This window comes from Lathyrus oleraceus, chromosome 4 (assembly GCF_024323335.1).
Source record: "Lathyrus oleraceus cultivar Zhongwan6 chromosome 4, CAAS_Psat_ZW6_1.0, whole genome shotgun sequence".
Classification (NCBI taxonomy): Eukaryota; Viridiplantae; Streptophyta; class Magnoliopsida; order Fabales; family Fabaceae; genus Lathyrus; species Lathyrus oleraceus.
Window position 1 is genome coordinate 84,219,263 of NC_066582.1, and position 72,089 is coordinate 84,291,351.

Consider the following 72,089-nt stretch of genomic DNA (forward strand, 5'->3'; position numbering starts at 1 on the left):
CTGGCGAACAGCTCCAGTAAATTAGCAAATTAATTCGCTAGGCGAGCTCATGGCGAAGTCTGCAGCGAATTCATTCTGTTTTAGTGAAAAAGTGCAGCCAGCACTCACTCGCTAGGCGAGGCTCTAGCGAGTCCCCAGCGAGCATTCCAGTAGCAAAACCTCTCAACCTCGCTGGGGGCGAGCTTGAAGCGTTTCCTTCGCTAGGCGAAGGTATGTTCGCTAGGCGAACATGACAGTTTAGCAGGCCCTGTTTGCTCTGGGCGCAGGGGCTTTTTGTGCCCATTTTAGGACCTCGCTAGGCGAGCTATTATGCTCGCCTAGCGAACATGACAGTTCTGCACTTGTCTATAAGTAGCAGGTGCCACTTTTGGGCACCATACCTCATTTTTTACCAACTTTTCCATTTTTTGTACTTTCTGCTAGATATTTTACAGCATTGCTTTGTGGGAGATTTTATGCCCTAATTTCATTTCTCTTCATCTAGCAACCATCTTCCACAAAAAGAAGGTGGATTCCCATCCAACTTCGATTATTCGACTTGGATGTTGATCAACCCTCTTTCCTTACTTGCCGACCAAGCTACCATGAAAATGAGTAGCTAAGTCTTCCATTTGTCAAGGTTAGATGTAGGTGATTTCCGAGCTTTGTGTGTAAATGTAAGGATCCTCATATGTAAACTCTTTAACGGTAAATATATGATGAAAACTTTGTTTCTATTTAAAACTCTTTGTGTTGGTATTTGATCGAGAGATGTTTACCGATTCTTGACCTAGGTTTTCATCCAAACTTGTTTGTTAGCTAGAGATAGTAACGAATGATTTTGTTCACCATAAGGTTGAACCAAAAAGTTGTCATTTTGATAGATTGTGTTCGAGAGAAACAATGGATCAAAATGGCAAAACTCACAATGGGTGTTCGAGAGAAACGCATTGAGAGGACCTTGTGAAATAATTTATCATCTAAAGGAGTTTATAAGATGATTGACCGAGCAAATACATGCAAAGCAAATGTAAGCAATCATGTGAAATATTTAGTATTTCTGTCACCCTCTAAATGCCAATTCACTTTGTCTTTTTCCTTCCAAAGAAGATGCTCCTTATGTAAGGCCTCCTCAAGCTTGTTCATGCAATCCTTTTCCACGGTTATAAGATTATCAGAATATCCATCAGATTGAATCTTTTCCTGAACCAAGTTCAACTCATCTTCAACATGACTAACTAAGTGATTTATATTACCAAAAGTTTCTTTGTTCCAAATCTTCAAATTATTCTAGAGAAATTTGAGTTTTTCAGAAAACACAAACATAGGGTAACCTGAAAATTTTAAAATCCAAGAGGATTTTACAACATCTAAACAAAAAGGGTGAGCAATCCACATTCGTTTTACAAGCATTAAAAGAAATGGAATTATTGAAATTAAGCAACAATGGAAAGTGGTCAGATCTTACTTTGGTAAGAGAGCAGCAAGAAGTTTGGTTGAAAGTAGAGAACCAATCCATATTGCATATAGCTCTGTCAAGTCTCCTCGACGTATTAGCATTACCCATTCTACCATTAGACCACATGTAATATACTTTAATGGTATTCAAATGCAGCAAATCATTGGTATCAATACAATCTTGAAAGTCTTGAATAAGGAGTCTAGCCGGAGAGGAAGCACCAAGATGCTCATGAGCTCCCATAATCATATTAAAATCTCCACACAAAAAAACTCCAAGGAATTTTATGATTAGAAATTATAGAAGATAATTTATGCCAAAGGTCTCTTCTCTTGAGGTAACTAGTAAAAGCATAAATAGCGACCAACCCAAAACATTTGATCTCGAAAGTAGAAGTGAATGCTATGTGTTGCTCACCAATAGAGAGAATGACATAATCCAAATGAATCATACAAAAACACCATAAATTCAAAATGTTGTTATGCCTAAAGTTGACAATGATACGTTTCAAACCAAGTTTGGAAAACCAGTTTTGAGGAAAACTATTGAAAGTCATCCAACGTTCAGATAAAAACAGGAAGTCAGGCTTATGCTTAATAATCAATCTACGAATAGCCAATATAGTAGGGTTATTGGCCAAACCTCTAGAGTTCCAATAAAGATAGATCATTTGAAAGATACAGAATGTCCAACCTTAGATCTGGTTATGTAACCACAAGCCAACTTAATTTTTTTCTTATTATTCTTGCTTCTAATGAGAGTGAAACCTGGAGGTTCTAAAGGAGAGCCATCCAAATGAGCATTGTTAGAATCAACTGTTGGTGTAAGCCCTAGAGGCCAATACTTTTGGTACTTGTATCGAATTATTTATTAATAATAAAAGGCATTTTCTTTATTATGGTTGGTTAATAAAGTCCCTGGAATAGATAGTCCGTTTAATATATTAAGTGTGACTTAATCATGAGAGCACATTAAATATAAGGACACTATTCTTAAAGTATCCGTAGTCGAGCTTTAGTGTGAAGTGGGATAACATTAAAGCATTAAGACTATTATGTTTGTAGACTGATGATCAGATCTCATGGATCATGGATAAAGAGTTATCAAGTCTTAAACATAGGTATGAATATTAGGAGTAATATTTATACCGGATTGACCCGCTATGAGAATACTATATAGAAAGTTATGCAAAGTGTCATAAGTTATTCTCATGGTGATAATAGTGTATACCACTCTTCGACCTGAAACCACTATGGATCCTAGATGTAGAGTCGAATGCTTTATTGCTGATCCAACGTTGTCCGTAACTGGATAACCATAAAGACAGTTGATGGGTACTCCACAAAGCATGCTGAGGGACATGAGTGTCCTAGATGGAATTTGCTCATCCTGCGTAACAGGAAAAATGTCTATGGGCCCAATATTGAAATGGACAAGGATGACACGATCTATACCTTGTGTTCAATATAGACATAAGGGCAAAGGGGTAATTATACACATAATTATTATCACAGGAGGTTTTGTCAGATCACATGACATTTTTGTGTCTTGGGTAGCAGTGATGTGTTGCTAGATACCGCTCACTGTTTATTATGTTAAATGCGTGATTTAATATAATTGCCAACGTCGCGAAAACCTACAGGGTCACACACAAAGGACGGATTGATGAGAGATAGAGCAACTAAGGAACATCTTAAGGTACGATGTACTTAAGTAGAATACGAAGTATGGTAAGGTACCAAATACTTAAGTGATTTTGGCATATTATGAGATATGGGCCAAAATACACTTAAGTGGGCTTTTTGGCATGAAGCCCACACAAGTGGTTCTATAAATAGAACTCTTGTGCAGAAGCATTGTATGGGAATACAACACAACTGAAGAGTTGGAATTTCGTATCTCTCTTTCTCTCACTCAAAGCCTTCATTCATAACAGCTAGCACTGCGATTGAAGGAATCCGTTCGTGTGGACTGAGTAGAGACGTTGTCATCGTTCAACGTTCGTAATCGCCCCGTGGATCTGTATCCAAGATTTTGATCGTTACAAGAGATTTGCACCAAAGGTTTGAATCGCCACAAGAGGTAACGATTCTATCACTGATCATGCCCATACGTAAGGATCACTAAATGGAGAAATTTTTAAATTCCGCTGCGCCTTGGATGGCAATTCTCCTACAGTGGTATCAGAGCCTGGTTACGAAACCATGAATCTGATAACTGTTTTTGTTCTGTATTAATATGATTAAAGACAGAATGAATCAAAAATTAAATTGAGATCGATCAAGTTACATATATATGATATATGTAATCCTGATGCAAAATACATTATATATGATATAGTGTTCTCGTTTCGTTCATTCAAACACTCAATGATTGTTTTCCTTTGAGCGATCAATGGTCGTTTGCTTATTGATCCGACATTAGTATGGTGAAGCAATGACGTGTTGATCAATCATACTGAATTAACAATCGAGATGTGTTTGACGGTCTGAAATTGATGCATCAGGGTTAGTGACGGCACAAGGGTTGTGTTGTCAGAGAGTTATGCGATTGGGGTTTGACTGCACAAGAGTTGTGCTTTCTAAACACTTTTTGGAACAGTGTTAACCAGTTAATGCATATGGTTAACCGGTTAACGCAATACGAAATAAATTTTTTTAAGTTTTTCAAACAGTGTTAACCGGTTAACGCATTTGGTTAACCGGTTAACGCAAGGCGGAAAACAGTTTTCCAAGACATTTTCAAACAGTGTTAACCGGTTAACGCATTTGGTTAACCGGTTAACGCAAGGCAGAAAATAATTTTTTGAACAGATTTCAAACAGTGTTAACCGGTTAACGCAAGGAAAAATTCACCCGTTCGGCTAACTCAGTGCTTTAAAAGTATCAAGTGTTGATGCGAAAAGCGACATTGATTTTAAATGAATTGTTCATTAAAATATGGTGATCGGTCGTCGAAATTTAATTTGGTTTTAATTAATTAAAGGAATTAATAATAATAATAATAATAATAAAGTGTTTATTATTGTCTTGTGGTGATCGGTTATGGCCTTAGTCTTCCTTTATTGTGCTTTGGGTTTTAAAATACGACTTGCGTGTCGTGCCTCTCTCTTTATCTCCCAAATGTAACTTCTTTTCTCATCTCACTCCCTCGTATGTAAAACGAGTTTCTTTTTGTAATGTAATGATATGAAGAAAGCAAAGAAGTCAGTGCCAAAGGAGGACAACCTTGAAGATCTTGCTTGGAAAAGCTTAGATCGTTGTAGGTTAGCTTAGGTTCTCTCATTGACTTGGGAGAACAATTGCGCTAGGGGCCATAATTGTTTCATTATGTATGTATGTATGTCGATGCATGTGAATGTATGTTGATGCATGTGAGAGGCGATTTATATGATAAATAAGCCGGTGAGATCAGAAAAATTCCAATTCCCTCAAATTAAATATTAAGTTTATGCTTTCCAATTTTTAACACTCATCAAGACTAGTATCGAATAATGTAGGTTTCGCCTACGCGAGGTGCATGTTCTATATTAGTAAGGTGCGATGGGATAATTGTAATATCCAACTGTTAAAGCAATGGGTCAAACTTAACTAAACAAATTATAATAAGATTATATATATGTTTTGAAGCAAGAGTTGGGAATGATCCATATGATGGATTGGAATAAGGAGTTATTCACCCAACTGAAATTTTCGAGAGTTGTATGAGATACAATTGGAAGGAGTTCCTACCTAAATAACCTAGTTTTGTGTAATCCGCCTACGCGGACTTAGAACAAAGTGAAATATGGATCTCGACCCACTAGAAAATCTTCCAACGGGGTTTTCTGAATCAAATGATGAGGGTCATTTGTTCTGAGTAAAATAGTGGGAGCATGTTTAATTAAAGGCCTAATTAAATATGTCAATGATACTTATATTTTCATTAATCCTTATGTAGATAACCATGACAACAAACACCTCTAACAACATATTGTGATCAAACCTTGAGAAGGAAAAATTGTCTGGGACAAATTTTCTGGATTGGTACCGAAACATGAGGATTATCCTCAAACATGATAAAGGGAAAGGCAAGGAAGTTGCCAAACCTAAACCCACTATTGCTGCTTTGAAGCCTAGTGGAAGCATAGAAAAAGAAGGCACCTGCTTCCATTGCGGTAAGACCGCACACTGGAAGAGGAACTGCCCAAAGTACCTAGAAGATAGGAAGAATGAAGTAGAGACTCCAGCTTCAGGTATTTTTGTTATTGAAATAAATTTATCTACTTCTGCATCATGGGTATTAGATACTGGATGCGGTTCTCACATTTGTACAAATGTGCATGGACTAAAAAGAAGTAGAGATTTGGCAAAAGGTGAAGTCGACCTACGAGTTGGTAATGGAGCAAAGGTTGCTGCCTTAGCCGTAGGAACTTATGAATTGACTCTACCCAGTGGTTTAATAATTCAGTTAGAGAACTGTTATTATGTACCAGCAATTAGCAGGAATATTATTTCCGTTTCTTATTTGGACAAGTTCGGTTTTTCATTCATAATAAAGAACAATTGTTGTTCAATTTATTTGAATGATATATTCTATGCTACTGCTCAAATGAACAATGGATTATATGTCCTTGATCTTGAAATGCCAGTTTATAACATTAATACTAAAAGGATGAAACCTAATGAGTTAAATCCAACTTACCTTTGGCATTGTCGATTAGGCCACATAAATGAGAAACGCATTTCCAAACTCCATAAAGATGGACTGTTGGACTCTTTTGATTATGATCATATGAGACATGCAGATCTTGTTTAATTGGAAAGATGACAAAGTCTCCATTCACAGGAAAAGGTGAAAGAGCTAATGATCTTTTGGCCCTCATACATACTGATGTATGTGGACCACTGAACATACCAGCCAGATGAGGTTTTCAGTACTTCATCACATTCACTGATGATTTCAGTAGATATGGTTATGTGTATTTAATGAAACACAAATCAGAGTCCTTTGAAAAGTTCAAGGAATTCAAGAATGAAGTACAAAACCAACTAGGTAAGAATATTAAAACTCTTCGATCAGATCGAGGTGGTGAGTATTTAAGCCTAGAGTTTGATGACCATCTGAAAGAGTGTGGGATCCTATCCCAACTCACTCCTCCTGGAACACCCCAATGGAATGGTGTATCTGAGAGAAGAAATCGAACCCTGTTGGACATGGTCCGATCCATGATGAGTCATGCCGATCTTCCAAACTCCTTTTGGGGACATGCGTTGTTGACAACAACTTACACACTTAACCGTGTTCCATCCAAAAAGGTTGAGAAGACACCATATGAGATATGGAGTGGTGAGAAACCATATATGTCTTACATGAAGATTTGGGGTTGCTGTAAGACCCCAATTTTGTCCCTAAGATCCCTCATGGCATCATATCATTTCATTGCATAGCCTCAAGGATCTTTGAGCATCTTGCCTTCCTTTCCTTTAGGTAGGATATCCCTGTGAGTGGTTTCGGATCAACAGGCTTGCTTGCATTGTATATCATTGCTTTTCTTGTTTAATCACTAACCAAAGGCACCAAAAATATGTCATCTAACATTTGTTTTGCAGTCTAAACAGCCACAGGTCAAGGCAATTCAAGGAATTCCTTTGTACATGAGGTGATGGTATTTTCTTGGTATGAGGACCATTTGATCTTTATATTGAGCTTGTATGAGCTAAGGTTCATTTTGAATCAAATTCTCCAAGTGGCAAAGGCCCAAATTCATCAGGCATTGTCAAGGTCATCTGAGGACCATACAATCAACTGTGCAGTCAATTGAAGGCTTTGAGGTGGGAGAATTGATCTTAACATCCTCATTCATGTTCAAACAAGGCCTATTCATCATGTCATACATCTATCTTGAAGATTTTGAAGTCAAATCAAAAGTTTCCAAAAATGGAAAGTGACCTATAATTTCAAGTTTCCAAAAATGGCAAGTTTTTGGTTCACATTCAACTTGACTTTCCAACATCAAAGAAGCTTCAAATGAACTGTTGGTCAACATGAAAGTTGAAGATCTTTCTCTCTCATTTCCAAAAAGTCCAAGATCATGATCATCTGATGAATGGTTGAGGCGTTATGAACAAATGATTGCAAAGTGTGCTTGGAACTTCAAAGTGCCATAACTTTTGATCCAAAGCTCCAAATTGGACCACTCTTTTTGCATTATGCTTATCATGACCAATATTTTCCAAATCAAACATTGCATTGCATGAAATTAACTCACATGATCATTTGTCCATGCATGTATGTTTTGGAGGGAAAATGGAGAATTCAAATTCTATTGATCATACATGAAAAATACCAATGCCATTATGATCTTTGGATGATTTTAAGTGACTTTGAATCATGCATGTGCACTGTTCACGTGTAAAATCTCCATGCACCACACACTTGCCAAATGGGTCATTCACCTTATTTCTTTTTAATCTCAATTAACCATTGCCTAATGACAATTTCAGGGTGATTAGCACATGGTATATAAGTTTAATTGTAACAGAATTTTGGAAAGAATCACATTCTAGATCTGAAAATCTTCTTTCCCTCCAAATTTTCTCTCAATTGAAACTCCAAAATTCTTCACATAACACATCAATTTTCTTGCATAATCGTGTTCATTGAGCCTCATTGAGTACAAATCAAGCATTGGGTTGAAGGATTTGGTGCAGATTCGTGCATACACAAAGCAAGTTCATGAAGATGGAAGCTTCAATTTGAGCAAGATCCAAGCCTTTTCAAGCATCAATTCGTGCATAAAGCTTCAATACACAAGTTGAGGAGAAGATCTGGACATTGCTGGAGCTTGAACACACGAAATCAACTCACTGCTCTCCAAAAAGGTTGGAATTCGAATCTCATTATTCTTCATTTTATTGCCATGAATTGATAGATCGTGCTGTGCTGGTGATGCTGATGCTTTTAGATTATGATTTGGTTAAGAATTGCATGAGATATGATGAATTAAAGTTTGTATGTGCAAAATGTTTTCATTCGATTTGCCAAATCCATGGAGCATTAGGCTTAATGAATCATAGATCCGTGTTCCTCATGATGAGAGCTTTCGAACCATATGCCTATTGCTAAATTCTGCAAAAAAAATTGAGTCTTCTCCGCCTGGCTGGCCGGAGAAGACGGTGGAAACCTCCACCAGCCGCCGTCTGTATTTTATGCTAGGGTTTCCTGTGCTGGCGCCACGTTTGAGCTCCGTTGGCAAAACCATTGGCTATCGCTCCTTTGACTGAGCCTTGTGGCATTGACTTAGCTGAGTTGGCGTGCCACTTCATTAAGTGGTGCGTTGCGTTTTGATGCAAAACGCGCTTGCAACCTTGGCTTCCTCTGTTCGATTCCCATGCAGTGACATTTGTTTTGATTTTATTTTCCAACGCTGCTTTGACCATTGCCACCTCTGTTCGATCCTTAGCTTGGCAATGTTTATTTGATTTAATTTGAAGCGCTCTTTCACCTTGCCATCCTCTGTTCGATACCTGGCTTGGACAAATTGTGAATATTATTTTCCAGCGCTTTTGTTAACCTTAGTGTCCTGTGTTCAACACTTAATTCCAGCATATTTTCAAAATTGCATCCAATTTTATTTCCCTCCATATTTCTTTCATTAATTCATTTTATTTCATCAATTTTCAAAAATCACCAAAAATAGCATATGCATCCAAATTAATTCAAACTTTTTTCCACATGTTCATTTGAATGTCTATTATTTTGTGATGTGGATTTCCTGATTTGTGCCTTGCTGGAATTTTGAATGTGCTTGCTTATTTGAACATGATGCAAAAATGACATGTTGTGCTATTTGATTTGTGAAATGCTCATAGTTTGTCCATTTGCCTTGAAACTTGACATGCTCATTCATGACATGTAACATGATCTTTTGGCTTTTATTTGGCATTTTTACCATTTTATCTCACTGTTTTAGACACATGGACATATGTTGCAACATTTGGTGTCACATTCTTGACCTTATACTTGTGCATTTTCATTCATATGCCATTTGTTGTCTTCTGGACTTAATTTTTGGTATGATGCTTGTTCATAACATGTTGTATGCACATAAAAATTTTCATGATCATTGGATTCATTTCTGTTTTAATGTGGATTTTCTATGTTTGATGTCCAATTGTGATCACATTGTTTGCCTTTGCCTTATCTTGATTAGTTGATGACTTTGCTTAATGATTTGGCTTTGATCCTTTTGATGCTTTCTTCTTGATTGATTGAACATGCTTCAAATGAAATGTTGACTTCTGTTTTGGTCATTTACCTTGCCTTTGACTCTAGTCTTTGTACTAGTGGTTTTTACTCACCAATTGTGTTTGTGTTTCAGGTATTTAGCACTAATGATTGGTGTGGCCTCATCATTTGAGATGCCATTTGCTTTGTTTACTAACTCTTGTTGTGTTGTAGGTCCCTTGATGTGATGAACTCACTTGAGTGATTGCATTTGAGACTTACCTTGTGTATAACTGTTGGATGTTCCTCTGTTGTCTGTTTTGGTTTTCTGAATGTAAATATTGACTGTTTGGCTTTTGTACAGGTACATTAGTCGCTTTTAGCTCTTGCTTGAGCTTTGCTTTGGTTTGTGGTTGGTTTACCACTTAGGTAACCTCTCTTTCTCCATGTAGTCTGGAAGTCCTGTCGCCTTTTTGGCAGGCGTTTGGCTGAAGTCCTCCTTAAGAGGCAATGACTGTGATTGTTTATATTTGTGCTAAAGACCTCCTTGTCGAGGCATGTTACTTGTTAAATCCTCCTAAGTGAAGAGGCAATTGACAGATAGAAGGGATTTGCAATCAATCCCCTGTTAATCAGTTGAGTCTTTCATTATGCTCGCACTACGTGCTGATGCTTTTGAATAAACACCCAAGATCTTGTATAGAGTCAGTCATGTGGAATAGGGTCCCTCATTCTGGATCCCCACACCTTCTTTGATTCAAGCTCACCCAGGCCAGGGTTAAGAGCATGAGGTCTTATCCTCATCTCCTATTCATCAGCTTCACCCTAACTCTCAATGTTAGTGGTTAAGAGCTTCAGAACACCCCTACAGTTTTGGTTTGTTTGTCGAGGTTGATATGACCCCTTGACTAAAGCCCAACCAATTTGTCTGAGCCTCTTGTTTGTGTATAGAGTGTGATACTTGATTGCTTGTTTGCTTATTTGTGCATCTTTCATATGTTTGCTTTTCATGCATGTTTGTTTGTTTGCGGAGTCAGATGTAAGACCATTGATTGGCTATCTGTTTCCTAGTTTGTTTGTGGAGCTAGATGTAAGACCATTGATTGGCTATCTGTTTCCTATTTTGTTTTGTGGAGTTAGATGTAAGACCATTGATTGGCTATCTGTTTCCTATTTTGTTTTGTGGAGTCAGATGTAAGACCATTGATTGGCTATCTGTTTCCTATTTTGTTCTGTGGAGTTAGATGTAAGACTATTGATTGGCTATCTGTTTCCAGCTTGTTTTTGGAGTTGGATGTAAGACCATTGATTGGCACTCCGTTTCCAGTTTTTGTTGTTCTCTTATGAGACCTTGCTTATTTGCATATTGCTTTGTGTTGCCTAATTCCAAAGGAACTTACTTGGATCATTTCTATGATCTTGAGAAAGCAACTCCTGTTTGTGGTTTAGTTCCCTTAACCCTTTTTGTGCTTAACCTTGATCCATGTTTTCATCCTTAACCCAAACTAGAAAATCTTTTGTGCAGACATCTGACTTGTTTTCAAAACTAGAAACCTAGGCCTTATGCCTTTGATTTTCAAAATCTCTTTTTCCTAATACTCATTGTAATTGAACTCTAATTCATACTTTGACTTCATTTTATGAATAATTCTAATTGGTTAATTCAACCCACTCAATTGCTTTTGTGGCCCTTGTCCACTTCTTAATCAAGTTTTCATGCATTAGCCATAGGTTTGAGTTATCTCAGTGGTTGATGTAAATCTCACCACATCCTTAGTGATTGAATTGTAAGACTTCCATGCTTATTATAGGGTTAACCCCTCACTAGCATGTTGAAGTTTTTCTCACATGGTGGATTGTTGGCTTAGGTTGAGTTTTCTCCCATTGATAACGAAAGACCTTAAGGCTTTTGTTTAAAATCAATCCACTCATCTGTTTTGAAATTTTTTACCCGAACTACGGGGTTTTGATCCTTATCTTTCATGAAAAGGTACGTAGGCAATGGGTTCATCCATCCAAACACAAAAATGTAAATAAACTTGTATATTCTTTTCTCATCCCTTCAATCATGTTTGCACAAAAATATTTCATAAACAAATAACTCTTTACAACAAGTTGTGAAAAGAGGTTCCCTAGGAGTACCTAGGATGTTGTGGGTGCCTAACACCTTCCCATGACATAATTACCCCCTTACCCAGATCTCTGACCCTTCTTTTACTAGTTTTGTTTGTAAAAATTTTAGGCTTTTGTTCGCTTTCTAGCCATTCCTTTGGATAAATAGAAGTGCGGTGGCGACTCGACTTTGTATGCTTTGCTTTTGATTTAGTCAATAAATCTAAAAGTAACGAATACACCGCTACAGTTGCGAAGTTTATGTGAAACGACAAATTTCAACTAAGCTTGAGCCCAAATCTGACAGATGCTTATTTGTGGGGTATCCTAAAGAAACAAGAGGGTATTACTTCTACAATCCTTCTGAGGGCAAAGTGTTTTTCGCTCGAACTGGATTTTTCCTAGAAAAGGATTTTATTTCCAAAGGAACCAGTGGGAGGAAAGTAGAGCTTGAAGAAATTCAAGAATCACAAAGCATCGATACACCTATGGAGGAATTAGAGCAGGAAACACAAGTGGTTGTGGAAGAGCAACCTGCTCAAGTAGAACAAGACCAGCGTAGGTCAAGCAGGATACGTCACCTGCCTGAGAGATATGGATATCTCATAACAGATCAAGGTGATGTATTACTCATGGATCAAGATGAGCCTGTGACCTACCAAGAGGCTATAACTGGTCCCGAGTCTGAGAAGTGGCTAGAAGCCATGAAATCCGAAATAGATTCCATGTACACAAACCAAGTTTGGACCTTGGTAGAGCCTCCTATAGGAGTTAATCCTATAGGATGCAAGTGGGTCTTCAAAAAGAAGACTGACATGGATGGTAAGGTACATACCTATAAAGCAAGACTGGTTGCAAAAGGATATAAACAAATTCATGGTGTTGACTATGATGAAACCTTTTCACCAGTTGCAATGCTTAAATCTGTTCGGATTTTACTTGCTATCGCTGCATATCATGATTATGAAATATGGCAGATGGATGTCAAAACTGCTTTCCTTAATGGAAATCTTCTTGAGGATGTGTACATGACACAGCCTGAAGGATTTGACATACCAGAAGAAGCCCAAAAGATATGTAAGCTACAAAGATCAATCTATGGATTGAAGCAAGCTTCCAGAAGCTGGAATCTTCATTTTGATGAAACGGTAAAACAATATGGATTCATCAAGAACGAAGATGAGTCTTGTGTCTACAAGAAGGTTAGTGGGAGCATGATCGTGTTCCTGGTGTTATATGTAGATGACATATTACTCATTGGAAACGATGTGCCTACCCTGCAACAAGTAAAGTCTTGGTTGGGGAAATGCTTTTCTATGAAGGACCTAGGTGAAGCAGCCTATATATTAGGAATCAGAATCTATAGAGATATATCACGAAAACTGCTTGGCCTAAGTCAGAGTACATACATAGACAAAGTGCTGAGACGCTTTAATATGCATGATTCCAAGAAAGGATTCATACCTATGCAACATGGCATGTGTCTGTCAAAAGCACAATCCCCTTCAACTAAGGAAGAAAGGGATCGCATGAATAAGATTCCATATGCATCTGCAATAGGATCTATCATGTATGCCATGTTATGTACTCGACCAGATGTCTCGTATGCTTTAAGTGCAACGAGTAGGTACCAATCTGATCCTGGTGATGCCCATTGGGTAGCTGTCAAGAATATCCTTAAGTACTTGAGAAGGACTAAGGACTCATTCTTGATATATGGAGGTCAGGAAGAATTGGTTGTAATTGGTTACACCGATGCTAGCTTCCAGACAGATAAGGATGACTTTAGATCGCAATCTGGTTATGTGTTTTGCTTGAACGGTGGCGCTGTGAGCTGGAAAAGTTCAAAGCAAGATACAGTTGTTGATTCTACAACCGAGGCCGAGTATATTGCTGCCTCAAGTGCAGCAACGGAAGCTGTTTGGATCAGGAAGTTCATTAGTGAACTTGGCATAGTCCCTAGCGTTGTGGATCCCATTGGTCTCTATTGTGATAACAATGGTGCTATCGCACAAGCTAAGGAGCCTAGATCTCACCAACGATCCAAACACATACTTAGGCGTTATCATCTCATTCGAGAGATAATAGATAGAGGAGATGTGAAAATATGTAAAGTACCTACACTAGACAATATTGATGACCCACTGACAAAGCCTCTTGCGCAGCAGAAGCATGACGGCCATACTAGATCAATGGGCATAAGGGGTATGCCTGATTGGCTCTAGTGCTAGTGGGAGATTGTTGGTGTAAGCCCTAGAGGCCAATACTTTTGGTACTTGTATCGAATTATTTATTAATAATAAAAGGCATTTTCTTTATTATGGTTGATTAATAAAGTCCCTGGAATAGATAGTCCGTTTAATGTATTAAGTGTGACTTAATCATGAGAGCACATTAAACATAAGGACACTATTCTTAAAGTATCCGTAGTCGAGCTTTAGTGTGAAGTGGGATAACATTAAAGCATTAAGACTATTATGTTTGTAGACTGATGATCACATCTCATGGATCATGGATAAAGAGTTATCAAGTCTTAAACATAGATATGAATATTAGGAGTAATATTTATACCGGATTGACCCGCTATGAGAATACTATATAGAAAGTTATGCAAAGTGTCATAAGTTATTCTCATGGTGATAATAATGTATACCACTCTTCGACCTGAAACCACTATGGATCCTAGATGTAGAGTCGAGTGCTTTATTGCTGATCCAACGTTGTCCGTAACTGGATAACCATAAAGACAGTTGATGGGTACTCCACAAAGCATGCTGAGGGACATGAGTGTCCTAGATGGAATTTGCCCATCCTGCGTAACAGGAAAAATGTCTATGAGCCCAATATTGAAGTGGACAAGGATGACACGATCTATACCTTGTGTTCAATATAGACATAAGGGCAAAGGGGTAATTATACACATAATTATTATCACAGGAGGTTTTGTCAGATCACATGACATTTTCGTGTCTTGGGTAGCAGTGATGTGTTGCTAGATACCGCTCACTGTTTATTATGTTAAATGCGTGATTTAATATAATTGCCAACGTCGCGAAAACCTACAGGGTCACACACAAAGGACGGATTGATGAGAGATAGAGCAACTAAGGAACATCGTAAGGTACAGTGTACTTAAGTAGAATACGAAGTATGGTAAGGTACCAAATAGTTAAGTGATTTTGGCATATTATGAGATATGGGCCAAAATACACTTAAGTGGGCTTTTTGACTTGAAGCCCACACAAGTGGTTCTATAAATAGAACTCTTGTGCAGAAGCATTGTATGGCGATACAACACAACTAAAGAGTTGGAATTTCGTATCTCTCTTTCTCTCACTCAAAGCCTTCATTCATAACAGCTAGCACTGCGATTGAAGGAACCCGTTCGTGTGGACTGAGTAGAGACGTTGTCATCGTTCAACGTTCGTGATCGCCCCGTGGATTTGTATCCAAGATTTTGATCGTTACAAGAGATTTGCACCAAAGGTTTGAATCGCCACAAGAGGTAACAATTCTATCACTGATCATGCCCATTCGTAAGGATCACTAAATGGAGAAATTTTTAAATTCCGCTGCGCCTTGGATGGCAATTCTCCTACATCAACTACATTGTTATTGACAGTTAGGGCATCCCAAGGGTTTTGCAAAAAATTTATATTGTCAAGATTGGGATCTAAAGATTTTTCAATATCATCACTGTCATCTTTGATAACTTGCGTTGCATCAACAAACTCTTTATCCATGGAATTGTCATCTGAGTCCAAAGATTCATCCGAAACAATCAGCAGAGCATTGAATTTATTGCTTAAATAAGGAGATTTTTCCACACCACTTGTACCCTCAAGAACAAGACTAATGTGTTTAGTTCTGGAAGACGAAATTTGCTCGACGACAACATGGTTTTCCACAACAGCAGTAGTAGTCAGAACCGATCTCTGCACAACAATGTGACAATCATTTTTCTTGTCCTCTGCAGTAGCTGAGGATGAGTTCCTTGCACAATATTGTTACCCAATTTATGCTCACACCAGTTATTGTTGTAACATGAATATGGTTCTGCGCAACACAATTTTTTTAACCTAAACATATATTTGAGCTAGAGCCTTCTTGTTACCAAGATCGTTATTCAAAGGTTCCTTAGATGATTTCCTACACGATTCCAAAGAATGGCCAACAACTTTAAAGGCAGAATAAAACAAAGGAAGGTTTTCATATTCGATGCCGATAAAATAAGTGAATCCTTTCCTCTCTACAAGGACATTGAAAACAGGAGATGAAGCAAGATCAACATCAACTAGCACCCATGCGAAATGGCCAAACGGGCGACCGAAGCTATATTTGGAAGCCACATAATCATTGCATATCGGTGCACCGACACTACTCACAATAGCAAATAGAATGTTGGGGCCCCAAGACTCTTGAGCAAGACCAAACAAACGAATCCATACTTGGGAAGTAGTAGATTTCTGAAGACTATAATTGAAATCTTTGGTCCATGAAAATAGTTTAAGAGTTCCTGGCGAGTGATTCTAACCGTCGTGAGACAAAACCCTTTTCGCATCTTCTAGAGAGGAGAACAAAATCTCATAGAAGCCTTTCCCTATCGATAACGGCGTAATCCCCCAGCGACCGAGCTTGTTCCACAATGGAGTAAGTTGGTTACGCAGCACCGCAACGGTTAACGGAGAGGAACCCTTAAGCCAAATCACTTGACCATGGAGGTTGTGCTTACAAGCCTCAGTCCCTGCTAAGTACTCCTCCTCTGGGATGGAAATGGCTAAACAATCCCCTTTGAAATAGGATTGAGGCAACTGAGATGTAGGAATTTGACACACATTGAAATTTTGGTTAAGAGCTTGAACAAAACTTTTCTTAGGATGATTAAAATTGGTTTTCAGAGAAGGAATAAATGTGGACAATGAGACGTCATGACACGGCCATAAAATTTAAAAACTCATAGTGATCGGACGCCATAAACGGAAGAGGGGTCAAGAAGAAGACTGTTGAAGGTCTGAATCACAAAAAGTGATGGAAAGAAGAAGCTTTCCAAAATTGGTCAATTAACTATATATATATATATATATATATATATATATATATATATATATATATATATATATATATATATATATATATATATATATATATTTTGATTATATTTAATTTTTAATAATAATATATTTATATTATTAAATTTATAATTAATATATTGGTTTATAAAAATGAATTAAAAATAACTTTTAGTGATGTGCTTCTTTTATTTAACTATACTCCTATAGAGTAATAAAAAAATGAAAGAAGGTGGAGGAGGAAAAGCAGCACATAGAATACTAAAAAGTGGCATGCTTCTTTCCCAAATTATAGGTCGAATATGTACAGCTTCGGTCATCCATGACATGTCGGTGGGCCTATATAAATTATAGCCTGACTAGTTTTTAATTAAAATAGTCATGCACGTTGCACATTGTTGAACTTATAATCTTTTTTTCATTTTACAAGCAATGATTCAATGGCTTTTCAATTTAGCAAAGGATGCCGTTGGATTCTTGTTCTCCTACCGTTCAAGCTTTCCCAACTTAGGCCAAGTTATACTTTGGAGAGTTTATAAATCTTCATAATCCAGCTCTCAAAAATGTTGTGTTGGGAAAAACTTTTAAATGGATTTTTTCTTTCTAATTTTAAATTTGTGCAGCTAAATAGACAATCAGGAGAATTTAATTCTAAAATATAACAATAAATCGCAGAAAAATTTAAATATAAAAAATAGTGAAGTTTTGACGTGAAAATTTTCTCTTTAAACTAGAGAATAAAAATTGTGTGACTTAACTCAATAAAACCTCATAGGTAAACTAATGAATATACACAATTTTTTTAAGTAATATTAGAGATCTTCAAATGTACATGTGACTAGGAGAGAAACATAAATATTTAAATTTGATTGGGATTTTTTTTCGAGTTGAGAATAAAATGTTTTATTGTAGAATATAGAACAACCAATTTTCAAAGCCAATTTAAGTAAAGTGGAAGGAAAAATGTGTTTCGACAATCGATATGTTTTCATATTATTTATCTTTGATATTTTTTATTTTTTAGTATCAGAAATAGTGAATCATTTCCCATGCAAAGACTCGTGCATAATAATGTGTTTCGACAATTTTCAAAGCCAATTTAAGTAAAGTGGAAGAAAAAATGTGTTTCGACAATCCATATGTTTTCATACTATTTATCTTTGATATTTTTTATTTTCTAGTATCAGAAATAGTGAATCATTTCCCGTGCAAAGACTCGTGCATACTAATAGTGAATCATAATAATTTTTAAGAGAATTGATTTTGGCATCTAAAAAAGATGTTAGAAAAATTAATTTATAAATCGAATGGACCGAGGCTAGAATAGTGAATGAATAACTTTTCTTACAAGTATTTCAAACACTCTTAAATGTCTTAGAGTTGGAACGCACGAATACACAAGTTAATTCATCCCATACTCGAGATTGCACAACATCGATGAACACTCGAAAGTAGAAAAGATGAAATCCGAAATTTTGTGTGAAAAATATAGGCTTTTGTAATCTGGTTTTCTGAATCTGGAATGCTCAATTTATAGGGCAAACTGATGTTGTTTCATAAGTTGCGACCCTTGATGAAACACACACTTTCAACAACATTTTTCCTAAGTATTGCATCGTTTCGCCTACAACGTCACTTTTTAAATATTGAACTGTTTCGCCTACAACAACACTTTTATCAAATATTACATTGTTTCGTCTACATCAACGGTTTTCAAAGGTTGCATTGTTTCGCATTCTGCAACACTTCACGAAGTATTGCCTTTTTTTGAATTCAAACTTACTACAACACTTCACAAGTGTTGTCTATTTCTGAATTCAAACCTACTGCAACACTTACAAGTGTTGTCTATTTCTGAATTCAAAAATTAATATTTAGTTGAATATTTTCTTGTCATTTTAAAACACACTCAAGATTATTAACTGTTAATAAGTTACAACAATCTTCCACTTGTTCTAATAATGACAAGATCATCTTCAGAAAAAGAGAAATAAAGAATGTTAATACAGTTAGGTATCTTTTGATTTAAAACTTAACCTTAGTGAGGATAAATCGAAATGTTAGGTAGGAATGATTTTAAACCATTAATCTATATGACTAGACCGACGTTACCTTACACATGTTCTTTAAGGGTTCTTCATCTACATATCTCGCCTAACACTTATTTATGGCCATGTGCTTTCCTATTTCATGAATTTTTCGTGAAAGAAACTCCAACTCTCACTTTAAGACGACATCATCTCGAAATTCACATAGGTGAAGTTCATATTGTATCATTTTCCATGAAATACTTATTCTCGGTATTGAACTTCATTAAGAGTTTGGAAAAACTCAACCCTCAATTTAAAATAGTCAATATTATTATCAAATGTCAGACAGACATCCAAATCAACGACTTGTTGTTATCCATTAAGTCTTAGGGTCATCTTTCACTTGAAGAAAAGTCTCCTTCCAAGAGGAAAAGTCTTTTAAAGCCAATTCTTCCCTTTAAGTTTTAGGGCCATCTTCCACTTGAGAATAATAGGAATTTTATAAACAAAATTCTCACAATCTTCTTCAACAAGATAAAGGAAATAAGTCGATAACTATTTTTTTCCAGTCCTAGATCTTTAGTCTTTCAGACTCACTTGCTTATCCTTCGTGATAAGGTCCTTAAAGAATTCCACTTCTTGGGATTCAGTAATTACATTAGACTCCAAATTCAACAATCTATATAAATCATCATCCATTTTCAGATGATCTTTATATGCCTTATAATAATAAATTTCATCGAGTACAAATAATTCACACAACATCTAAATCAAAGTTCAATTATAATTTAAGATTACAATTTTTTTATGAATTTGACCACTTTAGTGATTAACAAACTTCACAATTTAAAAATTTTAAATTTTAAAATTTAATTTTTCCTTCATGCAAATTATACCATCAACCATACATAACAATCATACATATAATTGTATATATAATTCATTATCAATAATTTAATTTACTATTATATCAATTAATCATTATCGGAAAATCACAATATCAACGATTAAAATTCTAATATCAACTCTTGAAAAACAATTATTTTTTTGTTATCTTTAGATCTTGAAATTATGATTTTCATAGTGCTTCAATTTTTTTTTATCTAATACAATGAAAACGTACTTGAATCCATATGACGATATTTCTTGTTCTTGATTCTTGATACGGAAGTCTCGATTGCCATTATTTTTATATTTATAAGATCGTTAGAAAAATTAATTTATAAATCGAATAGGCCGAGACTAGAATCAGTAACGAATCACTTTCCTTATAAGTATTTAAAACACCCTCAAATGTCTTAGAGTTGAAACGCAGAAATACCCAGGACAATTCAGCCTATACTCGAGTTTGTACAACACCGCTGAAAACTCGAATGTAAGAAAGATGAAATCCATAATTTTGTGTGAAGAAGATAGGTTTTTTCTGAATCCAAAATGCTCAATTTATAGAGCAAACTGGTGTTATTTCATAAGGTTGCGACCCTTAATGAAACACACACTTTCAGCAAGTGTTGGATTATTTCGCCTACAACATCACTTTTCAAACATTGCATTGTTTCGCCTACAACAACACTTTTATCAAATGTACACTGTTTCGCCTACAACAACAATTTTCAAAGGTTGCATTATTTCATATTTTGCAACACTTTACGAAGTATTGCCTATTTCTGAATTCAAACATTCTGCATCACTTCACAAGTGTTATCTATTTTTGAATTCAAAGTTAATCTCCAATTGAATATTTTCTTGTCATTTTAGAACACACTCAAGATTATTAATAATTGTAAATAATTTACAACAAAAGATAGTGACTAAGGTTGTTGTATAATCTTGGTTATATATTTTATAAATTTAACATTAGTTCACACATAAAAGAAGAAAAAGGTTTAACTGCAATTTTGGTCCCCCTAATTTGATATTTTTTAATTTTATTTTTTTCATTTTAAAAATTATTTTTTTCTCTAAACTTTACATCATTTGAGATTTTGATGGTTCCCCCTCCAATTTTGGATACGAAACAATGATGATTGAGATATACAATTATTTTTTAATGAAGCAGAATGACTAATTAGGATAATTTATTTTTTTAAACGTTTTTGTTAAATAAATTAATACTTTTTTATTTTTTTAATGACATGGCGTTATTATTAAGATAATTTATTAATTAACATTTTTTAATAATTAATTAATAACTTTAATTAAGTTTATTTAGAAATATTTTTAGAAATTAATTAATTCAAATATTAAAATATATTTGTTGGGCTTAAAGCTCATTAGTTTGTAATATCAGTAAGTGAAAGATATATAAACACTCTAATTAATTGTAATCAAACGATTAGTGAGTAGGTTCTCTCCATGATTCATCATCCTTGAGTACTAAAATAATAAATTGGGTTTATGAAAATGGTTTTAAAAACCAAACCGAACCATATATATGGTTCAATTTGGTTTGGTTCATGATCCATACACATCCCTATCCTTGACTACCTCAAGTTTTGTGGCGATAGCTGAAACTTTTCACTTCTGTTTACTGACTCATCATTTGTATTGTTGCAAGATATAATCACCTTACATTACATAATAATACATTGTCATGAACACGACAACATGTAATCACCTTACTTTCCACTTCTTTTACTAACTCATTCGTTGGATGTGATTGTGTTTTGATGCATTTACTCAAACTTGTTTTTCATGCGACTGTGACTGTGACTGTGGTCGGGTGATAATCAGTCAGTCCCTCAATAATTGAACTATTTTTCAATGAGTTTTTCAATTGACTTTGTGATTTCTTATATAATTCAACTTTCTGTTTCACTAATGTTTGTCTTGTTCACGTGGATTCATGGTTGATCTATACTTAACAGTCTCACGGGCACCATATCAAGTTCACTTTCCCATGCACCATATGAGTACCACAAATACTAACATCCCACGAAATAGAACTATGGACCCGTTTGTTTTGTTTTTTTTTTAAATGATTTTTATAGTGTTACAAATTTTAGTGTAAAAAAATTTTATAAAGAAACTTTTCATAAAAGTTTCAAATGAAAATTTGAAAATTTGGTTTGAATAGTTATTCTTAAAATGTTATTTTAGGTATTTCATCATTTTATCAAAACTTTTTTTGGATATCAAATTTTCAAAAAATCACTTAATTTTGAAGCTATTTCAAATAGTTTTTCATAAAAATCATTTTTAAGATACAACTTTTTGAAAAAATTATGATTTTGACTATATTTTGATCTTCAATAATGTATATTTATGTTATAGAATGAACAATTCAATCTTTTAATTTATAGAAAACAAATTTAAAAAAACTTATAATATTTTAAAAAACATTTTTGTAGAATTCATTTTCAAAAATACAAAAAAAAATTCATTTTTTTAAAGTTAAAACAAACTGTCCCTATATCTCCCAGAGATATTTGAATTAGTTTTAAATTGTTTACAACTAGTTTTAGATTAGATATTTGTAGACCAGACACTGACATGTTTCATTTGAACTCCATTTGGTTGTTTCCATGTTGTTAAAGAAATTTTTTCTTAAAAGAATTACCTTAATTATCACTACACCAATAATTTCATTTTGATCGACTATCATGATATAGTGAGAGAAACATAAGCACAACATATGAATGATGATAAAACGAAAACAATCACACGAAAAAGAGTAACATAAGAAGACAAAACAATTTGTTGTTGATCAAGAAGAAAAAATGAGATATAAGGACTAAAAAAAAAATCTACAAACACCAAAATTAAAAACTCGTTAATTTATAAAGATCAACGGGCTATTTTAACCTTAGATTTATGATAAAATATTAGTATATTTTGTATAACTTATACTATAGACAACAAAAGTTTTTTTATACACTGAAATTTGAATTTATCTACTTAAAGTACCAAATACATGGTATTAGGTTGAGTTTATAAATTGGTGCTCCATAAATTTATCAAATTAATATGCTTTAGTGTAAGATTCTATGTGAATTTAAATTTAAAATATTTTTATATTAATTTTCCTTTTTTCACTTAATGATTTGGACAAATATTTTATCTTTAGGCTTAATTGTAACTTTGATCCCTCTATTTTCTTTATCCACCAATTTTAAAAATCACAGTTTTTGTCCTTCTTTTAAGTTTTTAGGTTGGATTTTAGTCCGCAAAGGGATCAAAAATCAAACATAAAATTTTAAAAATAGACCAAAATCGTAATTTTTAAAATGGAGGACCAAAACAAAAAACAATATAAAATAGATGGACCAAAATTGCAATTAAGCCTTATCTTTATTGTCATTTACTTTTAATGATTGATATACAAACTGTTTAAACTCTTATTTTTAATATCAGTTATTATATCTTAAGATATTAATAATTGATGATGATAATAGTATAAGTTTGTATAAAAATTTATACTTAAGAATTTGAAGGGAATTGTGTCCACACAACAATTTAAGAATTGAGAAGCAACTTTCAATAAAATTTCTTTTAAATGAATGTCATACAACTTACTTTTGAAGAAATTAACTTTTAATCTAGGGGTCAACTCGAATCCTCTCAAAATTGCTTGCATACTCCACATATTAAGCCAATTCCCTCTGGTAGTTAAAATTGGATCATTATATACTCTCTTTGGTCATTAACTCCGAAGCCATTAAAGTCCCCCATATATGCTTCCTTGTTGATTAAGCAAGTCAACCCTTCACTTACTAAAGCAAAGAGGAAATGGGAAAGAGGATCCCCCTACATCAAGCCTCTTTCAACTTTGAAGTCAGATGTTGGGCTACCATTGACCAAAACGGACATACTATTATTAAAAATGCATGCTTCCATCGATAACATTCAATTTTCTCCATAACCAATCCTTCTCAATAGAAATTTGAGATAGTTCCAGCTGATGCAATCATAAGCTTGCTCAAAGTCCACTTTAAGAATTAAGCACCCATCTTCTCCTTCTTTGCTAAGTCCACTATCTCATCCAACAGAAGCACCCCATCTAACATGTTTCTTCCTGACACAAATGTTGCTTGAGACTGTAACACTACTTTTTTTAAGAACTTTTCTAAACCTATTAGCAAGTAGTTTTAACAAGATCTTGTAGAGGAAAACAACCAAACTGATTAGCTTATAACCTTTCATTTCTTGAGGGTTCAAGTTATTTGGTATCATGGCCAAAAAAGATGCAGTAACTTCCTTAGGTAATCTACCAAACTCATAAAATTCTTAAATAAATTTAACAATGTCTTCTTCCAAAAAGGTCCATCATTTTTGAATGAAAAGAAAATTCAGGCCATCTGGACCTGGGCTCTTGTCTCCATCATTATTCCACACAACATTCAGAATCTCATAAAAACTAAATTCAATCTCTAGACTTGCACTATCAACAACTTCCATTTGTCTGAAAATCTCTATTTCCATTCTTGGACTATGGTAATTTGATTCTCTGAATTTCTCTTCAAAGGATCTTCTGACCTCTTCCTTGAGACCTACCACATCTTTTATTCTAGCACCCATTTCACTTAAGATAGACAATATTCCTTCTTGTTCTTTTCTTCATGGTTGAGTGAAAGAACCTTGAATTTTAATCACCTTATTTCAACCACTTGAGTAATGATTTCTGTTTGAGCAAACTTTCCTTGTAATGCAAGTTTCTCCATATCTCACTTGAATCTTTCTTTCTCCTTTCAACAAGCTCGCTCAAACCTTCCTGATTTGAATTACACATCACATCATCTACTTCATTGAGCTTTTTGACAATCTCATTTACTTTCAAATCCAACCACCCAAACACTTCAAGATTCCACACTCTAAACTTTGCTCATTTTGAATTTCTCCTTCAAAGCAAAACTATGTTTCCCCTGACAAACCTTCTAGCCAACGAATCTATAACCCCTTTCCTCCACATTATTAGACTTCCACCTGACAAGCCTTCGGACCCCTTAGTCGTCTAGTTAATTTCTCTACTTTCCCATAAAGTCACAATTAGATCCTCAGTCATGGATACAAATTTGGTTTCTTTTAAAAACACAATGTCCGCTTTCCCTCTTAAGATTAATTGATTAAGTCGTTTTCTCTTCAAAATACTAATAACCCCCCTCCCCCCGTTAAGATTAATTGCCTCCAGCTGAACCTCATCGCCACCCTCAGCTTCAATCCCTAAACAATTGATATAGTTTCAAACTTTACCCGCTACCTCATTATTGCCACCCTCAAAGAACTCCGTGTTCCCTCGGATTACGTCTTAATCTGATGTTAGCTCGCAACATAATGTGGATCCACTTGAGAATCTTATTGATGATTCCATTGAAGAAGAAGGTTGCACTATTCTACTCCTTATGCATGTCTCTTTAGCAATTTTAGAAGTCAGTCTTACAATATAAAAATAGAATTTTTCAGAAAAATCACTAATCTCATTATACTATTAGTAACTCACAATATTATTAATTACAATTATATTATTAGTAATATATATTAATAAAAATGTTAGCAAGAGTTACAATTTTATGAATATTTCTGTTAAATCCTATGGATTTAGTTGGGTAGGTAATTTTTATCTAATTAATTAAATATTATGTCATATTTTAATATTATTTTATTTTTTAAAAAATTTAAATATTAAATAAGTTTTTACTAAAAGTATCAATAACAAACTAAAACTCATAGAAACCAAAGAATTTATAAAAAAAATACTTCTATTTTTGTTTAATAGCCTAGTGGTTGGAATCCGCGTTTATTAAAGATGAATGAGTAGAATATCGTAAATTCAATCCTAAGCTCCTTCATTTGATATCCTTATACAACTACAACCGAATTGTCTTAACGAGATAAAAAAATACTTGATTAAATTAGTAGAATACTAGTACATCATAACAAAATAAATTTAATGTCGTTAAAATGGAAAATGAAGAATGCAAGAACAAATTCACAATTTAAGAGAACAAATTTCTTTATGTATTGTTACAGCCTAAGTAATTGTTAAATGTGCAATAGATAGAAACTGGTATTTTGGTTTGAGTCCATATCTAGAGAAAAACCAATTAAAATGGCACCAAGACAACGATGTTGAATCTCATAGCTCACAATGTTGGATCTCAATCATCTCAAGGCTATTGTAACTACACTCTTCCAATTTCCGTTGTTCAGATGGAAAGCTACGAGTTTCTGTTCTTCCATCTTCAATGATGGCACCATCATTATATTCCAGTTTGTCAGATCATGGCATTGGTGTGCCGGAGCAAACTGTTGTTGCACCACAACCACTATAGGTGACAAATAGTCGTTGGGAAACCGAGGTCGTAGAGCTCGCAGTGACGCTACTTTCTACCAAAAAATTAGAGGATGAGTCACATATATGGTTAGAAATGGATTTTCGTATTCTTTGTAGTTTAGTTCATTCAATTTTCAATTCTAACTTTACACCCTAGTGTTGGTTTTGAAACCACTACTGTTTTCTCTTTTACAGGGATTGTGGAAACAAATGTATTTGGGTGAGGAAATAACAGATGATTTGTTTATAAGTTCTTGCTTTTTTGTTTGTTTGTATCTTCATTTGTGTTCTTGCTATTAATAGCATATGATCAAGCTGAAATGAGTTTTTGGTGTTGATGCAGTGTCAATTTCAACATCAATGATTATGAAGATATACAACATGTTTTAAGTATTCAAACAACACACTCAAAGGATATAATACTGTTCAAGTAGTTTCAATTATCAAAAGTTACATTAATTTTGCCAATAAAAAGCCTTATTCTTTCTAGTGGCATGCCAATATAGAATTCAGCGCTGCTTCCTGCTCATGAACTCCATTCTAAATATCTACAACAGACGCGCTGAGTGCTATGCTTGGTATAAAACATTCCTTTTCGAAATTTCAACTAAACTTCAATAAAATCATTTGAAAAATGCCCTCTGTAATAACTCAAAGGGACAAAAAATAAGAAGACGTGTCGGGACTAATATCCTGAGCTACCTGGAGGAGGTATTCTAAGTTAATATCATCCGGATAGTGTTGCAAAAGCTTTATATTAGCCACAAAATCACCGCTTAGTAGTCGGCTTTTGACGCAAAGTAGCATTGCGCAACAGATCCGAAGAAGCATATCCTGCAAATACATAAGCATCCATAATAAAATTTACAGCAAGAATATTGCCAAAGAGTTCAATAGAGAAAGAGAGAGAAACCTGAACACCAAAAGTATTACTCAGAATTGTATCCCATATTCGCAAGATAGATTCAAACTTGAACTCCTGAGTGAGTAACAGTGTAATCCACCGGAATGCATAGAATTGTGGTTTAACCTGCTCATGAGATTCTATGGCATGAGTTTTAGATAAAATGGAACTACTGTATGAGCTGTTGAATTAAAAATGTTGAAAGGTTCTACCTTTGATGTAAATTCAAGATGATGCCATAATTGCTCATCATTTACTTTAAGTATATCTGAAAAATGAGAAAGTGTAGCAAGTATGCCGCTTGAACTGTTGTCCAATTGTTGACAGAAATGATCCACTGAGTCGCCTAAGATTCGAACAAAACAAGAAAAACTATCTGCTTCTGCATTCTCCTAAGAGGGATAAAATAAAGCAAAAAGTAAATACTCAAATTGAAATTTTCAAAACACAAGTTAGAACCTCTTTTAACCATTAACTTTAGTATCCTGCTAAGTAAGTATGTATTGATCTTTAAACAAACCATGTATTCACCTTATCCAATGGAAACAAATAAGAGACTGATGCATATCACATGATTAACAGTTTCTAAGAAGAAAGTGCTTACAGCATTTTGCTTGTCAGTATCAGTACTAAATACAAAGTATATAGGCGCCAAGACCTCATTCATGCCTTGCACATAACAAATTGCAGGATTTGATTTCGCAAACAGGAGAAGAATATTCTTCATCGCTTCCTATTGACAAAAGTATCGATAAAAATTTCAGTCAGAGGTGAGCCCCCTAAGATCTATTACTTAACACAGGGAGCAGGGGGTATTTATTTACCCTATTTTTTCGACTAAAAGATGTCTCTGCTGAAAAGAAAGGCATGTCTGGATGAGTACGCTGCAAATCTCGATCTATTTGTTCCACTATCTCTGTATGCTAGAAAATGAACAATTGGTGATAAGCATCAACTTCATTATCCCAAAGGTGTCTAAAGTAACTTTGAAATGGAGAAGATACTTACCTGAAAATACTGTCTCCAAAGACTTTCCTTATCGAGGCTCAAAGGGTGATCTTCCACAGAAATTTCATGTCGCCTAAGGAGGCCATCAGCATTATTATTGTCCTCATGCTGCTTAGTGGTGCTTAAGTGTTTAGGTTCCTTCCAGATATGCTCTGACTGTCTTGGATTCAACAATGTGATCAGTGAAAGAAAAACTGGAGCTTGGTATGTTCAATATAGATATGGCAACTCATGTTAAAATTGTGCAAACCAGCCGTATATTACCGGATTCAGGAGAAGCTCCTCTTTCATGGAAGCATACTTTTGCCTATTTTCCTTTAATTGAGTCTCCCATAAGTCATGAGATGAAGGTAAGTAGCCCAAGAGTAGCTGGTTATGGAAATCATAACAGGACAATCAGCTGCTTGTGTGAAGACATAGCCACAATCAAAGCGTTTTATACTTTTGCAAAGGGGACATAAATCTACATACTTGCTAGTCTTTTTGTTTATTGTAAAAGCAAAATTTATTAAACAAACAAAACAAAACAAAACATAAGAAATGCTAAGATTAGCACTAGATAGTCTTTACACCATATTACAACACCGTCCATATCGGGGTTGGACAACAACACTTTTTGTAGACATCAGAAGCACAAGTTTACTTACTTTGTCTGCTCCTACTACTGAAGCACTTCGCAACATCAACACTTCCTCCACCTGCTCCATATCTCTCTATGCTGCTCGTTTGATTTATTTCTCCAAGCTCCTCTTATAATATGAATTAAGCACAGCACAACTCTCATACCCTCTCCCATGTATATCAAACAATTCATATATGTTCTATTCATCATAAATACAATCCTATATTGCTATCTTCGGCAGCCCAGCGTTTTGACCCACCATTTCTTTGTTCCATCAACAACACAGCAGGCCATTTGCTTGGAATGATTTCCCCTCTTCTCCACCTTATTTGTGCATGTCCCCCCTTCATTAACTAAATTAGTTTGACATTATAGCACCCCAGCAAATTCAATAAACTCAAATTTTTATACCAATGGTAGAAACCTACATATATATTAAAGTAACATAAACCAAACACTCCAACTTCAACCGATGCCCTGCCACTACTCACATATCTCCAATTCTAATTTTAAAGTCTTTTCTTTCTCCACTCCTGCGGTTTAATTCCGTTTTGTTAGTCTAATACAGCATATCTAAGAACGGACACCGGAAACACAACATTGATAATAATTTGAAAAATAAATAAATAAATACAAGTACAAGTGTCGATGTCAGTTTGAGACACCGACACTGACACGCTTTTTTTCAGAGGTGTCAGTGCTATAACTAATATAATACTACTACCAAATGGTGGTATGGAATTCATAAACAGTTCATAAATATTTCTCCTCATTATTGTAAGTTGTCAAAGTGCTAAGGTATCATGTTCTCACATTAATATGCAAAATGAGCACCAAAGTTGAAAATTCAAATAAACTAAACGAACATGATAGAATTATCATTACCTTCCAAGCGGTTGCACGCAAACCTCCTCCATCAGGAATCCCAGTGGTAGCAATTCTTCGCAACTTTTCCAAATTAATCTCCCTCCGAGAAAGCTAGATAAACAAGAAAAAGCTTAAATTACACGAAATCCTAACAAAATAAATACATAATCCACATTTCATTCCAATTTTTTGTGACCTAATCAATTTAATTTAATCAAATCAAATACAGCCACAACTCTAACCTCGAATTCTAGATCGGATCTTTTCTCATCCAACGAAATAGATTTTAACACCGAAACAGAAGTCGAAGCAGCGTCTTTATTCGGCTTCTGCCGAATTCTTTGATCATTTTCATCTTTTTCCTCATCCATAGCTTCACCTCCATCGCCGCTCTCTCTGTGAAACCCTAACGCGCCGGGTTTAATAGCCTCCAGCTCTTCGCCGGACTCGACTTCGAACTCGGATCTCTCGATTTCATTTCCTTTTTCGTCCAATCCGGCGACCATCACCAAGGTTCCAAGGCGATCGGGAAAGATCCTCCCAGGCTTGTGGGAGGCTGGAAGCTTGAGCTTGTCTTTGAGCATGGCGGATGAGGTAGTTGAAATGGCAGAAAATGGAATTCGGAAGCGCGAGAGAGAACGAGTAGGTTCTGGTTCTGGTTCTGAAAATTCTGTTCCTTCTCCTCTTCCATGATTCAGATATCAAGTTCAGTTACTCGGAAGAAGAATGGCGGTTGGAAGGAAGTAAAGAGTTGAATGGCAGGTAGGCGCCAAAACACTATTTTACTATTTTTTTTCTTTAGAAAAATGACAATTTAAAAGTGTAATAGTAGTAATGTTTTTTATTGAATAGCTATTCTAATTTCTCATAAAAATTACATCCTCTAACTTTCATTCAAATTTTGATTAAAGTTACTCTAACTTTTCCTTCCCCTAAAAAAACTCCTATTTAATTCTTACAAAATTTATGATGGTCATGCTAGTCATTTGTTAATGTTTTTAAATAAAAAAAAACAGTTTTTCTTACTTTTGAATCTAACTCGAATATCATGATATTATTTAGGTCACAATATTATTTATGTCACATGTATTATTAAAAATATAAAGGACATTTAGGTCCTACATTAATTTTTATTTGAGATAGATTAGTTCCGCAATTTTTTTTATAAATAAAATTAAAATTTACACATACCTTTTTGAATTTTAAAGGATCGACACAATGGAATAACATCACAAGACCTAGCAAAAATATAATGAGTCATTCTCAACTACACAGCCATAGAAGAAAGACACACATATTCAAAATTGAATTAGTACGATCCTCAATAGAAGAACCAGTGAAATCAACCCCAAGCTAATCAATATGTGTTTTCGTTGGCTTTAGCGAAATATTTTTACGCCGATGACTTTGACAAAAAAAATTGAATGACATATGCTTATCATTTTATATGAAAAATAAGATTAAAAAAGTGGAACAACATGTCCCTATGTCATTGTTGGTTTGGTTTAAAAAACTATTAAACCATATCAATATGACTAAGAGTGTAGATTTCTCTAACCTGATTTTTGTTTTGTGTATTACATCATCTTCTTTGGTGGGTGTATCTCCTCTTCAATTTTTTGTATTTGTTATTTTTTTTCTCATCACAGTTATAAATAATATATTTAATGACAAAATTTTCATCTCGTCCACCAAAAAATCGAGGTCAAAGAATCTGGAAAACATCATATATATATATATATATATATATATATATATATATATATATATATATATATATATATATATATATATAATTTCGTCTCGTCCACCAAAAAATCGAGGCCATTTTGGTACTGAAGGTATATATAATTTCGTTTCACATATGTGTTTGGTTTTTTTCACAAAATATATAATTTAGGTTCTGTTTAAAAAAATACAAGTTAAGAAGAAAAATATATATATAAAAAAATATATATTTCATATAAACAAGGGTTTTTCCCTCGATTGAAATTTTCAACTGAGGTAAAAATATTTCCTTTTAACAGATTGTTCACATATTACCTCGGGTATACAATTGAACCTAAAGTAAAGGTGGAGTTTTCCCTCTCGGTTGACATATCCAACTGAGGAAAAACGTTGCACGCTTTCAAGTTTTCACACCGACATTAGCCTGAGGGAAAAAGTAATGCACTTTTAATTATACCCTACATTACCTCCCCCACCCAATTAAGGTGAAAAAACCTTTTAAACCTATATATATATATATATATATATATATATATATATATATATATATATATATATATATATATATATATATATATATATATATATATATATATATATATATTATAAGTTTATGCGCGGTCTCTAAGAGGGAGGTGAATTAGATTTATTGAACTTTTCTCAATTTGAAGTGTTAACACTGATTTTGTTATTTTTCAGAAATGATATGAAAGTAAATATGCTGAAAAATAAAGGTAGAAAGTAAAAGTCACAATGATATATCTTGGTTCCCTCACAATCCGAGAGTACTCCAGTTCCCTCACTCATTGTGAGAGATTTTCCACTATGTCAGATCTTTGTACAAGTCTGCCACAAGATCTATCCTACAATCTTCTAACATAAGTAACACAATCAATAAGGACAATCCCCTTATGATCTTTACAAAGTGCAACAAGAGAACAATCCTCCCTTATTCACTCTCTTGCTTCCAGCTGTAAGACCCCAATTTTGACCCTAAGATCCCTCATGCAATCTCATCATATGCATTAGCATTGGGATCATACCTTGGCATCCTCCTTACCCCTCTTTCATTGGGTTTGTTTTGGGAGAGATCACCAAGCACCATGTGATTGTATCATACTTGTATTTTATCATCTCACTAACCAAAATACCAAAAATATGCCTTTGTATTTGCCTAACTCTTTTGTAGGTAGGGCATGATCACTATTGATCTATCAAGTTCACATCTAGGGTTTAAGACCCTCATTGCTAAGAGCACAACCAAGGAATGATCCACAATGGTTCTAGTCATCATATATGAGTATCAATGATATCTACATGTTATTTTGATCAAGACTTCTTCAAGAGTTTGGAGTTGGTTTACCTTGGAAACCCTAGTTTATCTGGGTATCTTGAGTAACTTCTTCAACAAGTTTCTTCATCAATTGACCAAATTTCTCAGGGGGCACTTCAAATTTCATCATCTTATGCATATATTATCTATCATGAGCCTAAAAAGTCAAGAGAATTGCAAGTTAGCAAGTTGGTTGATGGTGGTTGGCCAGATAAATTCATCTAATCAAAACTGGGTCCCCCTAGACCCTATCTCCTATAATTTTTGTCATATGAAAATGATTCCAAGAGAAAAGTTACTCTAAATTACATTCCAAACAACTTTCATGTTGAAGTCTAGAGCTAACTTTTCTTGGAAAGTCATTTTCTATGTTAAAACATTATAGGTCATTTTGTCTAAACCCTAGTTTCAAAGTCAACTTCCCAAGGCCATAACTTGCTCAATTTTTATGATATAAAAGATTTCCAAGTTTCACAATAAAATTCAAGGTGTCTAATACAACTTTTATGTTTGGAGTAAGAACTACTTCAACTTTTATGAGCATCTGATATGAGGATACATTATAGGTCATTTTGGACCAATACCATTGAACAAGTGATTTTCCTCAACTTCAAAAATGCATAACTTACTCATCCCAAATCCAAATGATGTCAAATTTGTGACTATTTTGAATTTTTTTGAAAGAGCTAAAACTTTGATGAATACACTTTTCTCATTTGGAGCTCACATAAAAAGTTAGCCAAGGTGGAATAATTGAACATATGGCTTGACACTTAGAAAATATTTTGGCATGTTGAAATTTCCAAACTTCCACCTCAAAATTCACCATGATAAAAGTTCCAAATGGAAAAGTGTTCAACATAAGAGTTGTTCCTCTTGATCTAAGCTTTCCAAAGAGTCCTAATTTATTCATTTTGGACAAAGTTTGAGGGGTCTGCGCATGGCTTAAATAGGGTTGTATCAGTTGGCAAGAATCATGCTTCAAACATTCAAATGTATTTGCCTTGCAATCCAAGCTTCATTCAGACCTCATTTCAATTGATTGTGGACCTAGTAGAGTTGCTTCATGGGCCTGCACACACCCATGCAAGCATGTACATTACATTGCGAATTTTGGAAATATTTTTAAGTGTGCAAATAACACTCATCTTTTGCTATAAATAGAGGTCAAATGCTTCAGTTTCAAGGACCTTGCGCGCCAGCTTTGAATCCCTAGCTCCAAACCCTCACCATTCAAAGGAAAACCTGATAAATTTCAATTGAAATTTGAGTTTGAATCTCACTGTTTGGAGATTCAAAAACTCCAGGATCCAAAGCTTTGCATCCTTCTTAATCCACTTCCACGAGCTCCATAAGCAAGATCAAGCAAGAACTGAAGCAAGAGAGATCCATTTCTACATAACATTGAAGGTATTTTTCCAGATTTTTCTTCTCTCCGATTCTCTCTAAATTCTCATCAATTCTCTTGGATCATTGGTTGTCTGAAGTGTAACACCCTTCTAAAATACCCCAAATATTTAATTAAAATATAACAACATATCAATCAGAGTAATATGCAATCAAGGGTGTCACACACAATATTTCACACTATTCGCCATAAATATTTAGTCATGCTCATTATTTAACTCAAAACATAAAGTATTGCACAATACGCAGCGGATAGAGATCAAATCGATCATTCAAACATGTAACATACTACATGTAAACTGGTTCAACAATCATTAACAACATAGTTAAAATGTTCCCTCCCGATGTTACATCTATCAGAGCATGACCCACTAAGGAGACTACACTAGACTCCAAGTATTCGCTTCTACGCAACTCATTTCTCGTTACCTGAAAAATAGTTGTAAGGGTGAGTTCCTCAATCGATATAACAAGCATTATAAAATATCATGTATTGTTAAGTAATTTGACACATTAATCACCCTAATCACAACATACAATCAGTAACAGCACATCAGCTCAACATCATACTCAACACCAACATAAAACACAAGTATAATCTCAAATCATACTCCATAACAACACAAACACACGTATAATATTGGAATACATCCATTCATATTATACGCCATACATACATTATGCAATGAGACTCCACACATGCGGTACCGACTATTCTTGAACATATAGTCCAAGCTCACCGATCCCTCCAGATACGGCTACTAAGCTCACTAGTCCCACTCATTTGAGACCTAGTGACTCACTCACTAATTCCTCACCATGGGAATTAGCTACAGCCCCGAAGGCTAGACTATGCACACTAATCATCTAGCATGCAAACATCAACAACAAACCCACAATGGTTCACTCACTAATTCCTCACCATGGGAATTAGCTACAGCCCCAAATGTAACACCCTTCTACCCAAACGACATATTTAAATAAATTATCAGAGTACAACATGTAGAAGAGTTTACATTTCTTACAACATAACAATCATCGCATCACAACATAAAACATATTATTTATTTTATTAAAACTTCGCAGCGGACAACAACACAATATTATCATTCATCATATAACAATTCATAATAATGTTTCAACATTATCTCAACAAAACATCTCAACATATTAGTCATCATAAACAACGTAAATAATAACCAATTATCTATCGAATCCCATAACCCCGGTGTCACATGACCAGAGCATTTGACTCGACTCTGTAGAATAACTCTACACTTATTCTTCAAACCTCAACAATAGCTACTCTTCTTTATCTGCACATTGCTCATCATAGATGAACATAAACACATGCAGAAGGGGTGAGAATTACATTATTAAATAATAATATAACGACAGAAATATAAACATAAATATATTTCACATATACCAACACAGCTCATCATAATCATCATAATCAACATGCTCATGAACATCAACAAAACAACATATCAAATGCAATGCACACACCCATGCATGACTCAACACGACTCGGTATACCCATTTTGTGACCAACTACAGGATCACCACTCCCAGATTCATCACCATAGAATCCGAGTTCCCCGCAAGGAACCAAGCCTCTCAACAAGCCCGGAGTCAACAACATCACTGGAACTCAGTCCGTTCATCACTAGGCATCGGCCTTTCATGAATGCATGCACACCAAGCATGCATCATAATCAACATAGCAACAACAGCATCATATAGTCATGTTATCATCATCATTAACACATTCTATCACAAAAGCATATCACATCATGCCACATAATCAAACACAGTATTAGCACAATCTACTAATATCTATACCACTCAAAGCAACGGGAAATGATCCCTCGTATACCATGCATCAGCTAAGTTACCTCGCTCAGCCTAAACAACCAAAAACTGCACAACAACGGCCCAGAAAAACCACAAGTCTGCCCATACGCGTATTGCCTATGCCCATACGCGTATTGCCCAAACCTGACCAAGTCCATACGCGTAATGTCCATGCCCATACGCGTATGCTACGCGTATCACATTCCCATACGCGTACCAACAGAGACCAAAACACGTTCAAAACATCATCTTCCTCCATACGCGTATTGCCCATGCCCATACGCGTATGCTACGCGTATCACATTCCCATACGCGTACCAACAGAGACCAAAACACGTTCAAAACATCATCTTCCTCATCCATACGCGTATTGCCTAGCGCCATACGCGTACCAGCCATTTCATACGCGTATTGCCTAGTGCCATACGCGTATGACCAGGAACCAGATTTCCAGATCTGCAATGGCTTTCTCTGCTACGAGATCTATCCAAATTCATCCTTCCACAGTCCCAATTTCACACAAAATCACTCATATCATCTAACACGAATCATCCCCTATTCGATTTCACAAATCCTAACATCATTACATATACTTTCTATGAATTCCTTCGATTAAAATCCCAATTTTATTCATCCAATATGTCACCATTTTCAGCATATTATCGTTTAATAAGGTTCAGACCCCTTACCTCTTTGGATTGAAGGAAGTTCTGAGCAGACTTTGGCCTTTTCCTCTTCCTTCTCTTTCTCTTCAGCGTTTCTCCCTTTCTCTGACTCTGAGGCAACAACACGTGAAAAAAAACTCTGAGTTCTCCCTTTTGGCCTCTTTTATCCAATTCCACTTTTACCCTTCCACTCTTCATATTCCATTTATTTTATTTATTTAATTATTATTAAAATAAATAACATCTCTAATAATGATAATAATTCCCAATATTATTTAATAATTCACTTTATCTTCAAATAATCATATTAAAATAATATTTAAATTATTCTGACGATAATCGGGGTGTTACAACTCTCCCCCACTTTAGAAGTTTTCGTCCTCGAAAACATACCTCAAGCAAATAGAGCTGGATACGACTCCTTCATCTGATCTTCACGCTCCCAAGTCAAGCTCTCCCCAGCTGGGCCTCCCCAAACAACTTTCACTAGAGCAATCTTCTTACCTCTCAGGGTCTTCTCTTCTCGGTCATCTATCCGAATTGGCAACACCTCAACGGTCAAATTATCCCTCACCTGGATATCATCCAACTGAACAACATGCGAAGGATCCGCAATATATTTTCTCAACTGAGATACATGAAACACATCATGCAGATTAGAAAGCGACGGCGGTAAAGCTATCCGATACGCCACTTCCCCAACCCTCTCCAAAATCTGATACGGACCCACAAACCTCGGAGTAAGCTTTTTAGACTTTAAAGCTCTACCCACACCTGTCGTCGGAGTAACTCTCAAGAACACATGGTCTCCCTCTTGGAACTCAAGTGCCTTTCTCCTCTTATCATGATAACTCTTCTGACGACTCTGAGAAATCTTCATTTTCTCCTGAATCATCTTAACCCTTTCAGTCGTCTGCTGCACAATCTCAGGTCCGAGTACAACACTCTCACCTGATTCATACCAACACAATGGAGTTCTACACCTCCTACCATACAATGCTTCATAGGGAGCCATACCGATACTAGCATGAAAACTATTATTATAAGTAAACTCCACCAACGGCAAATAACTATCCCAAGAACCACTCTGCTCCAACACACAAGCTCTCAACAAATCCTCCAAGGATTGGATAGTTCTTTCAGTCTGACCATCAGTCTGAGGATGATAAGCTGAACTCAACCTCAACTTAGTCCCCAACGCTTTCTGCAAACTTTCCCAAAATCTAGAAGTAAATCTGGGATCTCTATCAGACACAATACTGGATGGAATACCATGCAGCTTCACTATCTCCTCAATATACAACTCTGCCAACTTCTCCAAAGAGTGATTAATCTTTATCGGCAAGAAATGCGCCGACTTAGTCAATCGATCCACAATCACCCAAATAGAATCATTACCTTTCGTCGTCCTCGGCAATCCCGTCACAAAATCCATGGAAATGCTATCCCACTTCCATTCAGGAATCTTCAAAGGTTGCATCATACCTGTCGGTTTCTGATGTTCAATCTTTGACTTCTGACAAGTCAAACAGGCATACACGAACTTAGCAACATCTCTTTTCATACCAGCCCACCAAAACAACTTCTTCAAATCTTGATACATTTTAGTTGCGCCTGGATGGATACTCAATCCACTCCTATGGCCCTCTTCAAGAATACTCTTTTTCAATTCAGACACCTCAGGAACACAAACTCTACCTTTAAATCGCAGGATGCCATTCTCATCAATCTCAAAATTACCACCATTACCCTGGTTAACCATAGTAATATGATCAACTAGAGCGACATCAACTTGCTGACCATTCCGAATATCTTCCAGAATTTCACTAGTCAACTTCAGCATACCCAACTTTACACTATTAGCGGAAACTTCACAACCCAAACTCATATCACGGAACTGTTCAATTAACTCAAGCTCCCGAACCATCATCATAGACATATGTAGAGACTTTCTACTCAGTGCATCTGCAACTACATTAGCCTTACCGGGATGATAACTCAATTCAAAGTCAAAATCCTTCAGTAATTCTAACCACCTTCTCTGCCTCATATTTAACTCTTTCTGATCAAACAGATACTTCAGACTCTTGTGATCACTGAACACTTCGAATCTGGAACCATACAGATAATGCCTCCACATTTTCAACACAAATACAACAGCTGCAAGTTCTAGATCATGCGTAGGATAATTCCTCTCATGAACTTTCAACTGTCTAGAAGCATAAGCTACAACTTTACCATTCTGCATCAAAACACCACCAAGGCCCATCAAAGAAGCATCACAATAGACAACGAAGGACTCACCAGGATTAGGCAAGATCAACACTGGAGCACTGGTCAACCGCCTCTTCAACTCCACAAAACTCGCTTCACAAGCTGCATCCCACACATATACTTGACCCTTCTTAGTCAACTGCGTCAACGGCAATGCCAACTTAGAGAAGCCTTCAATAAATCTGCGATAATAACCAGCTAACCCCAGAAAACTGCGTATCTCAGTAGCAGACTTCGGAGTCTCCCACTGTAATACGGCATCAACTTTAGCAGGATCAACAGAAATCCCACCACTCGAAATCACATGGCCAAGGAAACTCACTTCCTTCAACCAGAACTCACATTTAGATAACTTTGCATATAATTTCTTTTCCCTTAACACCTGCAAAACAATTCTCAGATGTCCTGCATGCTCTTCTTCTGTCTTAGAATATATCAATATATCATCTATGAACACTACAACAAAATTATCAAGGTACGGATGAAATATACGATTCATATATTCCATAAACACACCTGGAGCATTAGACACTCCGAACGGCATCACAGTGTATTCATAATGACCATACCTCGTACGGAAAGCAGTCTTCGCAATATCATCTGACTTCACTCGGATCTGATGATAACCCGACCGCAAATCAATCTTACTGAAAACATGAGCTCCAACCAACTGGTCCATCAAATCATCGATCCTCGGTAATGGATACCGATTCTTGATAGTCACCTTATTCAACTGCCGATAATCGACACACAACCTCATCGTACCTTCCTTCTTCTTCACTAACAATACTGGTGCACCCCAAGGAGAAACACTTGGACGCACAAACTTCTTCTCAAGCAATTCTTCAAGTTGCTTCTTCAATTCAACTAATTCAGTTGCCGACATTCTATAAGGAGACATCGACACTGGACTCGTACCTGGTACTAAGTCAATGGCAAATTCGACTTCGCGCTCTGGAGGTAAATCACTTACATCCTCCGGAAACACATCCTGAAATTCACAGACAACAGGCAAATCTACACTTACCACTTTCTTATCCGCTTGCAGAGACGCAAATAAAGCGAATACCTGAGCTTCATCTTTCACAAAATCCCCCACCTGCCTAGCAGATAGAAATCTTGCCTCATCATTCTCACCAACTTCAGAAAACCGCACCGTCTTCCTATAGCAGTTGATAAACACGCCATAGAATTCTAGCCAATTCATTCCCAGAATAATATCAATTTGGTGCAAGGGTAAGCACACCAAATCAACCACGAACTCTCTCTCAAAGATCGTCAAATGACAACTTCGACAGACAACAGAAGTCTTCACAGAACCATTAGCAGGAGTATCTATCACCATACTTCCGCCTAGGGACGACATAATCACACCAATCCTGGTCGCACACTCATACGAAATAAACGAATGAGTAGCACCAGTGTCAACAATAGCAAGCAATTCAACATTATTAATCAAGCAAGTACCTTTAATCAGATTATCTTCTTTAGGAGCTTCAGTCCCACTCAGAGCAAACACCCTACCAGTAGTATGAGCTGCAGTAGCCGCCTTCTTCGGTTTCGAGCACTGCGAACTGATATGGCCTTTCTCGCCACAATTAAAACATGTCGGACCAGCATCCTTACATTCAGTAACTCTATGACCAGCCTGACCGCATCGGAAACATCTCAGCACTTTCTTAGTACAGCTATCAGCACGGTGGCCTGGCTCGCCACACTTGAAACATTTACCAGCTATGGGAGATCCTCCCCCACTTGGCTTCTTCTCATCTACTACTTTCTGCTTACCTTTACCATTCGGAGATGCATAAGGACTACCACGATCCTTATTCTTCTTCTCACTAAGACTCTTGTAGTGAGCAGTCCTAGCCTTGCTATCTTCATCAAATATCCTGCACTTGTTAACCAGTGTAGGAAACCTACGAATCTCCTGGTAACCAATGCCTTGTTTGATCTCGGGACGCAACCCGTTCTCAAACTTGACACACATGGATTCCTCAGCATCAACATCATTATAATGAGGACAATACTGCACCAGCTCCTCAAACTTCGAAGCGTAATCAGCAACAGACATGTTACCCTGCTTCAGTTCTAGAAATTCCATCTCCTTCTTACATCGCACATCAGCAGGAAAATATTTCTCCAGGAAGACCGTCTTGAACATTTCCCAAGTCATCTCAGCACCTGGTACTTCAATTCTCTGGCGAGTGTTATCCCACCAGTTTTCAGCCTCTTCAGATAACATATGCGTACCAAACTGCACCTTCTGTGCTTCAGTACACGTCATCACCCGGAAAATCTTCTCAATTTCCTTCAGCCAAATCTGAGCACCATCTGGATCATAGCGTCCTTTGAATGTAGGAGGGTTATTCTTCAGAAACCTTCCCAAATTCCTAAACTCGTCGACCGGCGGATTCTGCTGCGCCTGCATAGCCTGCGCCATAGCAGCCAAAGCCTCAGCAATCGCACGGTCATTTTCTCCAGCCATACTCTGCACAACCCAACCACAACCGTTAAATATCGACAGTGTCATTTACACTAATCGACCAACAGGGAAAACATCACATTATGACTCGACTGGACTGACAATGCTCTGATACCACTAATGTAACACCCTTCTACCCAAACGACATATTTAAATAAATTATCAGAGTACAACATGTAGAAGAGTTTACATTTCTTACAACATAACAATCATCGCATCACAACATAAAACATATTATTTATTTTATTAAAACTTCGCAGCGGACAACAACACAATATTATCATTCATCATATAACAATTCATAATAATGTTTCAACATTATCTCAACAAAACATCTCAACATATTAGTCATCATAAACAACGTAAATAATAACCAATTATCTATCGAATCCCATAACCCCGGTGTCACATGACCAGAGCATTTGACTCGACTCTGTAGAATAACTCTACACTTATTCTTCAAACCTCAACAATAGCTACTCTTCTTTATCTGCACATTGCTCATCATAGATGAACATAAACACATGCAGAAGGGGTGAGAATTACATTATTAAATAATAATATAACGACAGAAATATAAACATAAATATATTTCACATATACCAACACAGCTCATCATAATCATCATAATCAACATGCTCATGAACATCAACAAAACAACATATCAAATGCAATGCACACACCCATGCATGACTCAACACGACTCGGTATACCCATTTTGTGACCAACTACAGGATCACCACTCCCAGATTCATCACCATAGAATCCGAGTTCCCCGCAAGGAACCAAGCCTCTCAACAAGCCCGGAGTCAACAACATCACTGGAACTCAGTCCGTTCATCACTAGGCATCGGCCTTTCATGAATGCATGCACACCAAGCATGCATCATAATCAACATAGCAACAACAGCATCATATAGTCATGTTATCATCATCATTAACACATTCTATCACAAAAGCATATCACATCATGCCACATAATCAAACACAGTATTAACACAATCTACTAATATCTATACCACTCAAAGCAACGGGAAATGATCCCTCGTATACCATGCATCAGCTAAGTTACCTCGCTCAGCCTAAACAACCAAAAACTGCACAACAACGGCCCAGAAAAACCACAAGTCTGCCCATACGCGTATTGCCTATGCCCATACGCGTATTGCCCAAACCTGACCAAGTCCATACGCGTAATGTCCATGCCCATACGCGTATGCTACGCGTATCACATTCCCATACGCGTACCAACAGAGACCAAAACACGTTCAAAACATCATCTTCCTCCATACGCGTATTGCCCATGCCCATACGCGTATGCTACGCGTATCACATTCCCATACGCGTACCAACAGAGACCAAAACACGTTCAAAACATCATCTTCCTCATCCATACGCGTATTGCCTAGCGCCATACGCGTACCAGCCATTTCATACGCGTATTGCCTAGTGCCATACGCGTATGACCAGGAACCAGATTTCCAGATCTGCAATGGCTTTCTCTGCTACGAGATCTATCCAAATTCATCCTTCCACAGTCCCAATTTCACACAAAATCACTCATATCATCTAACACGAATCATCCCCTATTCGATTTCACAAATCCTAACATCATTACATATACTTTCTATGAATTCCTTCGATTAAAATCCCAATTTTATTCATCCAATATGTCACCATTTTCAGCATATTATCGTTTAATAAGGTTCAGACCCCTTACCTCTTTGGATTGAAGGAAGTTCTGAGCAGACTTTGGCCTTTTCCTCTTCCTTCTCTTTCTCTTCAGCGTTTCTCCCTTTCTCTGACTCTGAGGCAACAACACGTGAAAAAAAACTCTGAGTTCTCCCTTTTGGCCTCTTTTATCCAATTCCACTTTTACCCTTCCACTCTTCATATTCCATTTATTTTATTTATTTAATTATTATTAAAATAAATAACATCTCTAATAATGATAATAATTCCCAATATTATTTAATAATTCACTTTATCTTCAAATAATCATATTAAAATAATATTTAAATTATTCTGACGATAATCGGGGTGTTACACCAAAGGCTATGCTATGCACGCTAATCATCTAGCAATGCAACATCAACAACAATTCACAATGGACATATGCTCACACTCTAAGCCATACAACAGTCCATTCACAAATACAGGCATAATATATACATTCACAGCATTATGCATATCATCATACATCATCAACACATGTATCAACACATCATATCATGTCAAGTAATTAAACACAGTATTAGCACACTCTACTAATACCTATACTGCTCAAAACAGCGGGAAATAATCCCTACCACATCACACACTGATATAGGCAACCACCAATTAGGCACACAACATTTAAATTAACAATTTTTCCACACTGCAACAGTGTTAACCGGTTAACGCCCTGGGTTAACCGGTTAACGCAGCACAACACGCTTCCTGTCCCAAAACTTAACAGTGTTAACCGGTTAACGCCCTGGGTTAACCGGTTAACGCAGCACAAACAGCAATATTTCAGCAAACACAACAGTGTTAACCGGTTAACACCCTGGGTTAACCGGTTAACGCAAGCAAAACAGCACATTTTCACAATTCAAAACAGTGTTAACCGGTTAACACCCTGGGTTAACCGGTTAACGCAAGACAGAAGCTGTTCCTGCGCTAACTCAAGGCAGAATGCAGAATTCTCCGCATTTTCCGCCGTTGGAGGACTTCCGGACCTCCGATTCCAATTCCGTAAAAAGCTATACGTTCGGAATTTTACAACTAACCCAAACACAGATTCAATTACAGTCTAACACAACTTATCCAACATAATTTTCTCAGCATTCGTAATCCCAATTAGGGTCAATTCACGGTTTATCACTACCCATTACATGCTAACCCATAATACCCATTAAACGACGATAAACCCCCTTACCTGAGTTAATCCGGCAACTTTGAGCTTCAAGCTTTTCCGTTCTCCAACCCTTGCTCTCTAGCTCTTCTTCTTGCCCTTTCTCCACTTTCTCGATCGCTTCTCTGTTTCACGTGAAACTTTCTTTTTACCAATTGGGATTCTTTCTCTTATTTCCAACATATATATATTTTCCAAATAATAATAATAATAATCCAATAATAATAATAATAAAATTTCCAATTATTTAATTAAATTAATAAATAAATTATTAACTCAATTTAAATAATTATTTTATTATTATCGGGGTGTTACAACTCTCCCCCACTAAAAGAGTTTTCGTCCTCGAAAACATACCTTAAGCGAATAACTCCGGATAAGACTCCTTCATCTGACTCTCCAGTTCCCAAGTCACATTGCCACCTGCTGGTCCTCCCCAAGCTACCTTCACTAAGGCAATCTCTTTACCCCGCAACTGCTTCAACTCTCGATCCTCGATCCTCATAGGTGATGTTTCAACAGTCAGGTTATCTCTCACCTGTACATCATCTACTTGGACTACATGCGACGGATCATGAATGTACCTCCTCAACTGAGACACATGAAAAACCTCATGCAAATTCGCAAGCGACGGCGGTAAAGCGACACGATAGGCTACTTCTCCTATCCTCTCCAAAATCTGATAAGGACCAATAAATCGAGGTGTCAACTTCTTCGACTTCAAAGCTCGACCAACCCCAGTTATCGGAGTAACACGAAGAAACACATGATCTCCCTCTTGGAACTCAAGTGACTTCCTCCTCTTGTCATGATAACTCTTCTGACGACTCTGAGCAATCCTCATCTTCTCCTGAATCATCTTAATCTTTTCCGTAGTCTGTTGGACAATCTCCGGTCCAACCACAGCACTCTCACCGGACTCATACCAACATAAAGGTGTCCGACATCTCCTACCATACAAAGCTTCAAACGGTGCCATACCAATGCTCGAATGAAAACTATTGTTATAGGTAAACTCAATCAAAGGCAAATAACAATCCCAAGCACCTCCCTTTTCCAAAACACAAGCTCTCAAAAGATCCTCTAATGACTGAATCGTCCTCTCAGTCTGACCATCAGTCTGCGGATGATATGCAGAACTCAACCTCAGCTTAGTTCCCAAAGCTCTCTGCAAACCTTCCCAGAACTTCGATGTAAATCTAGGATCTCTGTCCGAAACAATACTCAACGGAATACCATGCAAACTTACAATCTTCTCAATATACAACTCAGCCAATCTCTCTAACGGATAATCCATTCTGATCGGAATGAAATGAGCCGATTTTGTCAACCTGTCAACAATCACCCAAATGGCTTCAAAATTCTTATTTGTCCTCGGCAAACCAGAAACAAAATCCATACTGATACTATCCCACTTCCACTCTGGAATAACCAACGGTTGCATTAGCCCAGACGGCTTCTGATGCTCAATCTTCGACTTCTGACAAGTCAAACAGGAATAAACAAAACTCGCAATTTCTCTTTTCATTCCCGGCCACCAAAATAACTTTTTCAAATCATGATACATCTTCGTAGCTCCAGGATGAATACTCAAACCACTACGATGTCCTTCTTCAAGAATACTCTTCTTAAGCTCGGCGACATCCGGAATACACACCCGATTACCAAATTTCAAAACACCATTCTCATCCACTCTGAATTCACCACCTTGGCCTTGATTCACTAAAGTCAACTTATCAACCAAAAGCACATCGGATTTCTGACCCTCTCTGATCTCATCCAGAATACCACTCGTTAACTTCAACATTCCCAATTTAACACTATTGTGAGTACTCTCACACACCAAACTCAAGTCTCTAAACTGCTCAATTAAATCCAATTCTCTAGCCATTAACATAGACATATGCAATGATTTCCGACTCAATGCATCAGCCACTACGTTTGCTTTACCCGGATGGTAATTCAAACCAAAGTCATAATCCTTCAGAAACTCTAACCATCTCCTCTGTCTCATATTCAGCTCTTTCTGATCAAACAAATACTTTAAACTTTTATGGTCACTGAAAACCTCAAATCTTGATCCATACAAGTAATGCCTCCATAACTTCAGAACAAATACCACAGCTGCCAACTCTAAATCGTGTGTCGGATAGTTCCTCTCATGAACCCTCAGTTGTCTCGAAGCATAAGCTATAACCTGCTTATTCTGCATCAACACACCACCCAAACCCAACAATGAAGCATCACAGAAAACCTCAAATGATTCCGACGGGCTCGGTAATATCAGAATAGGAGCAATAGTTAACCTTCTCTTTAACTCTTGGAAACCTTCTTCACATTTTGAGTCCCAAACAAACGCTTGCCCCTTTCTGGTCAACATCGTCAACGGTAACGCCAACTTAGAAAATCCCTCAATGAATTTCCTATAATAACCAGCCAAACCAAGAAAACTCCTTATCTCAGAAACTGTCTTCGGAGCTTCCCACTTAGATACCGCTTCTATCTTAGAAGGATCAACAGCAACACCACCTCTTGAAATCACATGACCAAGAAAACTAACCTCTTCTAACCAAAATTCACATTTAGAGAGTTTAGCAAATAACTTCTTTTCTCGTAGAACTTCTAAAACCACTCTCAAATGCTCAGCATGCTCTTCTTCAGATTTCGAATACACCAAAATGTCATCAATAAACACCACAACAAACTGATCTAGGTACGGATGGAAAATCCTATTCATATACTCCATGAATACTCCAGGCGCATTAGTCACACCAAAAGGCATTACGGAATACTCATAATGTCCATACCTTGTTCTGAAAGCAGTTTTCTGAATATCCTCAGTTTTCACACGTATCTGATGATATCCCGATCTCAAATCTATCTTGCTGAACACACTCGCACCAACCAACTGATCCATCAAATCATCAATCCTCGGCAAAGGATACCGATTCTTGATCGTCACTTTATTCAGTTGCCTGTAGTCCACACACAACCTCATAGTACCTTCTTTCTTTTTAACCAACAACACTGGTGCACCCCACGGTGACACACTCGGACGAATAAATTTCTTATCCAACAGATCTTCCAACTGACTCTTCAATTCAGTTAACTCAACAGCAGACATACGGTACGGAGCCATCGATATCGGTCTAGTACCAGGTACCAAATCAATCGAGAACTCAACTTCACGCTCTGGCGGCAATTCATTCACTTCTTCAGGAAACACATCAGGAAAATCACACACCACTGCTAGATCGCCAATCACCCGTTTATCTTTAGCCTCCAAAGTCGCTAACAGCATAAACAACTCTGCCCCATCTGCTACTTCCTCATTCACCTGCCTGGCTGATAGAAACAAACTCTTTCCTTCTTCAATCTCAGGAAATATCACAGTCTTATCAAAACAGTTGATAGAAACTCGGTTAAACACCAACCAGTTCATTCCCAAGATAACATCAATCTGCACTAGTGGAAGACACACAAGGTCTATCCCAAAGTCTCTACCAAAAATACTCAAAGGACAATTCAAACAAACTGAAGTAGTAGTCACTGAACCCTTTGCAGGAGTATCAATCACCATACTACCATACATCTCAGATATCTCTAACTTAAGTTTCACAGCACAATCCAAAGATATAAAGGAATGAGTAGCACCGGTGTCAATAATAGCTACAAGAGGAAAGCCATTAATATAACACGTACCTCGGATCAAACGATCATCTGCAAAAGTCTCAGAACCCGATAAAGCAAAAACCTTGCCTCCTGACTGATTCTCTTTCTTCGGCTTAGGACACTGTGGGCTAATATGACCCAACTCTCCACAGTTGAAACAAGTCACAGTCTTCAACCGGCACTCTGCAGCCAAATGACCGCCTTTGCCACACTTGAAACACTTCATCTCAGCACTGGTACACTCATGGACACGATGTCCAGCCCGACCACATCTATAACACTTAGCAGGGGCACTAGAGTCTCCCCCACTAGGCCTCTTCATCCCACTCTGCTTCTGAAAACCTTTGCCAGCTGCATACGGTTTCCCACGATCATTCTGGTTCTTGCCTTTCCTATCAACCCTTTGCTGATAGCTCTCTGCTCTGGCCTTGGAATCCTGTTCAAAAATCCTGCAACAGTCAACCAAGTCAGAAAACACTCTGATCCGTTGATATCCAATAGCCTGCTTGATCTCGGGACGTAACCCGTTCTCAAACTTCACACATTTCGAAAATTCTCCAGCAGCCTCATTATAGGGAGTATAATACTTCGACAGCTCTGTGAACTTAGCAGCATACTCAGTAACCGACTTGTTACCCTGCTTCAATTCCAAAAACTCTATCTCTTTCTTTCCTCTGACATCCTCTGGAAAGTACTTCCTCAGAAATCTCTCTCTGAATACAGCCCAAGTGATTTCAGCATTCCCAGCAGTTTCCAACTCAGTGCGGGTAGCAAACCACCAATCATCAGCTTCCTCTGACAGCATATGCGTACCGAACCTAACCTTCTGGTTATCGGCACACTCAGTTACTCGGAAGATTCTCTCAATCTCCTTCAACCACTTCTGAGCGCCATCTGGATCGTATGCTCCCTTGAACATTGGAGGGTTGTTCTTCTGGAACTCACTCAGTTGACGAGCAGCTCCCATTCCCATCACATTCGGATTCCCTCCAAGTACTCCAGCTAGCATACCCAGAGCCTCAGCAATCGCAACATCGTCTCTACCTCTTCCAGCCATCTCTATTCTGAAAACCCAAACAAACTAAAACAATAAGTACTGATAGGGTTACACAACACCTATCCCGTACAGGGGAAACAGAATAATTACGACTCGACTCGACCGACTATGCTCTGATACCACTAATGTAACACCCTTCTAAAATACCCCAAATATTTAATTAAAATATAACAACATATCAATCAGAGTAATATGCAATCAAGGGTGTCACACACAATATTTCACACTATTCGCCATAAATATTTAGTCATGCTCATTATTTAACTCAAAACATAAAGTATTGCACAATACGCAGCGGATAGAGATCAAATCGATCATTCAAACATGTAACATACTACATGTAAACTGGTTCAACAATCATTAACAACATAGTTAAAATGTTCCCTCCCGATGTTACATCTATCAGAGCATGACCCACTAAGGAGACTACACTAGACTCCAAGTATTCGCTTCTACGCAACTCATTTCTCGTTACCTGAAAAATAGTTGTAAGGGTGAGTTCCTCAATCGATATAACAAGCATTATAAAATATCATGTATTGTTAAGTAATTTGACACATTAATCACCCTAATCACAACATACAATCAGTAACAGCACATCAGCTCAACATCATACTCAACACCAACATAAAACACAAGTATAATCTCAAATCATACTCCATAACAACACAAACACACGTATAATATTGGAATACATCCATTCATATTATACGCCATACATACATTATGCAATGAGACTCCACACATGCGGTACCGACTATTCTTGAACATATAGTCCAAGCTCACCGATCCCTCCAGATACGGCTACTAAGCTCACTAGTCCCACTCATTTGAGACCTAGTGACTCACTCACTAATTCCTCACCATGGGAATTAGCTACAGCCCCGAAGGCTAGACTATGCACACTAATCATCTAGCATGCAAACATCAACAACAAACCCACAATGGTTCACTCACTAATTCCTCACCATGGGAATTAGCTACAGCCCCAAAGGCTATGCTATGCACGCTAATCATCTAGCAATGCAACATCAACAACAATTCACAATGGACATATGCTCACACTCTAAGCCATACAACAGTCCATTCACAAATACAGGCATAATATATACATTCACAGCATTATGCATATCATCATACATCATCAACACATGTATCAACACATCATATCATGTCAAGTAATTAAACACAGTATTAGCACACTCTACTAATACCTATACTGCTCAAAACAGCGGGAAATAATCCCTACCACATCACACACTGATATAGGCAACCACCAATTAGGCACACAACATTTAAATTAACAATTTTTCCACACTGCAACAGTGTTAACCGGTTAACGCCCTGGGTTAACCGGTTAACGCAGCACAACACGCTTCCTGTCCCAAAACTTAACAGTGTTAACCGGTTAACGCCCTGGGTTAACCGGTTAACGCAGCACAAACAGCAATATTTCAGCAAACACAACAGTGTTAACCGGTTAACACCCTGGGTTAACCGGTTAACGCAAGCAAAACAGCACATTTTCACAATTCAAAACAGTGTTAACCGGTTAACACCCTGGGTTAACCGGTTAACGCAAGACAGAAGCTGTTCCTGCGCTAACTCAAGGCAGAATGCAGAATTCTCCGCATTTTCCGCCGTTGGAGGACTTCCGGACCTCCGATTCCAATTCCGTAAAAAGCTATACGTTCGGAATTTTACAACTAACCCAAACACAGATTCAATTACAGTCTAACACAACTTATCCAACATAATTTTCTCAGCATTCGTAATCCCAATTAGGGTCAATTCACGGTTTATCACTACCCATTACATGCTAACCCATAATACCCATTAAACGACGATAAACCCCCCTTACCTGAGTTAATCCGGCAACTTTGAGCTTCAAGCTTTTCCGTTCTCCAACCCTTGCTCTCTAGCTCTTCTTCTTGCCCTTTCTCCACTTTCTCGATCGCTTCTCTGTTTCACGTGAAACTTTCTTTTTACCAATTGGGATTCTTTCTCTTATTTCCAACATATATATATTTTCCAAATAATAATAATAATAATCCAATAATAATAATAATAAAATTTCCAATTATTTAATTAAATTAATAAATAAATTATTAACTCAATTTAAATAATTATTTAATTAGATCAAGCAAGAACTGAAGCAAGAGAGATCCATTTCTACATAACATTGAAGGTATTTTTCCAGATTTTTCTTCTCTCCGATTCTCTCTAAATTCTCATCAATTCTCTTGGATCATTGGTTGTCTGAAGTCCTACCAATGCAGGCAAGAAGATTGAGTTGCTTTGAGGTCAAATCGAAGCAACTCAGTTGACACACCTCAAAATTCAACTCCATGTATCTCTCTATATATTTGGAGTTAGGTTAAATTGAGGTGATATTCGTGATCTACACCATTTTTTCTTTAAGATCATGTCCTCCTTTTTCATTTACGATATGGTGATGAATGAACCAGTCCGGCCAGGGTCATCGGAGAAGATGACCGACCTTTGGCTCTGACGATGAGCTGGAAGTGTTCAGAGCCATTGATTTGATTTAAAAAGTTTTAATCTGAAGCGCTCATTGTGATGACCAATCGCGTGGAATGTTGACTAGCGCACACCATGGAACGCGCGCTCTCCACCACTTGATCTACCATCTCAATTAATGAGGGAGATCAAGTGGTCCACATTTTTTTGATTATCTGATTTTTATTTTTATTCCTTTGTTTTTCATTAATTCATATTAATTTTAATATTGATCCAAAAAATATGAGAGTTTCACCAAATTTTTTAAAATAAAATCCTCTTTCATTTTTTGAATTTAAATTATTTTTTGGATCATTATTAATATTTTTTATAATTTAATTGATTTTGTGAATATTTTTAATTGTTTAAAAATACTTTTAAGTTTCCAAAAATTCTGAAAATTTTTCTCCAAGGTCCTTTGATCTTGTTTGACCTATGATAAATATCATGGCCATTTCTTTGGTGTTTTGATGAGATTTTAGGAAATTGACCAACCATATTTAATTTAATGCATTATTTTTATTATTTTTAATTGATTAATTACCAAATTAATTGTGTAGAGCCACTTTAATTGACTTTGTGAGTTTGACTTGTATTGTTGGGCCTTGGTCAAGGTTAATTTGACTCTGCTAGGTTAAGATCATTGAATTTAGGGGATTGATGGAATGTACATTCCATCTCCCAAAATGAATGCATGATCTTAATTTAGTAAAAGTCCTCATTTGTCTAATTTGTGTTTGATTCATTCCCCCTTCCTCTTCATCTCATTCCCCTTCTTTATGCATTCATGTCATGGACCTATGATATCTTAATAGTCTAAGGCTAGTTGATTGCAAAATCAACATAAGTATGGATAAGATTAGACCCCCCACTTTGCATATTCTTTTTGTGTGTGGTATGTTTCATGAGCATAGTTCATCATACTATGTCTCTAACATGCATTAACACCAAAATTCTATTGCCCGACCTCAAATAGTTACGACTTCTATATAAGTCCAATTACGATTGCTTAACATAGCGCTAAATTTTGACACAAAAGGCATAACATTCTAGTTAGTGAGATTGTAAGTCTCCCCTCTTTCATGGTATTGTGTGGAAACTTGTCATTTTTTCCTTCCTTTGGAAGATGTCTTGGTTCAAGGATCCATGCTTGTGATAAGTGGGTTGAGTGTTATCCAAAGAATGACTTAAAACAAAAGCAAAGCAAAAGCAATACTAACTTCTAACTCATTAACAACTAACATTTAATTTCAAGTCATTTACTTTTAATGCACTTTAATTTTTAAAGCTTTATTCATTTACCATTATTCATACCATTCAAATTGTTTATGTTAATGTCATTTTCACTTTGTCCACTTGGACCATATTCTGTGATATATTTTGTTTGTGTATATTGTGCTTGTTTGTGTGGTCTTTGACCATTAATATACATAATAAGAACAAAAACCCTAAAAGATATCTTGTGTGGACTGTTGGTTTGATCTGAGACAATTGGACTTAGAATTTAGGCAACACTCCCTATGCAAAGGACTTGGTCAATGCCAACTTTCATATAACCAAGTGCTTGAGATTTGAAACTCCATCTGATACATCATTGAAGATCCATCTGAGTTCATCTGCGACATAATCATTATGAAGCTGTTATATTGAACCTGTGATTTGTGTCATCTGATACATGGGCAAATTTTGAAGAAGATCATGGAGTTGCTAAGCTTGGATGTGGCTATCTTTATTTGATGACTTGCTCTTCAACTTTCTGTTTGTATATTGATTGTTGTGTGATTCTAAAGTCCAAGGGAAATTTGGGTTTCTATATGACATTCTTGTCTATTGGATTGCAGCCCATTGGTCAGATCTTTTCAACTCTCAACTTTTAAATTTTATGCTTAGGATTAGTCTCCTTATCTCTTCCCCACTTCTTTAATTTCAAAATCTCTCCCTCCTTTTAAAAAAATCTTCTTTGCTTGTGTTTGTTGATTTCTAAACTTTGACCATTTTTGCAATCTAGAAACTTTGGCCTTATGCCATTGCATTTTCAAACTCATTTTTTAATCAAAGTTGTAAATGAACTTAACTATGCTTGACTTAAAATTTCAAAAGCCAAAAATAACTAACACTCATTCAAACCATTTTTAGGCCTTTGTGCCTTTCAAACTTAAATTTTTGTTAAAAGCAATGCACTCACTTTGAAATTGATACCCGAAATACGAGGTTTTGATCCCTCATTTTTATGTTGGTACGTAGGCACAAGTCCGAAGGTCTTGTCAAACATAAAAATATAATTAATGAATTCTTTTCTCATCCCTCCATTCTATTTGTTTGCAAACATCATTTGTACAAAAATACATATGCACACAAAAAAAGGGCTCCATAGTAGTACCTAGGACACTTTGGGTGCTAACACCTTCCCTCTATGTAACCAACCCCCTTACTTGTAATCTCTGGCATTTTATTAGTTTTGATTTGAAAACTTCTTATTTTTGGGTTTTGTTCGTACTTTTCCCTTTTCCCTTGGAAACAATAAAAGCGCGGTGGCGACTCTTGTTTAATTGATGTATAGCTTATCCATAGCTTGGTGATCATGAATTTACCGCTACACCAACAATCTTGGACAACAAGGAAATCACAACAATCTGAATTTTTACAAGTGTTTGAAGTTGTATAATAATGTATATCAATTCCTAGAATTAATCTTCTTTATCAAGTAGGCAATTCACAATATGTAACATAAGTGTTGAATGATTATAGTGTTGAAACTTTCAAAGATGAATGAAAATGTATGTAGTAAGTTTCAAACAAAAAGTTAAGTCACAAGGCACTTGTTTTGAAAGTAATGAGTTTGGATTGCTATGAAAGAGAGATGAGTTTCAAATTCTGAAATGCATGGTATATATAGTGTCTTAACACCTTTCTAAAAGAGTACAAATGCATGAATAAATGCCATGGTTCAAAAGGAATTTCAAAAATTCGTTTGCATCAAAAAATAAGTGAATCACTGTCACTGCTTTAGTGGTAATCGATTACCATATATGGTGTAACTGGTTACACCTGAAATGGTACTCAAAAATTAAAATTTTCGAATATGTAAGCGGTTATCATAAATTATGTAACCGGTTACACCTGTCACATTTTCAAAAATTAAGGTATTTTTACATTTTGAGTAAATCGTGAAAATTGTGGCGGTTTCAAATGCCACAATTTACCAAAAATAAAATGATTAGTTTCAAAATCATTTTAAAAGATGCATGAAAGTTTTAAGATGAATATGCATGATTTTTCTGAGCAATTAAGATATATATACTTGAATTATAATGCATATTCTTCTACTTAACATATAATACTGCCATATGTTACCATCATTCATCTTTCCTTTTGGTCTTCACGCCGTGAGATAAATGCATTACCTAATAATAGATATATCATACTATTAACCAACAAAGAACATTAATTCTCAACAGTCGCAAACTAGCGAGATTCCATAATGATCATGCTATAATACGTGTGGATATTGAGCCTATATTTATTTCTAGGCTTAGTACTCAATAGATGATTATCTTTGATCTAGTAATGACAAACACCTTTCGATGTCAGGTTACACCATGAAAACAAGTTTTAGATTGCAAATCTAAAACAAACATTAAGATTAAAGAGTCTCCAATATTATAACATGAGTAGATTTACATAGAATTCCATCCACTATTTAGTACATGAATATAATGAACGCATCTAACCCCAACAATAGAAATTTTAGCTACGCTTACTCATGGTTAGCATAACAAATAGTCTTTCTAGAGTATTTGACTTTAGAAACAGTATCTTTTTTGTCACATGAGCATCGCTCCCGCCTTCAAATTTCCTTTCTTATTCTTCTATTGTAGACCTGAGTGAACCTACTCCAATCATGTACCCTTCTGATCAACTGAAACTCCCTTTGCACTAAACTGAAAACTTCTATTTATAGAAAAAATTCGGAGGCTCATGTTAAGTGCTCCGTCCTTGTGCTTAGTATGCCTACTCTGGTCTTCCACTATGACAAGCTAACATTTATACTTCAGCAAGTAACACTTGTATGTGTTCCAATTTTCCTAAGTTGCCTTTTCTCCTTAGTACACCATTCCTTTGACTAGCGCGTTAACCTTTTTTTCACCATGAAGTACTTGCACCTGGTGATGCCATATTGCCCTATTATGCGCCTATCGCGCCTGTAACTTGGGTGTAGTGAGCCTTGCTTCTTAAGGGTTTTGCTTTTGCCTATTTTCTTCATATTGATTTGTGGTTTTCCAAGTCTTTTCACCTGTTTTTGATAAATGCGTGCAAGAAAAGCCTAAACATGCATTTCTTTACTTTTCAAAGATAAATCAGGGGGTTTTATAAAAATTTCTTGTGAAATAAGTCAATAAGTGTAAATGTATTTAACGTAAATCTCACACTTATCAACTCTCCTTAACTTACCGTTTAGTTTGTTCTCAAAAAGTATTATCACATGATTCAAAAAATGTTGCGTGTTTCTTTTGATAGTTGACATAATTTGGGTCAAGATTTTTTGAAATTACATTTATGGCATGTTGTTTTGTTTCAAATGCAAGTTCATAATCAATATCATGCCTATCCATGAACCATAGCATACAAACAAATAATTTGCTAGACCAATGTAAGACTTTTAAAACAAGTCTAAATTAACAATTAAACATTTATCAAGATCGTGATATCAGTGTGTATCTCTCAATGGTTTAGTATTTCCCTTAAAAATTCAGACAATCCATACACTATAGTAATACTTTTTATTTTGTCTCATCATTATTACAAGATATATCATCACTCATGGATCACTAAGGTCTTTCTTTAGGTTGTAACGGGCTACGCTTACAAAAAATATTGGTTTTTCTTTGGATTTAAAAGCCTAAAGATAAGAGAGCATAAGGTATTTTTTTCACGTATTTCTTAATCTTTATTTCCACTTTCTCAAAACCATTTTATTTTTGGCCATTTTTATTTTGGTATGCTTGAATTTTTTTTTTGACTTTGGTTTTTGTCAAACAATTTTTCTTTCTTTTCATGCACCAATACTACTTGAATTTTTTTCTTTGAAACTTTTCCCTTTTCACTTTCTCCCTAACTTTCTTTTTCACAATACCCTTTCTTTTTTATTGCTCTGGTATCCTTAAGATAAGTGTAATGAATGGAATGGCACGTGAGGTAAATGCTGACACTATTGCTGAGTCATCAGTTGATAACAAATTATCGGAAATTGAGGGATTAGAACGTGGAAAGAGACAAAAGAAGCCTAGTTGGAGGCTAACCAAATCACGTGGGGGGTGATTAATTATAGGAGGGTAGTGGAAAGTAGGAGACATGATTGACGTGTGAACCTTTTTCCCCTCTGATTATTCTCTCTACTCTGAACTTCCTTTTCTTTCCTGCATTGTACTTGTTTGTTGGATGTCTCACTGAAGCTAACAACTTGAATCCTTCCATAATGTTCTATTCCCATTGAACAATTACTGTTCCATTAATTATATACATTACATTGGTGCTTTCATCGCATTATGGCAGATAACACTCGTATGAAAGAGCTGAAGAAAAATGTTGATGCCATCAACTTGGTTGGTGCATCCATGAGCGCACAGATTGAGCGATTGGAAGTTGTTGGCCACGCTCAGATGGCGAAAATGGAAGAAATCCAGAGAGCCGATGACCAGACAATTGTATCCCAATAGGAAAGTTATGTTGCTTCAGCTATAGGAAGCAGTTGATCCTCCACCTAATGACCAGACAATTGTGACTGAAGTGGAAAGCAAAGATGATGAAACTCATCATTTTTATTCAAATACTATGAGAGGATCACATGGTGTGGGCATTATTCGATTCACTGGACAAGTTGGAAGCATAATGGTTAAGATATTGGTTGATGGAGGGAGTTCTGATAACTTCATTCAGCCTAGAGGAACTCAAGTTCTTAAATTACTAGTGGAACCAGTTCTTAACCTTCGAGTTCTAGTGGGTAATGGAGAGATTTTAAGTGCTGGAGGCATCATTCAGTAGTTACCACTGCAGATTCAAGGAAAAGAGGTGAAAGTACATATGTACTTATTATAAATATTTGGTGCAGATGTAGTTTTGGGATCAACATGGTAATCAACATTAGGTCCTCATGTGGCTGACTATGTAGCTCTAACATTTAAATTCTTCCAAAATGGTCAATTCATCCTCTGCAAGGTGAAAGCAATATGGAAGTCAACCAGGCTCAGTTCAATTATTTCAAAAGATTATAGAATACCAAGGCAATTGAAGAGTGTTTTGAAATACAGTTGATCAAACCCTGCCTTGCATAGGTACGGGTACGTACCCAGTACCCGGTACGGGTACTGGTAACGGAGTACGACATTTTTAGAAAAACTAAGGTACATATAATTTTTTTTAAATACAATTATAAAAATAACAAAGGAGTTATATTGTTTAAATACCATCAAAACATTAAAGTTACAAAATAATTTGCTTTAAAAAAAGTTAATATATCTGCACAATGATATAAATAAATCATATTTAAAAAATATCCATAAGTCAATATTTTTCTCTCCAATATCATTAAAAAGAGCGGCTTCTATTTCAGGTTCATCGAGAGAAAGACTAACAACTTAAAAAATACCAACTACATCAAATAGATCTCATTCATCTCCACCAATATCCCATATTTTTTTTCTTCTTTATTATAAACCTTAATATGAGAAGACAGAGATTTGTATAAACAAAAACTAAATCCTCAACCCTCTTTGGATTGAGTCTGTTCCTTTTCAATGAGTCAATAAATCTAATTGTGCTCCAATTTCTCTCCACAGAAGATGAAGAAGAACTTGTTGTGAAAGAATTTTTTTATTTATAAATAGAATAATTAACCTAATTTTTACTTAACTAAAAATACCCAAATTATACCATCAGAAAAAAATTAAAAAAAGTTGGGTAAGTGGTACCAAATGTGTACCGGTTGGTGTACCAACTTAAAAAAAACAAAAAAATTAGCACGGCTTCGGTGCGTACCGTACGCGTACCGGTACCCGGTACGTACCCGGTACCGGTACTTTATCTAAAATGGAGTACCCGTGCTTAACAGATCAAACCAGATGTCCAAGATGATATTTTAAAGGATTTACCAACCAATATCGATATAGACTTGGCTATACTTCTGCACATGTATGCTCAAGTGTTCATAGTACCTACTTCTTTACCACCTCAGAGAGCACAAGACTATGTTATACAGCTGCAACCAAGTTCAAGTCCTATTAAGGTAAAACCTCATAGATATCCTCACACACAGAAAGAGAAAATTGAAAATATGGTTCAAGAAATGTTAGATCAAGGCATCATCCAACCAAGCAATACTTCTTGTCAAGAAGAAATATGGTAGTTAGAGATTTTGTATTGACTATAGAGCACTGAGTTCAATCACCGTTAAGGATAGCTTCTCTATGCCCACAATGGATGAACTTTTGGATGAACTGTATGGAGCTCAGTATTTTTCAAAACTAGATTTGATATCAGAGTACCATCAAATTTTGGTACAACCTGAAGATAGGGAGAAAACTGCTTTTAGAACCCACCATGGACACTATGGATGGCTAGTAATGTTGTTTGGACTTACAAATGCACCATCAATATTTCAGTGTCTAATGATTGAAATGTTTCTATTTTCCCTTAGAGAGTTTGTATTGGTTTTCTTTGATGACATTTTGATATATAACGCTTCTTGGTTCGACCACCTTAAGCATTTGGAGGCAGTGCTTCATACATTGAGACAACATCAACTATATGCTAGACTATCCAAATGTTCTTTTGGAGCCAAATAAGTTGATTACTTGGGCCACAAGGTATCTGGTAAGGGAGTATCAATGGAGACTACTAAGGTACAAGCAGTCTTAGAATGACCCACACCAACTAATATGAAGTAGTTTAGACAATATTTAGGCCTTACAGGTTACTATCGAAGATTTATTAAATCTTATACCAATATTGCTAGCCCATTAACTGACCTTTTAAAGAAAGACAATTTTCATGTGGAACAAGGTTGCAAACATAGCTTTTGTCAAGCTCAAAAAAGCCATTATTGAAGACCCAATATTGTTCTTGCTAGATTTTTCTCGACCATTTAACTTAGAAACTGATGCATCGGGTATTGGTGTGGGTGTTGTGTTGAGGCAAAATGGCCACCCAATTGCATATTTTTCAAATAAACTGGCACCTAGAATGCAGAAGCAGTCAACATACATCAGATAATTTCTAGCTATTACTGAAGCTCTAGCTAAATTCAGGCACTACTTGTTAGACAAAAAACTTGTTAACAAGACTAATCAAAGGAGTTTGAAAAGCTTGATGGAGCAGTCATTACAAACCCATGAATAACAAGCTTAGTTACACAAGTTCTTAGGCTAGGATTTCTAGATTGAATATAAGCCTGAGAAGGATAATCAAGCAGTTGATGCCTTGTCTAGGATGTTTTCTCTAGCTTGGTCAGAACCTCATTCTACCTTCTTGGATGAATTGAGAGCTAGATTATATATTGATCCTCATTTGACTGAATTGCTGGAAACATACCAGCAAAATCAGGGTGCAAATCACTACTAAGTTAGAGATGGTTTACTGTATTGGAAAGGCAGGATAGTAATACCTGCTGAAGAAGAGATTGTGCATAAAATATTACAAGAGTTCCATAGTTCACCAATTGGAGGGCATGCCAGAATGGTGATGAGGTATTGGATAAGTTACAGTCCTATAGACAACATTTTGCTGCTTTGAGAAAGAACCAAAAGTTGGCTATGAGCTACTTTGGTCCTTTTAGGGTGTTAGCCAAGATTGGTACAGTTGCTTACAAATTTGAATTGTCGTCCACTACAATAATTCACCCTATTTTTCATGTGTTGCAACTGAAGTTGTTCAGGGGAACTGCACAGGAACTGTACATGCCTTTGCCTTTAACAGTTATTGAATTTGGACCAAGTATGCAGCCTACTGAAGTATTAGCAACACTTACGATCATTAGAGGGAAAGTTCAGATTGAACAACTATTAGTGCAGTGGGAGAATGGGCCACATGAGGAAGCTTCTTGGAAAGATATTGATGTCATCAAGACAAGCTATCCTAACTTCAACCTTGAGGATAAGGTTGGTTTTAATGGGGAAGGTAATGTAACAAATGGAATGACACATGAGGTAAATGTTAATGTTATTCATGAGTCATCAATTGATAATAAATTACCGGAATTGAGGGATTGTGACGTGGAAAGAGACAAAAAAAAAGTCTAGCTATAGGCTAATCGAATCACGTGGGGGATAATTAGTTATAGGAGGGTAGTGTAAAGGAGGAGTCATGATTGATGTGTGGATTTTCCCCCCTCTGATTATTCTATCTGCTCTAAACTTCCTTTTTTCCTGAATTATACTTATTTGTTGGATGTTTCACTGAAGCTAACAAATTGCATCCTTCCATAATATTCTATTCCCATCGAGTAATTACTATTCCATTAATTCAATACATTACAATAAGGTAGTGAATATTGTTTTTATTTTCAAATTTGTCTAAGGGTTATAACTTTTAAAGGGGTTTTAGAAGGATTCCACCCTTACAAGATAGGTTTTTATGTCAAGTAGATGTTTCACCCAATACAAAGAGTACCTTGATCATATCCATGTCTTTCAAACATATCAAGTAATTAGAAATACTAATGCAAAATCTACTTAGTTATTAAGTAAAACATGAGGTTTCACACTTCTCACTTGGGTAGGCTTTTATGAGTCTTGACTTATGTCAACATGTTTTCTCTAGACCATAGAAAAAAATCAAAATTTGAAAAAAGCAAATCATAACCATTCTATTTTTCATAGATAGCTAGACATTTACTATGAATATAGTATTTAAGTACAACAAAATATTTTTCACACCATTTAATGTCTAACCTTTTGTAGTCAACCTATTATTGGTTGTTCATTGCATTTTTGACTTTTCAGATCTTTATTTAAATCATCTACAGACAAATTTCCATTGGGAGTACTTTTTTAAAAATTCCAAAAAAAACTGACACTTAATTATGAAAACAATTTAAAACAAACATGTACAGGTTTTTATTTTGGATAATCTTTGCATTTCACCTCATGCAGAAAAATATTTTCCTGTCCTCAGGCAACAAAATAGTTTATTTTTTCAAAGATGTGATCGCCCAACCCCAAATTTCTCGCTTCGCCCACCTATGTGGCCAGGTTGTGCTAGGCGCACTAGGTGGCACTTAGCCCGCCTTATGCATCAATGTGCTCTTGTAACATTGTGTGGCGCACGTTGCGCGTCCTCTATGACAACATCATAACCGATTATTTATGATTCATTTTCTAAAATCTAGATCTAATGGATTGATGTAGTAGTATAAACTGTGCATGGTGCTCATCAAATTACAACTCAATGCAATTAAAACATAACATCATAAACAAATATATCAAAGTAATTAATGTGAAGAAGATTTGTTCATCCTTAGAAGAAAGATCAAAGAAGAAAAAGATTGGAAAGATTGAAATCAAAGTATCAAGTTTGCAAAAAAAGCTTGGGATTTCAATGGAATTGGATCATAGAATAAGGTAAAATATGCAATTGAGTTGTTATAAGTTTTAGGTGCTAAAAAAGTAATCATAAACTTTTAAGCATGTATTGGTTCAAGTTTCATATTTTAAGAAATAAAAAAAAATCCATTTTTAAGGCATGACAATCGATTGTCATCCTAAAGCAACTTGTCATACATCTCTGCCTGTATTTTTTTAAAGCATGACAATCGATTATCATTCTGATACAATTGATTGTCACGGTGTAAACTTGCATTTTTTTGAACGTTGGGGTATAGGAAATCGATTGTCATGGCAAAGAAATCGATTATCATCTATATGTTTTGGAAAAATAATGAACCAGTTCCATACCTCTTCATCTCAAATGGTCATGAAATCTTTCTATATCATTGCATGATTTCATGATTATTTTTCAACCATTATTTCTTATTTTCTAAGAGGTACTTGGTTCATTGTAATAGATAGATTTTTCAAATTCAAAATCACTTTCTTCATGAATAATTTTCTATTTTTCAAGTTTCTGTAATATTTAGCAGAAAAACTTTTTTCTGCATAATTTGCATTCATATGTGAGAAAGTTTAGAAAAAACACTTGAGCACTTAAATTTTTATACCATATTGATTTGTTCATTGAAGGAGAAGATTAAATTTTCATATACCAGAAAAGTAGCAAAATCTCAATTTGATCAAGTCTTCTACATAGACTATCTGTATAATATTTTATTTGTTTGTTGTATTTTTCACCAAGTGGGTGGTGGATTTTGTCTATTAGAAAGTAGTTGTTCTTTCTACAAGTGTTTGCAACATTTAACATGTTTCAAAACTTCTTATGATTGGTGCAGAAGCGGAATTAGAACTTATTGTTCAGAAACTGATGACGTTGAACGTCATATACTCAGAATCAGAACTGGTTGTTAAGGCTACACAATAATAAACCATTAGGGTACCAAAATTGTTCTCACACAAATACAACATTGTTATCATCAAAACTCAAGGTATATATGCAGAACCAAATCTTGTTCTAACAATCTACCCCTGTTTGATGATGACAAAACATGTATTTTGATGAACAATTTTGTATAGGGTAATCACAGAAAATACATCTTAAATAAGTACAAAACTCCCTCTGAGATGTATAATCCTAAAAAGATAAAATCAGAATGAAAGAACATTTTCTTGACTAACCTTTTTGAAGTACCAAAGTAATTTTCAATCAGAATTTGGTTTGTCTTCAGAAGTTTCTTGATGTTGTCCAGAGCACTGGTTTGTTAACATCAACATTCTGATGAGCTTCACGTCAGAAGCTTGGTTGAGGTTCTTCTGAAGAAGTTGTAGAGCTGGTTGTTTTCAGTCAGAACTTGAATTTTGGTTCTCTTTGAAATTCTTTTTTAGAGCTAGATTGCCTTTGAAGAGAAGAACTCTTTGAAAAGAACTTTCAGAACCTGGTTAAGAATTCTTCTCAAGAACTTAATTTCCAAGTCTGATTACTATGGAGGATACTATTCCTCATAACTAGATGCCAAAGTTTTCTGATTTCTTTTGAACTTGATGCCAAGTACCCAATATTCTAAGTTTAGAACATGGTTATTAATTCCTTGAAGATTCATATGCTTGAATCTGATTCTCAATCATTAGCATGAAGGTTTTAGACTCAGATAGTAGACCATTTCCTCAAAAACTGGTAACTTACATTCTGATCTTTGAAACTTCACAAAGCTTCTGATATTTGAACTAAACCATTTTGGCCTATGAATTTAACCCTACAAAATAGTTAACAGACTATTCTTCAAAGTAGTTGTTAGCAGAAACATTAAAGTAATGTTTGTGTTCTTAGTTAGGAATTTAGGTATATAAAAAATAATTACGAATCTTCCCCTTAGATATGTTTCTCCCCCATTGTCATCAATCAAAAAGACATAGACAAAAAAAGAGAAATAATGGAAAGAAACAAAAACATGATTTTCATCAAACATGCCAAAAGGCAGAAAAGATACAATTGAAAACGAAAATACTAAGAAAACAATATAGAAATGTAACAAGTATTCAACATAAAAAGGCACACGCACACACTTAAATAACAAAGTCACACACATGCGAAGACTATTTTAGAAAAACTAAAGGTTTTGGGAAGGAGGAGGAGGCGGCAGAACAACTGGGTAGTCATCCGGAAGATTTAAGGGATCCACCAACGAATCAATATTATCTTCACGACAGATCTCCATGTAGTGTGCTAAAACTTCCGGTGGATGGATCTTTGTGAAGATATGATAGTTTTCCGATGGGATATTACTACTGTTGATTTCTTCTTTAGATGGAGGTGTGCTTTCAAAAGTGACAGATCTAGGAGGAGATTTAGGCTAAGCTAGTTGTAGTTGTTGAAACTGTTGTTGAACCTGTTGTTGAGGAGCAACCATTCTGAAGTTGAAGGAGAGGTTGAAAAGTTGCAGAGAGGTGTTTTAGGTTTGAAAGCTGAAAGTGTGGGAATATTGTGCGCGTAGTGTGAAAATGTGAGTGAAGTGGGTTTATATAAAAAAATCTGCAATGATGACAAGGTAAAAATACGCAGTCATAGGGGGAAGCGTAAGAGTTTTTAACCTAATTCCAAGAATTGTGAAACCCAATGTGTCACACTTTCATCATGCATGCTCATAAAGTGGGATAACTGTCATCACTTAGAACCACATGAGATCAAACGATATGACAACCATTTAATGCAACGACTGTTCAGAATCAAGAAGACAAATCGATAATATTTCTTATGATTAGAACCTTTCTGATTCATGAAACTTCCTTACTTCAAAAAGCTCATGTTTCAGAGTCAACAAATAAGATTCTCATAACCTAATCTAGAGTTCTGGAGACTTAAACATTCTAAAATACATCATTTACTTTTGGACGCAAATTTATAAATAAGTTTTTCAGAATGAAAATGAATCTATCTTCAGCAAGGGTTTTTGTAAAAATATCAACCCATTGATGGTCTGTATTGTCGCTATTGGGGTTTCACGCGATAATGAAAACCGAACCATCCGTTTAAAGATAAAATAGAAGAGTCCCCACCAAATTTTATTTGTGTGCCTCCATCTAAGGGGTGAGGGGAAATAGTCGATACAACCCTCGAGAAAGATAAGCGCACGGGAAGCGCTTAAAAAAGGGATAATAAATAGGTCTCGCAACCGAGAGATTTGGGTTCAGAAGTCAATTACGCAAGAGGATGTATTAGCACCCCTCACGTCCATGGTACTCCATGGGAACCATTTGGGTTGTTTACGTATGTTGGGATTTATCTCATTATTGTTTTATTTTTCAAAAGAATGTGTGTGAAAGAGAGGGATTTTTGGTTTTTTATTATTGTGCTCTCCAAGGATTGTGGCCCTTGTGCCTACGTATCACTCACCGGGGATGAGGAATCAGAGCTCCGTAGTTCGGAGTAGAAAAAGTTTGTGTGTTAATTGATTTTACCTTTGAGAAAAGGGTTTTCGGGGTGGATTCCCTAAGGCACAAAAATTAGGTTTGATGGGTTGTGTTGATTTTATCTTGAACAAGGGTTTATGAAAAAGAGTGTTTGTGATTAGATTACACTAAAGTCTAAGGGAGGAGGTGAATATTCTAAACAACAAGCCAATCGTCTTGCATCCAAAATAATCAGAGTGAGGGTAGGAATGCTCCATTCTCACTTATTCTCCACCACTTAAGGCCCGTGGCGCACAATACTAATAATAGTTATTAAGTGTTTTGAGTTTGATTATGAAAAAGCCTATTAACATTGGATCAAGGGTTTGTTTATTTGATTAAGAAATTTGGCTTATGCAACATGAATGCAAATTAGCCAACAAGAAAGTAAAGGGTCTCATTGTAAGGTAGCCCAAGAGAAAGCCTTGTGTGTGCAAAGAGTAAGCTAAGTTAAACAAAGGATAATGGTATTACAAACATTCCCCCTAAGGTGGTACCATGATGCCATTATTACAACAGGTATGTAAGTACAAATGAAACCCAAAGTTTGAAACAAATCATCACAAAAAAGTAATGGAAAAGACCTCCAAGAAAAGGTCCTAGGATGGGATCCTCTAAGTCCAAGTGGATTAAGTGAAATGGATTGTTTTTGGTCTTATAGTTTTATCATATTTTTGTTGTTTTTAAATGTAATGATAAAAATAAAGTAAAGACCAATGATAAAGTGTGCATGATGAAGTCTATACAATGATGATGATAATGAGTACTTAAATGTAAATGACATAAAAGTAAATAACAATGAATATAACAAATGATAATAATAACAAGAGGTTAATAATAATCAAAGTTAGTAGAGTTAGGAATATGAATAATGGACCAACACTTATGGATTATCTATCCTTAGGTCAATAGATTCAAAATATGGCGCATCAAGGGATAAATTATCACTGATTCAAAGTATGGAAGATGGTCAATGGATCAACTTACCATAGATTTGTAACAATGAAAGTTATTCAACCTTAAGTCCATCTATCAATAGATTGACAAAAGGAAGACTATGCAACCCAAAGTTGAAAGATTATGATGGATTAAGTTATTAAGTTAGCAAGTTATAAGAACAAGGCATAATATTAACAAGGTAATAAGGGTTAGCATATGGTATAAACAAATGAGTATAAAGTGTTAGTGGGTTAGTATAAACCAAGAGGAATGATAGTGTATCAGATGAAATCACAAGCTAACATATGCAAAGCCTTATCTACATGTCCAATGACCCAAGTTGGTTGGTGTAGGGGAAACCTATCCATGATTCAAAGTACCATGGATGAACATTTAATCATCTATTAGTAGATTTAAAACAAGGAAGGTTCAATCAACCCTAACCAAGCCAACATCATGAAAAAAGTATATCTCATTGGCCCTAAGGTTCAAGACCTTATAAGTCCTTCAAAATATAACCAAATGACTTAAAACAAAGCACCAATAAATTCTAGAGACAAAAATAACACGAGTCTATGTTGGGCATATTTTCAGAATAATAAAAATAAAAGGGTTAAAAAATAAATTAAAATGGAAGTAAAATGGGAATATAAATGAATAAAAATAAAACATGTGAAAAAAGAAATAAAGGTTTGCACACGTTGGGGGGTTGAACCCCTGACCTTCGGGTCTTGGGGGGATCAACCCCCTCGCGCACTGGGCCACTGGCTCGGTAGTGTTAACAAAACACACCGAAGCAATAAAATATCAAAAACAAATTAAAAATGGGATTCGCGCGCCAGCCAACCTACATGGACACGACACGGTTTATTTTTGAATTCAAAATTTGTGCGAAGCAACGACCTTAGTGTCGTCTTTAACCTTAGGATTTTTGAAAGTCGAAACTTGGAAATACACACTTTCAATCAAATTTTTGTGTGGAATCACATTGTATGATCATAAACAAACTATCCTCTACACTCATGAGCCATTGATTAGCTCTGAGTGTGGAGTATCCTCTCACGAACCAGAAGGATGAGCTTGACCTAATATAAAAATTAAATTCCAAATAATGAATAATCAAAGCTAGGAACTTAGGGGAAATGATCAGAAGATCATTTCGAGAGAGATGGTAACTTGTTTGGATGACGGGGGTGAAGGGAACTACCTGATCAGAAGCAACTCAGGGAGGTTTTTCGAAGATACAACTCAACTCAGGGGAAGATTGGGGAAGGGGAGTTAGGTGTTTTGAAAGTTTAAGTGATGGTTAGTGAAGGTTTCTGGATGGTTGTTTGAAGCTAAAACACTTTAAAACTCAAAACACGATATTCTATTTTTGAAGCTTGAGGTGAAAAGTTCAACAGAGGTTTGAGGGGCTTTTAAGCTTGGTAAATGAAGGGGACACCTTACCCTATTTATAGGGAAAGTGTGTGGATGGTTTTGGAGGGAGAATGTGGAGGTTTGATAAAAAATGGTGAGTGGCTCGAAGCATGCTTGGGATTGACTTGGGGGAATATGAAATGGCTGTGTTCTGACCTTGCTTGTAGCTTAGATAAATTGGTTTTAGTCCTTAGCATTGTTTAGGAACAAATAAAGGGCTTGAATCAGAGCTGTGTTGGTTTTTCTTTTTTCCATTTATGGAAAAATTCTATTTTTCACATGGGGTCGAGTTTTTTGATTTGGCATGTTTTGGATTGCAAGTTGACCTTCAAACACACCATAATACCATATGAAATGTGTTTGAGGACCATTGGGATCAGGTTGAAATGGTTTGAGGACTTGGTGAATGCATTTGCAAAATCTGACTGGTGTGGTTTGGTCTTGCACATCAGGATTAACCTCCATGTTTGAACCAAGGCCAAATAAAATTGGCTCGTGAATTTTGTCTCAATTTTGGGTCATTTTTGAATTGCCATGATCTTGATTGAATGAAAAAAGAACCAGGTAAAAAGGATGTGTGGTTTGGAAATGGCAATGTGTCAAAGTAGTCGTCATGACATGATTTTAGGGCATGGTGGGCATGTTGGACCAGCTTGGCCAATAGCAAAATTGAACCCCTTCCTCAATAAATTAGGTCTTGGAACTTGAAAAAAAGTTGGCGAGGAAGTTATTTAGGACATTTGGATCGAAGTGGAATTTAAAAATCTTGAAAAATGAGAAAGTTATGGTTTTTGGAACTTCCCATAGGTCATTCTTGCCAAAATGTGACTAACCATCATGACCTAAAAATGGGATTTTATGATTTCTTGATTTCTAAGGCACAATGGTGAATGTTTTAAGCTCATATGATCATACCATAATGGGAAATAATATTTGGACCTTTGTGGGATAATTTTAGGTCAAGTTGATTGATGGATCAAGTCATGGACAATTGAAAAATCATGAACAAACCAACTACTTGTAACATGGATTGAATGCATGTTTAAGTGATGGATTTTGGTTGTAATGGACATAAAATGATGTTGAATGAATGGTAGGGTGATTGGATGGTCAAAAATGAGAAAGGCTAATGATCAAGGGATCCTCAAACTAGGGTTTCTTGAGCCATAAGTTTCATCAAGAACCAAGGCCAAATGAATTAGGGTTTGAGATGAAAGGATCAAATTGAGATGTTTAAAGGGTATGGGGCATGAACAAACTTTGGATTTTATGGATACTCAATGACATGGTCAAGAATCATGGTGAATCATGACTTATACAAGCCAAAAGAGGTCAAGAACTAGGGTTTGGTCCTTGGGTGACCAGATGAATCTTGAAACTTCTTCAAAGGGGACTCACCACCCAAATTAGGTTTGGGGAATGAGTGAGATGTCTTGAGTGATCCTCTAAGCTTTGTGGGATGCTTGAGGATGAGATTAGGGTTAAGGTGGCTTGGGCACACCTTAACATGACTAGAGGATCTTAGGGCTTTGTAGATGAATCTCATGCCTTGGACTTGTGGATTATTATGGTCATTAATTACAAATGCATATGAGATGATATGTATGGGATGTATTCTTAGGGTTTAATGCTTAAGAAGATGAAATGGGATAAGGAAAATTTGAGGGTATGACATGTATCAACAAATTTTAGATGAAAAATATCCTTCTGAACATAATCACGTAAAAAGTGATGTTTAATTTCAATACGCTTAGCCCTAGAATGTAAGATAAGATTCTTAGATAAACATATAACAGAAGTATTATCACATAGAAAGGAATGTTACTCTCAAATATCTAATAATCTTCCAGTTGACTCTTCATCTAGAGTATCTGAGTGTTGCATCCAGAAGCTGCAATATATTCAACTTTGGTTGTTGAAAGCACAATTGTTGATTGTCTCTTGCTGGACCATGGGATCAGATTGTCTCCTAGAAATTGACAATGTCTAGAAGTACTTTTTATTTTTTATCTGTCTCCAACGTAGTCAGCATCAAAATAGCCTACTAATTTGTATTCACTTGATTTTCTATAAAATAAACCAAGGTTAGTAGTACCTTTTAGATACCTAAAGGTTCTCTTAACAGCAGTTAAGTGAGTTTCCCTGAGATTTGATTAGAACCGAGCACATAAGCAGACATTGAAAAAAATATCAGGTCTAGAAGCGGTTAGATAAAGGAGAGAGCCTATCATACCTCTGAATAACTACTGATTTAGCTTAATGCTTACCTCTTCTTTCTCCAAAATACATGTAGGATGCATTGGAGTCTTTGCTTGCTTGCATTCTGATAAGTTAAACTTCTTCAGAAGTTGCTTTGTATATTTTCTCTAATGAATGTATGTTCCTTCAGAATATTGATCAATTTGGAGTCCCATAAAGAACTTGAGTTCTACCATCAGACTCATTTCAAATTCTGCCTGAATTAACTTAACAAAATCCTTGCATAACAAAGCATTAGTAGAACCAAAAATAATATCATCAACATAAATTTGCATAACCATAATATTATTCTTAAAGGTTTTGCAAAACAGAGTTGTGTCCACCTTCCCTCTAGTGAAATTATTTTCCAAAAGGAAGTTATTTAGTCTATCATACCAAGCTCTGGAGAGCTTGTTCCAGACCATATAACGTCTTTTCAGTTTAAAAGCAAAGTTAGGATATTTAGAGCTTTCAAAACTAGGGGGTTGGTGCGCATATACTTCTTTAGAAATATATCTATTTAAGAATGCACTCTTAACATCCATCTGATAAAGGATGATGTTATGATTGACTACAAATGAAATTAAAAGACGCATAAACTCTAACTTGGAAACTGGAGCAAAGGTTTCTGTATAGTCTATACCTTCTTGTTGACTATAACCTTGTGCTACCAGTCGAGCCTTGTTTATGACAACCTCACCATTCTCATTGAGTTTTTTTCTGAAGACCCATTTGGTTCCAATAACATGGAAACCCTTTGGTTTCTGAACAAGATCCCAAACGTCGTTTCTGGTGAATTGATTCAGTTCTTCTTGCATAGCCAGAATCCATTCATTATCCAGAAGAGCTTCATCAATAGAGGTGGGTTCTATCAGAGATACCAAACCTAGAAGAGTCTCTTCGGAAGGTTTGAATGAAGATCTAGTTCTGACTAGAGCATTTTTATCTCCCAAAATCAGTTCTTCAGAATGAGAGGTTATTGATCTACTTTTCTTTTGATGAGTTAGATCAATGACATCTTCTAGTTGAGTCGCTTCTAAGTTATTTGCTTCAAATTCTTTAGCTTTTCTTTCTAATTCTTTTTCTCCAGAATCAGTATCATTGGATTCTGAAAGATTGATCTTCAAATCTGCAAGTTTCTTAACTAGCTTTGACTTTTTAAAGTTAAGCTTATCATTGAACCTAACATGAATTGATTCTTCAACAATTCGTGTTTCAGTGTTAAAGATTTTGTAGCCTTTGGAGCATTCAGAATATCCTAATAATAAACATTTGTATGCTTTAGGGTCAAACTTGCCAAGATTCTCTTTAGTGTTCAACATAAAACACTCACATCCTAAAGGGTGAAAGTAAGAAATGTTGGGCTTTCTGTTCTTTCACAATTCATAAGGAGTCCTTACCCATAATAGATCTGATAGAAATCATGTTATGAATATTACATGTTATGTTAACTGCTTCTACGCAGAAATGCTTAGCCATGTCAGTTTCTTGGATCATGGTGCGAGCCATTTCTTGCAAAGTCCTATTCTTCCTCTCTACAACCCCATTTTTTATGGAGTTCTAGGACAAGGGAAATCATGGGAAATTCGATTTATATCAAAAATATTTTTAAAATGTTTATTTTCAAATTTGCCACCATGATGACTTCTGACTCTGACTATTTTGCAGTTCATTTCTATTTGCACTAGTGAGCAGAAGGTAGAGAATACAAAATGCGACTCATCCTTGTGTTTCAAGAACAATACCCATGTCCATCGACTATAGTCATAAATAATTACCAATCCATACTTCTTTCCATTGATAGAGGTAGTTTTAACTGGTCCAAACAAATCAATGTGCAGAAGTTCTAACGGTCTAGAGGTAGAAACAATCATTTTTGCTTTGAAAGATGTCTTAGAAAACTTTATTTTCTGACAAGCTTCACAAAGAGCATCTGAAGTGAACTTCAAATTGGGTAAGCCTCTGACTAATCCAAGCTTATTTAGTTGAGAAATTCTTCTCATGCTAACACGACCCAAATGTA

General features: G+C 35.9%; 1 protein-coding gene across 3 annotated transcripts; it reads right to left on the reverse strand.

The window, feature by feature from the left end:
* Nucleotides 1–26,491: 26,491 nt before the first annotated feature.
* On the reverse strand, nucleotides 26,492–30,311 carry LOC127073550 (TBC domain-containing protein C1952.17c). Of its 3 annotated transcripts, none has more exons than XM_051014726.1 (9): nucleotides 29,771–30,311; nucleotides 29,547–29,639; nucleotides 28,304–28,408; nucleotides 28,040–28,195; nucleotides 27,856–27,954; nucleotides 27,636–27,764; nucleotides 27,244–27,423; nucleotides 27,061–27,157; nucleotides 26,492–26,961 (listed from the first exon to the last, which is right to left on the reverse strand). In XM_051014726.1, exons 1-9 carry the CDS (start codon nucleotides 30,110–30,112, stop codon nucleotides 26,897–26,899), a joined length of 1,266 nt encoding a protein of 421 aa, XP_050870683.1. In that variant the 5' UTR covers nucleotides 30,113–30,311; the 3' UTR covers nucleotides 26,492–26,896. The 3 variants fall into 3 exon arrangements, with proteins under 3 accessions (XP_050870683.1, XP_050870684.1, XP_050870682.1); XM_051014727.1 differs by having other exon boundaries at nucleotides 26,492–26,914; nucleotides 27,041–27,157; XM_051014725.1 differs by having other exon boundaries at nucleotides 27,041–27,157.
* Nucleotides 30,312–72,089: the final 41,778 nt, after the last annotated feature.

What these genes read in the sequence shown, in the direction of transcription:
- LOC127073550 (XM_051014725.1), bottom strand. Translation starts at nt 30,112, where the DNA reads ATGCTCAAAGACAAGCTCAAGCTTCCAGCCTCCCACAAGCCTGGGAGG. An exon ending in CTTTTAGTCGAAAAAATAGG is followed by an intron (nt 27,765 to 27,855) that starts GTAAATAAATAC and finishes TTTTGTCAATAG; the next exon opens with GAAGCGATGAAGAATATTCT. An exon ending in GTAATACTTTTGGTGTTCAG is followed by an intron (nt 26,962 to 27,040) that starts GTTTCTCTCTCT and finishes ATGTATTTGCAG; the next exon opens with GATATGCTTCTTCGGATCTG.